Source organism: Chenopodium album, chromosome 21, assembly GCF_948465745.1.
Source record: "Chenopodium album chromosome 21, dcCheAlbu1.1, whole genome shotgun sequence".
Taxonomy (NCBI): domain Eukaryota; kingdom Viridiplantae; phylum Streptophyta; class Magnoliopsida; order Caryophyllales; family Amaranthaceae; genus Chenopodium; species Chenopodium album.
In genome coordinates this window covers 41,553,723-41,624,365 of record NC_137854.1, presented here as the reverse complement: position 1 = coordinate 41,624,365, position 70,643 = coordinate 41,553,723, and the positions used below count along the sequence as shown (strand labels likewise).

Genomic DNA, 70,643 nt, shown 5'->3' with positions numbered 1-70,643 from the left:
GTTTTTACTGGGGATATTTTTGGCGACTATGCGGTGTCGTGTGCTGGTATTGTGGGTATTAAACATCGGCATAATGTTGTTCGAGATACCCTTGTTGATATTTGCTACAGATATGGGATTTCAGCAAGAAAGGAGATTGACATAAGATTGTCCGGAGGGAATGATGGGGCCCTTAGATCTGCCGATATGTTACTTTATTCATGGGGTCGTGGTTGTGATGTATATGTCGACTTCACAGGATCTTCTCCTTTGACATAGACAGGGTTAGCTGATTTTGTTCCTGGACAGGTTGTGGCTGATGTGGCTCATCGAAAGCGGGTTAAGTATGAAGTTCGTTGTTGGGCGCATGGATATGGATTCATTTCCTTCTCCTTTTCTTCACTTGGGGAATTAGAGAAGGAGGTTGTAGCGTTGCTGAAACGGGTTCAGAGGTTCTCGACGACGCAAGACATTGGGGCTCGTGTGACAGCTCATATTTTCACTAGGGTAGACTTTGCTATAGCTAGAGGAGTGGGGGTCTAGATTGTATCTCGGCTTCCAACTAATTCATTGTAGGTTGTATGACTAATAATAATAACAATAATAATAATAATAATAATAATAATAATAAGTAAAGGCTAACATATGAATAGTGAAACTTGTGACTTAAATAAGGTAGTATAATATTACAAGTATACAACAACATTAAATTATTTAGGAAGTTTATTTTTGGATTTTTTTTTTACTTTTACTACCAAAATAAAAAAATCAAAAAAATTGTTTTTTACTACCAAAACTTTTAAAAGTTTTATTTTACCACCAAAAAAGTTTTAAAAATTGTCTTGTACCATCTCCTGTCAAGAAAACCCCTAAAGACCATGTGTTTGGCAACGAAAATCGAAAAACTTAAAAAAATCTGTTAGGTTTTTTACGATAGGTGGTAAAAAACAGTTTTACATTTTTTTTTTTAACTTATTACAAAAAATTTACTTTTATTAGCTTTCACTCTTACTAGTAATTAATACTTGTAATAAGGAATTAAAAATGGCTGTTTGGTCATATATGATACATCTAAGAGATACCTATGTATTTCTTATGTTATTTTTAACTGTCAAATTAGATGCTTGTATTTTGTGAAGAGAATCTTGCTCACCGACAATGGTCTTAATAGATCATCCATGAAAATTAGTTAACATTAAAGTATGCTAAAAAGAAAGTGTACTTTAATATGCATTCAAGTCAGTAACTCAAACACCAACTACTAAAGTATGGTATATAAGTAGAAAGTAAAAGTCGGAAATAGTAAGAAAATAAGATAAATTGAACCAACACATATAAATTAGAACTTGAGGAAACCAGCTGGATCACAAAAAAAAAAGAAGAAATAAGCATTGCACATTTGACTAAATCAAATAATTAAGGTTTCGATTATGAAATCTCATTATGACTTAAGTCACCAATTTTTTCATAGATTTTTGTTCTTTTACACCAACTTAATATATGGTAGATTGCCGGTGCAACAAGTCTACCCTCACTATACTAGTCGCACCGGCTTGGTTCGAGGAAATAGGAAAAGTTTTCTTTTTTTCTTTTTTTTTTTTTTGAGAATAGGAAAAGTTTTCACTTGGGCCATGGTCCAATACGGAAAAAGCATGACATAGTAATTGTGTGATACTCCCTCCGTGTTTTTTTTAAGTGATACATATTGACCGACACATAGTTTTAGGCAATTTAATTGACTTAAATAAAATAAGAGGTAAGTGGGGTAGTGAATTATTAAAAAATTGTTAAAGAAAGATAGTGGGTAATAGTTTATTGAAAAGTAATGAATGTGAGAGAAAAAATATAATAAAAAAGTAGTAGTGGGTTTGGGTGGAGACCATGAGAGGAGAGAGATATAATATTTTAAGGTATTGTTTTGCTAAAAAAGAAAATGTATCAGTTAAAAAAAGACGGCCGGAAATGGAAAATGTATGACTTAAAACAACACGGAGGGAGTACTACTTCCTTTTTTTTTTTTTTACAAAGTGATACTACTTCCTCCGTTAACTATTATTTGCAATATATATTATAAATGGATGCTAATTATTATGTGCAACAAATGTTTTCTTTCCTTTTTTAGGTTATCATTTCTTTCTATCTTTCTCCTCATCACATGCACCCAATTTTTTCTCTCTCCATTTTACACACACACAAATTTTGCCTAGGAGTCCGCAAACAATCCCTTTGTTGCAAATAATAGTTAACGGAGGAAGTATATTACTATGGGTATCCAGATCACAATATTAAGGTAGGCACGGCGCATCATGACAAAATGAACTCTAAAGTTAGGGTCAGTTCTCTTCATATTATTTTCAATTTAGTTCTTAATTTTCTTAATTTATAAAATATTCAATTCAGTTCAGTTCAGTTAATCAAAACAGACCCTTAACTTTGATTAGGCATGCATAGCACTGGCAGCAGCACTGTGGCATAGGAATGTTTGTTTATAAGCACTGTTGCATTCATGAATAAGCTTGGTCAAAGCCTGTTTGTTAAGAAATAAATGAGCTCAAACAATCTTGTTTGGCAAGCGAGCTTAGCTCGAAGAACTATGTGTTCAACTCATTTGGGCTCGTTAATATCTTGTTCATATACTCATTTGTATTAGTTTAAAGGAAAAATTGACAAGAATAATCCCAACTTTGCCTCATTCGCCTAAAATAATCCCAACTTTCGATTATTATTATTATTATTATTGTTATTGTTATTGTTATTGTTATTATTGTTGTCATTGTTATTGTTCTTGTTGTTATTGTTTTTGTTATTATTGTTATTCTTGTTCTTGTTGTTCTTCTTCTTCTTGTTGTTGTTGTTATTGTTGTTATTGTTGTTGTTATTGGTATTGTTATTATTGTTATTGTTGTCACTGTTATTATTGTTATTATTATTATTATTATTATTATTATTATTGTTTTGGGTGTTTTTGTCCCTTGGGAGAGTTACAACTCGAAGACTGGTCCTGCTGACTCTGTACCTGCAAAAACAACGGAGACACCGGTTGGATGGTGCTCCGCCTCCAATGCTCAAGTTAGTAACTTGAAGGAGAATAAAAAGTGCGGAAATTTAGGTGGGGATCTGCTTGGATTCCAAGCTCAGGTGTTCTCTGATGAGAGAGAAAGTAAGATATAATAAATGATAGTAAATTTCTGAATGTCCCCCATTTTGGGGGAATATCTCCCTATTTATAGGGTCCTTGGGAAAAGTGCCCCTTCCTAGGTTATTTTAACCTAGGACTGATGGGCTGCGCCGCCTAATAGCGGATTTTTGGGGAATTGGGCCCTTGAAGGCCGCAATTCTAAGGGAGTATCTGGAGAGGCCACGTGTGAGCTGGGGATTGGTCAAGGGTGACCTGCCAGCCTCTGACACGTGGCACCTCCTCATTGGTCCACTTGTCATGGGTGAAAATACCCCAAACATTTGCCCCTCACAGGTGCCACGTGGCAGGCCACGTGGTGCCTGTGACACGTGTCAACCCACGAAGGGTTAACAATGAAAACGGCTATTTTTGACAGTGATGACGGGGATTCGTGCCGTTTCACCCCCTATAAATAGGGATTTACCCCCCCTCTCTCCTCTTCACTTTTACAAATCTTGACTTTTCTAGAGAGAGAAAGAGAGTTTTTGAGAGAGAGGTGCTCTGATCCCGGTTGCGTTTAAGCCAACTCAAGATTTCCGTGTGCTCTTTCGAAGTCACCCGGTCACCGGTTGCTTTTGCTGTTTTCAGATTTTCAGAACCCAAAGCAAGGTAACTATTTGTTTCCTTCTTTAAGCTTCCTTCTTTTTTTTTCTTTTTCTTGAGCCTGTATACATCGAATTCCGGCTGTATACATTAATTTTTCAAAAATAAAATGAACTCTCCATTTGCACACACGGCACTGCCTAGGACGCTCAGCCGGTCACCAGGGACGGCTGAGTCTAGAACCGGGGGTGCCTTGTCTGGAGTTTCTGGAGTGCTTTGCTCATCTCCGGCTTCTTCCCTCTCTGTGTCTGTGCAGGACACAATGGCTAGAACTAAGCAAACGGCTACCAAGCCCAGCAGGCGGCGCACTAGGGAAGTGCCCGCAAGTGAAGTTGTGAGGGAGGAAGACTACGAGGCGGCTGAGCAAAGTAACTCAGCTGAGGACACCCCGTCTACCTCCAGCAACAGCGACTCAAGGGGAGACGGTGAGGAGACCGCCTCCTCCCCAGACCAAAATAACTCAGCTGAACAAGCGGCTGAGGAGCAGGAAGGATCCGGGGCTGAGGGAGATAACCTTGCTGAGGCTTATCGCCAAACAGCAAAGAAAGAAGCAAACCCGGATCCTGCTAAGACCCGGATGAAGCCTGGAGACAGGGCCCTTCTTGAAAGCGGCTTTGAGGCTTTCAAACAACAACACCCCTTTGGGGAAGACTGGGACATCATTGTCCCTCCGGCTAATGCTGTTCTAGCCTGGGGGGATGACATTGACAATGCAGACAATTACTTTGTCTGCTATGAGGCGGTAATAGAAGAGGCATCCGGAAGATCCTGAAGGGATATGACTTGGGAGTATGGCAACTAAAGCCTAACTCTTGGGTCAACATCTTGAGCTATATCGCCGCCTGCGAGCTCCAGGACATTGAGCCCAGCTTCACCGCCTTCGCCCACATGCACTATCTCAAAAGTGCCCCAGGCGGATATGGAGCGTGGTACACTATTTCCACGCTCCCGGAGTACTTGATGACTTTGGACAAGGTGTCCAAGTGGGGAGGCTGGAAAGACAAGTGGTACTTGGTTTCCTCCCCACAAGTAAGAATAAACAGAATCCTCCGGCGCTACAACAGGGAGCCGGCTTTGGTGGGTCAAAAGTGCGTATGCCCAGCCCTTACTGTCAAAGCTCGGGAGCAAATAATAGAGCCGGAGTTTTTCAAGACAACAACTGAGCCCTTGGGGGATGGGACTCATATAGTTGTTCCAAGAAACTGGATCCCCCACCCGGATTTCTTTGCGGATGAGAGATTCTTGTCCGTCTGTGGGTTGAGCCCTATGTTTCCAAAGGGTAGATACACTCCCCCACCCGGCGGTCTTTCGTCTGCAATTTAAATTTTATTGCTTTGAACTTGTTCTTGTTTTAACACTTTCATGTTTTTCTGCAGAGGAAGCAAGGAAAATGGTCGATCCGGCTAAGACCCCTCAAAAATCTGCGGCTCAGCTCCGCAAGGAAACCATCTTGGCCAAGAAGGCCAACATTGAGGCCAAGGAGGCCAAAAAAGGAGGGGTAAGATAACTCCAACTTTCCTTGAAATTTTCCAAGTTCTTCTGATTCCGGATGACTTATGTTTTCCTTGTGTTTTTGCAGGCTTCAACTGGCATTCTTCCCCGTTCTATGACAAAGGTCTTGAAAAGACCTGGGGATGAGAACCTTCAAAAACCGGTTGCTAAAACCGGGAGGAAGGCCACCTCAACGTCCTCTGGCGTTAACGCCAAAGGTTTTCCTACAACCGGGGGAAAGGGCCCCGAAGCCATGGCAACTCTGAGTGAAAACTCAGAGAAGTCAAGGAAAAAGCCGGATGCTCATGAAGCATCGAAGGATGGCGAGCCATCCAAGGCTGCAGGTGGTGCTGCAGCCGCAGGAGAGGAGCCGGCAAGGGTCGACTCCAAAGGTAAGATTGAAATTCCTTGGCCGCTTGACTTTATGCGCGTCAAGACTATGACTGACCCTTCCGGGGGTTATGTGAGTAGCCGGCAAAGAATGAATGCCAAATATGCTGCTAGTCTCTCACCAAGTCCTTCTTATGCTGCAGATGCTACTTCTGCCCCGGACCTGGCGGGGTTTGGCAAACGGATGGTGAGAACTCTCACCCAGTCGGAGAAGAACTCCATACCCAACCGCCACGAGGTCGACTTCGACCAGATTCTGGGGCAGCTGGCGGAGGTAAGTGAAACTTGCCCCTTATCTTTTTCATTTCTTTTCATTTCATTTTGTCATTCAATTTTTCTAAGTGTTAAGTTTCCCGGATGACCTTGCTCAGGTTATGGTCCGGATGGATGGGCTCCGGTTGCCTTTCCGGAAAAAGCAGGAAGAGGTAACTGATGCCAAGAGAAGGGCTCAAGCCAATCTCAACTCTGCTGAATATGCCTATATAAATTTTGATGTTGAGATTAAAGCCCTCGAGTTGAAACAGGAGGAGCTGGTCAGGACTTTGACGGCTGCTAATGATGAAGCCACCAACAAGATCAGCGACTTGGAGCTTCAGCTGAAAACTGCCGGCTCCAACCTCAAGGCCTTGGAGGGGGCTGATCAAGAGAACACTGCCCTAAGGGCAGACAAGTCCCGGCTGACTGCTGAGCTTGCCACTCTGAAGGGCAAGCATGCTGAGGAGCTCAAAGCTGAGCAGGCCCGGCTCATCAAAGAGAATGATCGGGACAATGAGATCCACCTCCGATACGCTTGGGGGCTTCTCTATCCTGAAGTAGACTTTAAAGTCTGCAAGCTGAGGTACAACTACGCCACTGAGGTGTACGATGCCAAGGTTCTCCAGGATCCTGCTCCGGCTCGCTTCAAGGAATGGGCCCTGGAAAACGGTGCTGAGGTTTCGGACACAGAGGAGCCGGAACTGGACGAGATTATAAAGGAAGTGAACAAGGACAGCCAGCCTAAAGAGGTTGTGGTTCCGGATGATGTTCCTTCAACGACTCCAGCCCAGCCGGAACAGCCAGCAGCGTAGCTCCCCTCCTTCTCTGCGGCAGTATGCCAACCACCCTTCTTCTTTCAGCGGCTGTATGCCAACCTTTTGCTTTTCCAGCCTGTGCGCCGAGCAATTATGTAACTTTATTTTTTCTTTGTCTCTGTATTCCGGATATGGATCCGGTTAACAATTATTCCTGGCCTTGAGCCAGTTTATTTAATGAAGTACACCGACCCAGTCGGTTTTCTTATACTTGCATAATTTTTCAATTTTTCATTTTTTTCATTTTTGCATATATACTCAATATATATACTTGTGGATTTGCCTATCTTATGAAAAGCATGCGGCAGATTCGAATCCGACTGTCCTTGCCCCTGGGCGGCTGTGTGGTTGGTTTAATCTAAGAAAGGATTGATTGCCTTGGAAACTTCTCATATTGTTAAAGAGTATGGGATGTTTGTAAGGCAATCAATCACAATAGTGATTGCCCCAAACCAAGTACACAACCGGACAAATGACAGACATACAACCTCTGCCCCAGTCGGTATCAAACCGCCTGGGTATTCTTTATAGCCATTACGCAAAAAAGGGTTTGCCTTAAAAGTGCGCAACTTGAAGAAAATTTTTACTAAGTAAAAAACTTATGATGGTACTCCGGCTGATACTTGTAGGCAGCCGGAGAATTCACCACTAAAAATTACTTAGGGGAAATAAAATGGTCAGACAACTATGAGTTGACTGTTTTAGCCACTCAATCTTTGCCGCCCGCATGGGCTTATAGAACAAGCAAGGTGGCTGTTCTCTGCGACGATTGCACCCGGAGGGGTGTCGCCGGACGCCTATAGCCATATTGGAATAGACGAATTTGTGAAAATGGACAACCATTTGGCCCTTGGCCTCAGGTCTAGTTGTAGACCGGCTGATAGCCACTAAACGGTTTTGTGCTTAGCTTAAGAATCCGGCTGTTAGCCTCTTATCACTATGGACTTTTGATTTCATATACAAAGTATCAAACTTAGTTTTTATCTGGCCATTGGCCTCAAGTTATTCATATATTAAATTTGCTACTGAACTTTTCAACATTAGTATGGGTAAACCCAGACGGAAATAAAAAGACAATAAATGAAACAAAAGCATTTCTCATTAATACTTCTTGTTACAAAAAACTTTACAATACTCAGAAGTAGTACTTTTTTAAGTTGTCTACATTCCAAGTTCTAGGCAAGCGTCTACCGTCTGGGGTTTCCAGGCGGTATGTGCCATCCCTAATTTCTTCATAGATCCGATAGGGGCCCTCCCAATTAGGAGTTAGCTTTCCAAGCTCATTGGCCCTACCGGTTGCCTCCATTTTCCGTAACACAAAATCGTCTACTTTCAAAGGATGTTTGTGCACTCTTTTGTTGTAGGTTCGCGTCATTCTCAGACGGTATATCTCATGTCGCAGGGCAGCATTGCCCCTGCGTTCCGGGAGAGAGTCCAATGCCAGCCGTATGGCCTCCCAATTTGCCTCTTTATCATAGAGCATCACTCTAAGCGTAGGCTCATAGTGTTCAATGGGTAAAACGGCTTCAGCCCCGTATACCATGAGAAACGGGGTTTCTCCGGTTGACCCCTTGGCAGTTGTCCGGATGGCCCAAAGGACATGAATTAACTCTTTAGCCCATAGACCACCGGCTCTTTCAATTTTCTTCTTAATGCCGTCTGAGATGAGTTTGTTGAATGCCTCAACCTGACCATTTGCTTGAGGACGGCCGACTGAGGCAAAGTAACTTGAGATACCCTGATCTCCTAACCAAGTCTTGAGCTGGGGCGTCTCAAACTGAGGGTCGTTGTCAAATACCATAGACATAGGTACCCCAAACCGGGTGATAATATTCTTCCATATGAAAGAGATGACATCCTTTGTCTTGATATTCTTAACTGCCTCTGCCTCCACCCATTTGGTGAAGTAATCCACAGCCACCAAAATATAGCGCTTTCCGCCTGGAGCAGGCGTATAAGGACCCAATATGTCCATGCCCCACTTAGCAAACGGGACTGGGCTGTGGATTGCCGTCAGATCAGTAGCCGGGCGATGTATTAGCTTGCCAAACCTCTGGCATTTATCACATTTCTTCACAAATTCCTTGGCGTCTGCCTCAAGGGTAGGCCAAAAATAATGCCGCCTGGCTCTGACGGCTAGGGACTTGCCGCCTATGTGGGAGGCGCAAAATCCCGCATGCAGCTCTTCGAGTACCTCTTTCCCCTTTTCTGGGGTAACACATTTCAACAAGGGCTTGAGAAAACCAGCCTTGAAGAGTTCTCCGTTCCTCAACTCGAAGTTTGCTGCTCTTTTTTTCATGACGGCTGCTTCCTGAGGTGAATCAGGGAGCGTGCCGTCTGCAAGATACGCCCGGATGCCATCCATTCAAGTAGAACTTCGATCCAGAATTCCAATGGGCTCTTCATAAATACTTCTTTTTTCAAGAACTTCCCAAAAGACTGACCGAGGCGTATCATGGCAGGCGGATGATGCCAATTTTGATAGTGCATCCGCCGGGTGGTTATCTGACCGGGGCACTTGATTCAATCTGAATTCCTCAAGTTTCCCAGCCTCATCTTTGACAGCCTGAAGATATTTGATCATTGCCGGATGGGTCGCTTCATAAGTGCCCTCATACTGGCTAACAACCAACTGAGAATCAGAATGGGCGTCAATCTTTGTTGCCCCTGCTGCCTTACATATGCGGATTCCGGCTAGCAGGGCTTCATACTCCGCCTCGTTATTTGAGGCCTGAAACTTGAACCGCAGTGCATACTGTAGGGAATATTTCAAGCATTATGATAACCCCAAACTTGAACCCCACTGTGATCATACACTAAAGTACGGTAGCGTTCCAAAGGGAAAGACAAAGAGCAAAAAGAGTCGCCAACAAGTTTTAGGAACTTGTAAACCCAAAAGACAATCCAAAAGGACCATCAACTACTCCATAAGGTCTTGAACCAAACAGGGTCCGGGGATGAGGGTACGAATCCAATCTACAAAAGAAAGGACCTACCCTATAAAATAGGCCTCTACTTTGTTCTGCTCGTATTCATGCGCGCTTTTCGAATAACATACAAACATTATATTACACCTACCCTGTTTATCTATGTTGGTTGAAATTAATGCACAAATAATACTATTATTGGCGATCACTTGAACTAAAATCACATTAGCCTAAACCAAATTAATAATTATCTTATTAAGCGTGATTTCAAGTACAAATTCCCTTTAAACCTGCATAAAAGGCGTGATCAAGCAATAACAATAAAATAACCAAGCAACATAAATAATAAAGAATAATAAATAATCATAATATTCATAATAATAATAATAATAACGATAATAATAGTCAAAATCATGTTAAGGCATAATAAAGCTTAAATATAATAGCAAGATCCTAGGCATGATACTAACAAGATTAATAACAACTCTTAGCATGTCACTAAACAATAAAGATCAAAGCTTTAACCTAACATGGTACTAACATGCTATTAGAAAGAGTAAGCTTTAAACTTATTAGAAAGCATAAAATAACATCCTAACATGATACTAGGAATTAAATACATCCTACCATGATACTAGGAATATTAAACAATGATAAACATGCAATCTACATTGTTAATAAAATAGGGAGTAAGCTAATCTACTTACTTTGAAGCCTCGTACCTCTTTCTAATAACAAAATACACAAGTTAGTAAACTTCAATGAAAATAAAGAATAATTAAAGAATCAAATTGAAATCAAATTAAACAAAGTTTTGACTAGTTTTGGACCAAACCCTCAGAAAATATCAAACCTTGCACGTCTAGGGCGAAGGCAACTTCGAACTTGGCTAAGAGATTCTAAATCTTGTGAATGCGGAATTGTGTATTTTATAAAAAGATTGGTTTAGAAAGAGAGGGAGAAAGAATAAGATTTATTGCTCAAGAGAGAAAAGAGAGAATTAAGGAAGAGTTAATGAGAATTGATGGTTGATGATGAGAGTTGATGAATAAAAACGGAGGTTCGGACCCTATTTATAAGAAAACAGTCCGGAAAATCATAGAATTTGATAAGGAATAAAACTCCACTCTGTCGCTAATGAAACCGACCTTGTCGCCAAAGATTTATCTTGTCGCCAGGCGACAAACCTGTCGTTTGGCGACAGAAACAGTTTTTGCGGATTTTGTTTTTATCATATCTTTTGATCTAGAAGTCCAAATAAGTCATATAATATGTCGTTGGAAATCTATTGAAGTCTACTTTCTAATGCAATTGGAATCAGATTAAAATCTTTTGTAGATAAAAAGATATGACCGAAATAGTAGGACGGTGTCAGTTTTGGATAGAGTTTCGTATATCTTTAATATCTTTTTCGTTATAGCTCGGATTTAATATTATAATATATCATTGGAAAGATAATTTCAAGATCTATCCAACAATATAAAATTTGGATAAAAAATATGAGGCACGAAAATAATATCTGACTATCTTTGAACATGTTTAAATCCGAATAGAATTAGGAAAGTTTTAAAAAAGGAAAGTTTATATTCAAATCAAATTCTATGATCTTATCTTTTTCAAAAAAGGATAATTAAGATATTTTAGAAACTTATAGAAGATTCTAATCAATCCTAATTAGTTTAGGAATAGGATTAAACCTTTGGACCCTCCTCATGATCATTGGGTCGTAGGTAAAATCCGGTTTGGGCCCAGTTTAGTATTTTGGCCATAACTTCCTCATTATTCATCGGAATTGGGCTTATAATATATCGTTGGAAAGGTCTTTTAAATCCCCATCCAAATACACCATTATTGGACCCTTATCATGGACCAAAATAAACTGAATTGGACGTTTTCATAAAATAGAAATGGTTTTCGAAAACAGAAAGAAGGATTTTAATAAAAACTAACCGCAACACTTGACTTTTCACACTTTCACCTCATTCGATTATGGTTCGACGTGACAGGTATTCATCACTGGGTTTGGTTTTGGGGAGACACAAATGGATGTCTACACATACTCATATCTATCTCCTTCTGGAGATTCGCAAACAATGCCTGCACCACAGCCGTTCTTTGTAGAGCTCCCATCTACATACACCTTCCAAACCTGATCAACATTATCCGAGAGAACCGGACGGGTCATTTCAATAATGAAGTCGGCAAACGCCTGACCTTTCACTGCTTTCCTTGGTTCGTAGGAGATTTCAAGACTTTGCATTTCAATAGCCCATTTCAACATTCTGCCGGATGACTCCAGAGTGGACATTGGCCGCTTGAGGGGCTGGTCGGTGTAGATTACCACCGGATGTGCCAGAAAGTATGGCTTCAACTTTTTGAAGGCCATATATAGAGCGAGACCAAATTTTTCCACCATGGGGTACCGAAGTTCACATTTTTTAACACATGGCTAATGAAATATACCGGGAGCTGCGCACCGTCTCGTTCAGCAAGGAGAACGGCACTAAGAGCATGGTCTGAGACGGCTAGGTACATGTACAACTTCTCTCTTGGCAAAGGGCTAACAAGCCTTGGCAAAGAGTGCAAGTGTTCTTTCAATTTTTGGAATGCCGCCTCAGCATCATCCCCCCATTCAAATCTAGTCTTCTTCCTGATTGCTTGGAAGAAGTAAAGGCATTTGTCACCTGACCGGCTGAGGAACCTCCCCAAGGCGGCCAGGCAACCGGTGAGTGTCTGAACTTCCTTGACAGTGCGGGGTGACTTCATGTCAATTACCGCCTGTATCTTCTCAGGGTTAGCCTTTATCCCCCTTTGATTAATCAGGAATCCGAGAAACTTCCCAGACTCAACACCAAAGACGCATTTCTTAGGATTTAACATAACCTTATGCCGCCTGAGTGTGGTGAAGGTTTCTCGGAGATCAGCAAGGTGATCCGCCTGCTGCTTGGATTTGACTATCATGTCATCAATGTACACCTCTACATTCCTCCCAATTTGATTAATGAAGACTGTATTAATCATCCGTTGGAACGTAGCCGGCGCATTCTTCAAGCCAAACGGCATCACAGTATAACAGAATAACCCCTGATCAGTGACGAAGGCCGTCTTTTCTTGATCCTTTTTCCACAGAGTTATCTGATGGAAGCCGGAATAGGCATCCATAAAACTCATCAAGGCATGACCGGCTGTTGAATCGACCAAGCTGTCAATTTTAGGAAGTGGATAACTATCCTTTGGGCATGCCTTTTTGAGATCTGTGTAATCTACACACATCCGCCAGGTACCATTCGGCTTCTTTACAAGCACAACGTTTGCCACCCAGTCGGGGAAATTACAAGGCCGAATGAACCTGGCATCCAACAGCTTTTTTACTTCGGCAGCTGCCGCCTGACTTCTTTCCTCACCGTGGTTTCTCTTCTTTTGCCGGATGGGCTTCATTTTTGGATCCACGGCAAGTTTGTGGACAGCGAGATCCGGGCTGATGCCTGGCATCTCTTCCACTTCAAAGGCAAACACATCTTTGAATTCTTTCAGCAGAAGGTGCAAGTCTGCACCCAGAACAACATTAGCAACCGTCCCAATCTTAACAGTTCGCTCTGGACGGCTGTCGTCCAGAACAAGATCAATACTTTCACCAGCCGGTTGGGGACGGAGCTCTTCTGACCGTTCACCGGTCAGTGATTGCTATTTCTTTTCTTTCTTCACCACCACCAGCTCTGCAGCTTTTCTCTTTTTTCCGGCTGCTGGTGGAGGTGAAGGAGCATCCTTGACATTGTCAAGGTCTATTGGTTCCTTCCCTTGGCCGTCTGCGGCCACAGTATCCTTGACGGCTAAGAGGTAACACTCCTTGGCCGTCTTCTGGCCCTTTTCGCCCAGCCGGATGGGTAAATCAATTCTTCCAGCTAGATAGACCATCCCACCCCCAAAACCAACCAAGAGGTGGGTGACCGGATGCATGCTGCTGGAGTTGTATTTCAGCTTCTGCAAGCACCGGAGGCTGATGATGTCTGACGAGCTGCCGGTGTCGATAAGGATGCGCCCAAGTAACTGGTTGGCGACCTTGCATTCAATAACAACCGGGTCGTCATGCGGGCGGCGGACGCTGCCCCTGTCCTTCTCAGTAATGAGGACATCCGGAAAAGTGGAGCTGGCAGACGCCTACTCCTCATCATCCTTATCCATCTTTTGAAGATGGCTTTTGGTGCCCCGGATGGTAGGGCCACCACAAGAAAATCCGCCTGCCATGGTGAAGACCGGATCCCTGTCGGTTTCCGAACTACTAGCAGGCTGGGGGGTAGCCTTAGAGGACTGACCCTTGTTCTTCTTCTTTGCCCCGGCTGAGACTTAGAAATATAGGACTTCAGATGCCCTTTGTCAGCCAGACGGTCCAACGTCCGCTGTAAACTGAAGCAGTCGTTGGTGTCATGGCCAACCTCCTCATGGAATTGGCAATATTTATTTTTGTTCCGAGACTGGACGGAACTCTTCATTGGATTCGGCTTCTGAATGGACAGCCGGTCCTTCACCTCCATGAGGATGGAGTTACAATCTTTTTTAAACTCGTACCGGGGAACGTACGGTTTAAACTCTTTCTTCTTCTTCTGGGACGGCTGCTCAGAATCACTGACCGCCCAGACTTCTTTTCTTTTCTTGCTCTCTTCTTTTTTCTTTGCCGGTTGAGCAGACCGGCTCTCTTTTTGCTTGTCAGACTTCTTGGAGTCTGACTGGCTACCAGGCGTACAGAGGTCGGTTGCTTGTATATAGCTTTCCGCCTCCCTCAGGGCCGTCTGTAGCGTAAATGCCCCTTTTCTGACAAGGCCGAACTTAAAATTCGACCCGTCTCTCAGACCCTTGAAGAAGTCTGTAAATGCTACCTCATCAGACAGCCCCTGGATCTGAATTCTGACCAGGTTAAACCGTCTGACATATGAGCGTAGCCCTTCTCTCTCTCCCTGCTTAATGGTGCTCAAGTCTAAACTTGTCTTTTTAGCAGGGATGTTCATTGAGAAGTTGGTGGCAAACAAGAAGGCTAGCTTCTTGAAGCAGTCAACAGATCCGACTGGCAAGTTGCCAAACCATTGCTGGGCAATGCCCTTCAATGTAGCCGGAAAGCAGCGGCACCAGGTGGCATCATCCCAACCTTGTAAACACATCAGGTTGGTGTATGCCATTAGGTGGTCTTCTAGGTTGGTGGTGCCATCATAAGCACCAACCAAAATGTTCTTAACCTTGGCCGGCTGAGCCGCCTCGGTTATATTGGCTGCAAAGGCAGACGGCTGTTCGCCTAGCCTCATCAGCAAGAGCTGCCAGTCCAGTGGCTAGACATTAGTATATGCCGCCTAACCTTCGAATGGAGGTGGCTGCATGAATTGGAGGCCATATTGCCCATACTGCGCCTGGGTGCGTATGGCATAATCAGCTGAGGTTCGGTGTTGACGGATTTACCGCCTGTCCGACTCTCATGCAAGGACATAGAGTTCCTTGCAGAAGCTTCCTTGAAGCTGTCTGGAAAGCTTGAGGTAGAAGCTGACTCAGACTGCTGCTGCCTCCTTCGATTAATGACTTCTCTAGCATCGAAGGTAGACGTCTTTTTAGCCTCCGGCTGGGGTCGCCGGGGCATCAGAATCTTAGACCAGTCAAGTTTTGCGGCTGCCTTCTCCTTTGGATGAGGAGTTGGCTGCCTGTCCTTGACTGGTTTCTTCTTCTTCTCATCATTGGGAGTCTATATAGCCGGCTGACTCTTGGAAGAGCCTGCCTTGTTGTTGATCATCTCCTTAATTTCACCCTTGAAAGAGTTCATGAATTTCATAAGCTCATTCCGAGTGATTGGAGCTTCTCCTCTGGTCTTCCGGGTTTCCCCGTCTGACCTCCCAGTGGGCCAGCTGCTTGGGCCCGCCTGATCCAGATTTCGTTCCAGCCGATCTTTGGAACGAATGGATTTAGAGATGAGAGAACCATCTTTGGTTATGTAGGTCTCCACATCATTGTCTTCTTCTTCATCCTCCTCCTCAGTGAATACCTCTGGCTGAGGCTGAGGTGAAGGCTGAGGGATTTCAAACCCTTCCGGCTGAATAACCGGTTGCAAGTCCTCCGAGTTACCCGTCTGAGTACCCGGACGCAGAGAGGTAGAATTGAGAATTGGTACAGAATTTTGAACCATCTTGAGGTACTCTCCCCACAGACGGCGCCAAATGTTTTGGGTGTTTTTGTCCCTTGGGAGAGTTACAACTCGAAGACTGGTCCTGCTGACTCTGTACCTGCAAAAACAACGGAGACACCGGTTGGATGGTGCTCCGCCTCCAACGCTCAAGTTAGTAACTTGAAGGAGAATAAAAAGTGCGGAAATTTAGGTGGGGATCTGCTTGGATTCCAAGCTCAGGTGTTCTCTGATGAGAGAGAAAGTAGGATGTAATAAATGATAGTAAATTTCTGAATGTCCCCCATTTTGGGGGAATATCTCCCTATTTATAGGGTCCTTGGGAAAAGTGCCCCTTCCTAGGTTATTTTAACCTAGGACTGATGGGCTGCGCCGCCTAATAGCGGATTTTTGGGGAATTGGGCCCTTGAAGGCCGCAATTCTAAGGGAGTATCTGGAGAGGCCACGTGTCAGCTGGGGATTGGTCAAGGGTGACCTGCCAGCCTCTGACACGTGGCACCTCCTCATTGGTCCACTTGTCATGGGTGAAAATACCCCAAACAATTATCATTATTTATTATTATTATTATTATTATTATTATTATTATTATTATTATTATATTATTATTATTATTATTATTATTATTATTATTATATTATTATTATTATGATTTATTATTATTATTTATTATTATTATGATTTATTATTATTATTATATTATTATAATTATTATTATTATTATATAAAAAAACAAAACCTACAGAGTCAATCAATTTACAATAAATTGGTAGGGAGCCGAGATACAATCTGGGCCCCCACCCCTCTAGCTATAGCGAACCCGATCCTATTGAAGATGTGAGCAGCTGCACGAGCACCAATATCCTGATTCTTAGCGAACGCCTGAACCCGCTTCAGCAACGCAATAACATCCTTGTCTAATTCCCCTAATGAAGAAAAGGAGAAAGAAAGAAAACCATAGATTGTCAAAATCCACTTACAAATTATTCCTAAAAAAATCTTTAAAAATCCAAAAAAAGTACATAATACCTTAGAACTTATTACATCAAAGATTGGTTTTTAAAAACAAAAAAAAAAAAAAAATTATTCGATCAACAATTGCCTTAATAAAAAACTTCATTTAGCTTTAATTAGGCTTGCAATCCATTGATCATAGTCGTTTGGGAAGAACCACTCATATGGCCCTCCTAATACTTACGGTGATATAAAACTCTAGATTTTCAGTCCTCACCAATCGAACAAATAGCGAAATAAACCATAAAAGAGAAAACACCGTTTCTAGGCTGAGATTTATTAATTAAAAACAGTTTTTTTTTTTTTTGGGCTTCCTACCGATTCACAACTGAGACCATGAAATAAAGAGATGAAAGAGAAAAAGAGAAAGGAGGAAAAAGTGAAGAAAAACCTTACATTTTTGTAAAAAAAAAATGCCTAACTATGAAGGCTAGGAAACCGAGAGAAACCTAAAGAGAAATGAGAAACCCTCCCAAAGGAAACACAAGAAAATGGTTTATGCATTTGTCCGAGAATTTCGGAAATTAATTTGATGATAATGAAAGTAGAGAATTTTGGGGAGAAGGAGATAGAGAATTCAATTTTGGTTACCTAAGAAGTAGTTGTCTATCTAGACGTATAGCGCCTATATTCTTTCTTTGCTAATAGGAGGGTAAATTTTCATTTGACATCCATAATGATATTTTTTTAATATCTCACAATAGTATAATATTTGATGTACAATTAGAAAATATTTATACTAGTACAACATTTAATGGTTTTATTTACTTATTTGATGGTACTTTATACTCATGTTAATATTTAAATTTAGTCATCCTATTTGTTTCAAAACAAAAAGGTGTTATGCGGCTATGAGCCAAGAGTTATTCGTTAGGACTTGAGCTCATGCATTAAACTCCAACTCCTTAACCATTATTCCAGTCATTATTTTATTTTATTTTATTTTTTATTTTTGGTGGAAATGCGATCTTGTTTACTTTTAACTTAGTGAAGCTTATGACCTATATCCAAAGTTTGGGCCCCTGAAGATATTTGATCGTTATCTAGCTCTAGAAAAGTTCAACTAGTTTGTGGTTCGGGCGATGCCTCAAATTTAATTTGAGATGTAGTAATATGTATTTTACAATTAAGTAGGAAATTGCATATACTGTTTAAAACTTTAAGAATCCTTAGTGAAAAGTTTTTTTTTTTTGGAACAATCCTTAGTGAAAAGTTATAACTAGAGCTGTCAATTCGGGTATTCAAGTCGGGTTTGGGTCGGGTCAAATTAGCTCTCGGGTTAAATCAGGATCAGCTTATGTCGGGTGAATCTAGCTTCAGATCAGCTTCAGTTTCAGCTTCAGGTTGGTCGATTTCAGTTCAAGTTATAACGGGTCGTTCACCTTTTCGGATATAGGTCGCGTTCAATTCAAGTTAAAATCAGATCGGGTTCGGTTCGGGTTGTGTTGAGTCGGGTTTGGATGGGTTAACAAGATGGTATTATACATTCGGGTTCAGGTTAGTGATGAGTCGGGTTCTAGTTGAAGTTCAATTCTAATAATATCGATGTGGCCAAGTTGAACTATATAATTACGCCTTCCATACTTTGATCAAGCATCATCAAGATTTTATTAAGCCTATATATACATACGAGTAATAGAGAACAAAAGTTATATAAGTTGAACAAAAGATTTTATTAAATCGGATTGAGGGTTTATAGAATTATACCATTATATAAGTTGAATAAAAGGTATATAAAATTTTATTAAACCTTCCATGACTCAGGTTCATGCTTTAATTGAGTCGTGTACTAGTTCAGGTTCATATTGTTTTTCGTTCGGATTAAATCGGATAACGGTTAATATCAGGTCGAGAGCAGGTTCGGTTCATGTCATAAAGTATTGGATCAAATGGGTTTTCTGCTAAGATAAGGTCATGTTCAAGTCAAGGGTTCGTTCTTTCATAAATTGATGTGGGGGTTTTGAATACCCATTGATTTTGATTATTAACCAAGTATACAGATATGATTTTTATTAGTTTTTAAGGAGTTTACAAAAGTATTATTACTGGAATTTTGTGTAAAGTAGTAGTATTGTAATTTTGATAAAAGGGTTTAATTACCCATTATAATAGAGACTAATTAAGGGTTTTTAAAATAATTTTCAGATTATTATAAGTTGTTTAAAGTGAGTTTAAGTTGCTGGATATTGTGTATACTAGGGTTATTAATATAGGGTTATTTTTCCTTTATGTAGGAGACTTATTGGTTCGAGAAGTGTTTTAGTGTAATTGGCTACTTTAAGGACTTAATTGAGTACGTTCGTGTATTTAGCATATTTTTGATGATGTAGTAACATGCTAGGCTTGATAAATTAATCCCAAGTACTATCATGCTAAGATTATGTTTGGAAATTATGGATTTATTGATGTTGGTGATTGAATTATGAAGCATGATTTATTTGTGATGGATTATGGATTGGAAATTATTGTTTGGCGTGTTATATATGAACCACACTTTTATTTATGGCATGTTAGAATTTATGTTGAATTGAACTACATGTTTAATTAAGTTTGAAATATTGAAAAGGAATTTATTTACGGTTCATATATATAATCTTTATTAATGCTTTAAGCATGAGGAAAGAGCTATTTAAGTACACGAGGAATAAATTGTATTTATGGTGCCTTAGTGCACTTAAGGTGTTTTTAACACCGAGGGATAGGATTTGTGGCGCGTTATGCGTTTAAGGTGTCTTTGACACTGAGGTAGATTTAAAAAGGGTTCAACATTAAATATTATGTGGTCATTAATTAATCAAGAATTAAATTGGTATATTTGATTGTTTGAGTAATTATTCTTGAATGAATTATTATGGTTTGAGAGTCATCACCAAATCTTATAATATGTAAACAATGTAAAGTAAAAGAGATTACGCAACAAAACTTTTGAAACGTATATACCTTGAGTTTAAACATATGGGGGGAGTTATGGGGTTTTATATTTAACCATAACTTCTACTGGAGTACTGGACACTGTACATTCCTTTTATTATTATGCGCAGGACTTCCGCCACTTACGAGTGGTAATTTATACTGGCACGGTTAGCTCCCGTGTTAGTACCCCTTTATTGGGGCAGGTTAGGGTGAAACCAGTTCAATGCGTAATCAAGCTAAATAAATTAGTTATCACTACTACAAAAAGTGTGTTTTTTGGACGCTTTTTAGGCCTTTTTTCGACGCTAAAAAGCGTCGCAAAAATATTTCTCGATGCTGCTAAAAAGCGTCGAGAATACGTGAGTCGAGAATATTGAGGGACGCAAAAAAACGTCGAGAATATCGACGCTTTTATGTGTCCTAACTAATATACGAAGTGTCGGAAAATACTTCCGCGCATTATCCCAAATTTGTGTAGTTCTTTAGCGACGCTTTTACATGTCCACATACTCAAATTTAGCTACGCCTTTTGTTGTCTCGCGTCTATTCCTGTCAGCCTATGGTATGGCGGGAAACTCTTGAAATATTAAAATGTGCAAAATATGTAGACATTAAAAAGCATCTAGAATTTTTTTTTTAAGCTTTTTTTTTCCCTTTTATTAAATTATTACCATCATACATACATTACAGTTGTTTAATTTATCATAATAAATAAAATTAAAATAAACAAATAGTCTATATAACTAAATAAATAAAAAAAACAATAATTAATCAACAATAATAAGAGTACATATTCAATTCAGGTTTGCAAAAGCATCATAAAGTAATTAAAACTTGTTCAAACTCGTTAAAAATTACATAGTTGAACAATAATGAGATTTGAAAAAATTTCAATCTAAACAAAATACCTAACTTATTGGTAAAAGCTTGCCTAACATTATATCCCATAATACTGGCACTCCAAGACAAGGCCCACATTGAAATTGCATCGTACAACTCAAACAAACTATTCTACAATTCAGCTCAGAGTAGAATTTAATCAAAGTTCATCTGTTGCTAACTCGTAATTTCAGAGTATACTTTTTATAATCTAATAATTTCTCTCTAATTCATAAAATATTGAATCATGGACCTAACCACGTACAAAACATGAATAGGAAGACATCAACCTTGAACCCAATTTTAATAAAAGAAAACACATGAAATTATATCAATGTGACAATGTAAAAATGAACAAAGATTGATGTAAAAATATAACCTGTGAGGAGAGCAAGAAAAATGGTTGCTGCAAATCAACTTTCTGCAAACCCTAAAATTTGATACAAAGACAATAATTTTGGCATAATATATAAATTATTGTGATAGAATTATGAAACGAAAGAAGAAAGAATGAGATCTGAATTCAAATTCTAGGCCAAGACTCCATGAATCTCTGTGAAGATTTCAGATCAAATGAAGGAAAATAGAATGGAGTAGTTTCCGTGATGTTCGAAAATGAGGAGTAAGGGGGTTTCGTGATGTTGGGTGGTTTCTGTGAATGCAGTACAGCTAATTAAATTCACGTGAGGGCCACATGTTAGTGCTCTCGACGTTTTTTATAGTCTAAATTTCTTGTGATTGTAAAAAGCGTCGAGAAAACACGGATATCACAATTACCTGTTGACGCTCTTGCTCTGGCGTCGAGGCTATAGTGTCGAAAAAACACTCCTTTTGTAGTAGTGTATGTATTTGTTGGTCATTGCGTATGTTGTATGCTTGTCAACAAGTGCAACAAGTTAAATTGTGTGATGATAGGGTGAAAACATGTTAGTGTGTTTTATTTACGCTTATGTACTCAACATTGTTGATTGTGTGTTTATATGTTTGTTTGGCCTTGTCTTTTATCTTGGCCCTACAACGACCCATTTCTAATGGCGAGTACGTAATGGGGACAAGTAGAGAGGAGCTTTTCAGGTGATGAAGCATATTCATGATGAGCATGAGTAAAGAGCGAATCATGCGTAATTTTCACAAGAATATGATGTGGTTTATTACTTTAATTATTATATTATATTGTGCTTGTAAGACTAACGCAAAGAATTTTTAAGTATTTGTTCGGTTTTAATAAAAGCCTACAATGGTTCCAAATTGTAGTTGACTTCGTTTGATTTTGGTTTGACTTTACTTTCGTTTGGTTTGACTTTTAAAGTTGACTTGTTTGAATGGTTTTAAAGAGAGTCTTCCGCTGTGTGTCTTTGACAAATGCCTTAGCCATTATAACGATGGTGGTAATGCCTTAGAATTTCCTATCTCGTGTTTAAAAAGGAAAAACAAGTATTTTGAAGGAAAAAATTTATAGGGTGTTACATCTAAGGGATACATCTCGGGGTCATATAATGCCGTTTGAAACTATATATGATCATTATATGTTGTCATAAACGTCCGTGGTTGGCCTGAGTTTACAAAATCAATGCAAGTTGCGAACGCGTAAAATGACCAATTAAGGGCATATTGGTTGGTTCCACCGATCTAATTGGACTCTTGGAGGGTATTAGCGACCATAGTAAACATCTCAGCAATTTTTATTTCTGGGGGAAAAAAAGGTCAAAAAATTACAATATTGAATGCTATAATCCACACTTTTTTAGGACTATTTGAGGTTCGGTGGCAAAAAGTGTTAAGACCCTAAGGAATATATCTCGGTGTCATATAATGTCATTTGAAACCATATATGATCATTATATGTTGTCATAAACGTACGTGATACACTTGAGTTTACGAAATCACTTCAAGTTGTGAACGGGTAAAGTGACCATTTAAGGGCATATTGGACGGTTCCAATGGTTCCACCGACCCAATTCGACTTCCGGAGGATATTAGGGACCATGGTAAACATCTCAACAATTTTTATTTCCGAGCGAAAAAAGGTCAAAAAATTACAAAATTAAAGGCTATAATCCACTTTTTTTAGGAAATTTTTAGGTTTCGGGGCCCATTGGCGAAAAGCCTTGATATAATCCCCCATTTTTTAGATTCATTATAATATATTTCTTTATAAATAATATTTTATTTCGATTTCTTGGTATAAATTATTTTTATGAAAAATTTAATCGAATTTCATTAAAACTAATAAGTTTTTGTTTAATTCAAAATCCTCTTTTAAGCTTAGTAGTCCAATGTCTAAACTTTTATTCAATCCCAAATCCCACTTCTACTTAAATTATAAAAAAAACTAAGCCCATATTAAAAACCCCAAAAACCCTCAAATTCCTCCCCCTTATTCATGTAATTCCACTTCCTCTTCACTTCCTTTCTCCTCTTTCATGGTTTCACATTCACAAAAAAAAAAAAGAAGTTAATGTTGCCGTACACACCACCAAAGACCACCGCCGCGCCGCCCCTGCTGCACCTAGGGTGGCAATGGATCGGATTTGGATCAGGTGGAGCTTCACCCGCATCCATCCATTACTCTAATCGCTCCATCCACATCCATCCGTCATCCGCTTCACCCATCATCCATATCCGTCCGTCCATCATCCGCAGATGAAACGGGTGGAGCGGATGACTATGGATGAGTATTAAAGTGGAAAAAAACTCACATAAACTCTAATTTTCGGTTATTTGTACAAGAATTTTTTTATTTTATTAATACAAAATGAAACAATAACAATATATTGTTTGAAAAATTAATTTGCAACAAAAAAATAAGTAATTTTCTTGCACATTTCATATTTTATTATTAAAATTCTTAAATTAAAAAATATAATATATGTTAAACGGGTGGGTGGATGGTTAGCGGGTGAAAAAAGTATCATCCACATCCGATCCGATCCATCACCCGCTTCATTCGTCATCCACTTCTCATCCATTTAATTCGGGTTTTCGTCCATTTATTTGTAGCGGGTGGAGCGGGTTCGTGGATATCCACTTAATATTGCCATCCCTAGCTGCACCGGCGTTCTTCGGCCACCACGCCGCCAACACCAATGACAAGTTCACTTTTTTTTTTCTTTCCTCCTTTGTTCTTTCTTTTCTTAAACTATTTCAAGTTTTAATCTTTATTGATTCTTGGTTTTTTTATTATTATTATTATGAGCTATTAAGGTTTATTTGATACTAAAGATTGCAAATTCATGAATTGTACTATGTTTAATTTATTGAATAAAATTTCAGATTTGGTTTAATTAAGAAATAAGGGTTTAAACCTTGATTTTTCATGATTTTAGGGCTTAAAACATGTTAGTCAAGTTACTTAAAATATAGTGATTATATTATGTTAAAATTATATTTTTGATGACTAAAACTAATTTTTAGATTTTAGGTTATTGTTTTTGAAGCTTCTAAATGCTTTGAATTGATGAATTTTTGGGTTTAAAGCCTACTAACTTAACATATAATGTAAGTAGTTTCAAAGATTACTATAATTTTGAGGTTTCATGTATAAAATTAATTTTCAGATTTTTATTAAGCTTTGAACTTGCTGTAATTTCATGTATAAGAGTGTATTTTAAGGTTTTTATGAAGAAAACTTAAAGAACTATATATATAAGATTTTGATTTTAATTAAAGGGTAGGTTTTAAAGTGTTGTTTAATTGGATTTTGAAGCTTTTAAAGTAAGTTAGTATGGCTGTAAATTTAATCGCTTGGATATTAATTGAATTATTGTTGTTTGGTTTAGGAGAGGACTTTATAGAAGGTGATTTGATGTACACGTTTTATACCATATTTTACCATCATTTTATAGCTATTTTCGTATGGTTTTTGAGCTCTACGGAGCTACTTCTCGCTAATATCCTCTTCTCTAGTGTGGTTTGGTCTATTTAGTTGATTTTGTAGGTATATGAAGATTTCCGGATGATTTGGACTTGTTTTGGATAGCCATGAGAACTTATGAAGATGTTAGAGAATTTTCTCCGTCCGCCCTAGAGGGCAACATTGCCCTGGCAGCCAGGGCGAAGAAGGAAAGAAGAGAAGTCACAAAAGAGGAAGTATGAAGAGTGTAGCTTTTGTCTGCCCGGACCGGGCAACATTGCCCTGGCTGCCCGGGCAAAGCTTCTCGAGACGCGTTTTCATCATTTTTCGGGATTTCTTAATTAAGGGATATAAATACCCTTTGTAAACCCCGACTAAACATACTTAGTTATTATCTTAGCAGCTCTTAAACACTTTTAGAACCCTAATATTCTCTCTAGTTCTAGATTACATTCGATTTTCAAGTTTTAATCTTTATTCATCAACGATTGGTACTTTTCTTCATTCAAGCAATTGGTATTCATCTTTATTTCTTCTTTTACTTTTCATTGCTTATTAATCATGTTTTCTTCAATTAATATTGATTTTGCTTTCGTTAATATGTGTGAGTAGTTTCTTTATTCCAAGATCTAGCGGAACCCGAATATGATTGATGCATGATTTAATTCTTTAAATTCTCTAATGATAATTGCAATTGATTGTGCTTATGCCAATGCTAGATTAGGGATAATTAGTATTGTTATTAATCCATTGTTTTAATCACAACGGGAGTTGGGTTTTGACGGATTTGAATAAATCAATTAAGGGTTTGAAGTTCATCACGGGAGTAGTTGAATGGATGATTAGGAAGTTAGAGTAATGTGCTCAAGGTCTTTAATTTACATGATTCCACGGAAGTAGGCTTGATTGTGATTAGAGAAGCCATTGATAACTCGGGAGAGACCATTGGTATTATTCATGGATTACTTTTCCTCATTAATCAATTGAATTATATGTTAGGGGTAGAACGACTATTTCATTAATTGTATTCGTGGTGATGCTTGATCTTGGATGTTTTTAGCATTGATTTATCATATTATTTAGTTTAATCGCTTTAATTAGTTCTTTAGTTATTGATTCTCATTCTTTTGATTTGGTTACTTGCCTAGTAATTGCTTGAGTCTATTTAATTAGTTGAACCATAGTCTCTTGGGATCCGACCCTTGCTTGCCCGTCTACATAGTAATGGTCTAGTTAGGTTTATTTTTGTTAGGTACGCGACACGCCTATCATGATTTCTAGTTGGTAAAGTGGCCAAACAATTCGTTTACTTAAGGTACGTACGAGTTACGAAACCTTGCCTTCAGAAGTATGTTTAGGAATGAAACGAGAACTTAGTAGCATGTATAGAGAAGACTGGGAATAATTGTTTGGTTATACATTGTGAATTCCGAATGATGTGCACTATTTTACTTGGCAAATATTATTTATGTATTAACTTTTCAAGGTGCAATTAGAGGCAAAGGTATGTAAGTATGTGGAATGATTTATTTATTACTCATTCATGATTATTGAAATAGGATGAGTAAAGGAAGAATTCAAGTCTTATAAGACGAGGTTAGGGTTTAGGGGTGACCTATGCACTCAAGGTGTTTATACACCGAGGTAGTTAAAGGAATGAATAATAAATGTTGTTTGTCACTAATAAATCAAGAAATGAAATTGGAAACTTGTTTTACTTGATTGAATTGATATTGGATTGATTGTATTGTTTGCATATGAGTCATCACCAAGTCTAAATCTATAAATCACGTAAAGTGCAAGATGGATGAACAATAAAACTCTAGATTGGTGCACTTCTGGAGTAATGACAATCAGGGGTTGGGGTACATGGGGTATTAGTCGTGTACTTTTCTCGAGGCCGTCTGATCTACGAGTCTCTTATTTCAAATATTTTTCAAAACTAGGAGTTAGGTGAGATCTCATACTAACTACGGTCACGGAGTAAAGCCCGTGGTCGTTGGATGTTTATTGATGTTTCCGAAAGGAGGCATGGGGTTTTATTTATTGATGTTCCAAATGGAGCATGGGTTGGACAACCTTGTTTATTGCTTAATCCAATGAATAATATGAAACGAGTTAAATACTATTAATTAGTGAAATCCTAGTACATTGATAGTTGAGTCGTGTGTTGAGTCTATAATTTAATGATGCATGATGTCTGATTATAATTAGTAGCATGTTAGGGATTTCTAATTTTATTTCGCAGCTTGTATGTACTCAGCTTTGCTGATTGCGTGCTTTTGTGTGTGTCTTTCTTTGGTCATGGCCTTCGCCTTTCAATGACCTTGTGACGATCCAATTTTTACTCTTGTAATTTTGGGGAGCAGATTAACCACATATTCTTACACATGCAGCATTCGCATCAAGGTTGTGGGGTTTTGAGTGGAGTGTTGGTTATTTTGCACAATTTATTTTGCTACTACCTTTGAATTTATTTTTAAACTCGGTTTTAATTTTGTTCTACTTCTTTTAGTTTGAATTTATTTAAACTCTAGTTTTATTTACTTACTATTTTAATGGGTTTTGAATAAGGGCCATAATGGTTCCAACTTGTAATACTTAATATAGTTTTATCCGTTGGTTTTGAAACTTATTTATATAACTGATTTAGTTTCCGCTGCTAATTTCTGATATAGCCTTAACGTTTGAACACGTGGCGGTAGCACGCCAGTAATTCTCTTGGATTTTGTTCAGGTTATTCACAAGTTTAAATAGAGAATTATTGGGGTGTTACACTTAAAACCCTAAGGGATACATCTCGGGGTCATATAATTCCGTTTGAAACCATATTTGATCATTATATGTTGTCATAAACATCCGTGGTAGGCTTGAATTTAAGAAATCACTACATGAACGGGTAAAATGCCCGTTTAAGGACATATTGGATGGTTCCACCGACCCAATTTTACCCCCGAAGGATATTAGGGTCCACGGTAAACATCTCGGCAATTTTTATTTCTTGGCGAAAAAAGGTCAAAAAATTACAAAATTGAAGGCTATAATCCACGCTTTTTAAGGAAAATTTAAGGTTTCGAGGCCCGTTGGCGAAAAACCTTAAAACCCTAAGGGATACATCTCGGGGTCATATAAATCCGTTTGAAACCATATATGATCATTATATGTTGTCATAAACGTCCGTGGTAGGCTTGAGTTTACGAAATCACTACGAGTTTTTAACGGGTAAATTGCCCGTTTAAGGCGAACATATTAGACGGTTCCACCGACCCAATTTGACTCCCGAATGATATTAAGGACCATGGTAAACATATCGACAATTTTTATTTTCGGGCGAAAAAAGGTCAAAAAATTACAAACTAGACGGCTTTTTAAGGAAAATTTGTGGTTTCGGGGCCCGGTGGCGAAAAACCTTGAAACCCTAAGGGATACATCTTGGGGTTATATAATGTCTTTTGAAACCATATATAATCATTATATATTGTCATAAACGTTTGAGATAGGCTTGAGTTTATGAAATCCCTACAAGTTGTGAACGGGTAAAATGCTCGTTTAAGGGCATATTGGACGGTTCCACCGACCTAATTTGACTCCCGAAGGATATTAGGGTCCACAGTAAACATCTCGGCAGTTTTTATTTCTTGGCGAAAATAGGTCAAAAAATTACAAAATTGAAGGCTAAAATCCACGCTTTTTAAGGAAAATTTGAGGTTTCTGGGCCCGTTGGCGAAAAACTTTGAAACCTTAAGGGATACATCTCGGGGTTATATAATGCCATTTGAAACCATATATGATCATTATATGTTGTCATAAGAGTCCGAGGTAGGCTTGAATTTACGAAATCACTACAAGTTATGAACGGGCAAAATGACCGTTAAAGGGCATATTGGATGGTTACACCGACCCAATTTAACTCCCGAAGGATATTAGGGACCATGGTAAACATCTCGGCAATTTTTATTTTCGGGCGAAAAGAGGTCAAAAAATTACTAAATTGATGACTATAATCCACGCTTTTTGAGGAAATTTTGAGGTTGCGGGGCCCGGTGGCGAAAAGCCTTGAGACCCTAAGGGATGCATCTCGGGGTCATATAATTCCATTTGAAATAACATATGATCATTATATTTTGTCATAAACGTCCCGAGATGTTTACCATGGTTTCTAACACCCTCCGAGAGTTTAATTGCGTGGGTGAAACCATCTGATATGCCTTTAAATGGTCATTTTATCCGTTTTCGTACATGTCTCTTGTATTGGCTATAAGCTCTCACGGGGCCTTTAAGTTGCCGGATAATGGTCATATATATATGGGTCCACACAATATTATATGATCCCGGGATTCATCTCATAGTGTTCCGTGAAATTCCAACACCAGCTCCCGACACCTCCTAAATTGCTCCGATTTCGTGTATTATAGTAGAGTTGTCGATTCGGGTATTCAAGTCGGATTTGGGTTGGGTCAAATCATGTCTCGGGTTAAATTAGGATCTGGTTATGTCAGGTCAATCTAGCCTCATATCAGTTCAAGTTCAGGTCGGGTCAATTTCAGTTGAGTTTATTCTGGGTCGTTCACCTTTTCGGATATACGTCGGGTTCAATTTGAGCCAAATTCAGATCGAATTCAATTTCAGGTTCGGGTTGTGTGTGAATCAGGTTTGAGTAGGTTAATAGATGGTACATTCGGGTTCGAGTTAGTGTTAGTTGGGTTTTGGTTCAAGTTCAATTCTAATAAATATCGATGTGCTCAAGTTGAACCTATATAATTACGCCTTCCATAATTTGATCAGCTTTATTAAGATTTATTAAACCTAGACATGAGTAATAGAGAACAAAAGGTATACAAGCTGAATCGGATTGTGGGTTTACAGATTTGTACCGGTACAAAAGTTGAACAAAAGGCATATTAATTTTATTAAACCTTCCAGGACTCAGGTACAGGTTCTAATTGGGTCGAGTACTAGTTCAAGATCAGATTGTTGTTGGGTCGGATTAAATCGGTTGACGGTTACTCTCCAGTCGGGAGCAAGTTCGGGTCAAACAGTATTGGATCAAATCAGTTGTCGGTTAACATATGGTCAAGTTTAGGTTGGGTTACAGGTCACTAGTTTCACCCCATTGTCCACGTACAGGTTAGGTTCAGATCGTTGTCAGTTCAGGTCAAGTTCTCGGGTCGGAGCAGTTTTTGACAGCTCTAGTTATAACTCACAAATGTTAATTAAATAATAAAGTGACAAATTAAGACAACAAATACTTCATGGTAAATCAATGTGGAATAATTGTCTACTTGATAGCATAGTAATAATGAAAAGTCACAAATTCCAAGTGATGTAATGGTCCAAATTTTTATATGCAGTGTCATGTCATCATCCATGAGGTGCCATGTCATAATTTCAAAATGACATAAGAATGGCACATGTCTTTAACATATTGTCCCTTTCAATTTTAATGACATTAATCATATTATAGATAGATATATAGATATCTCCTTTTTCTTCGAATATTGTAGTTCCAGACCATGTCAGAGCTTAATGAAGTTTTCACCCTTAAACGAGTGATAGTATAAATGCTAAAATTAAGTCCTAATAAGATGGAATGGGGAAGCACTCTATGGAAGATGATTCTAATCACCAATTTTCTAAATTAAATCAATGTATACACAAGGACAATGTTGCTGATGCCTTGTTGCCTTAGCAAAAAGCAGGCATTGTAGATCAAGATATAAAGATAGTGCAACAAAGGAGATGAAAGTGGAGTAAGCAGGCAGCATTTTTCCACTTTCAATGCTGGATGTAGTCAATGATTACTGATGAGAGAATAAATGATTCACAGAAGAAATCGAGCACTATGTAATCTATCACAGTAACCACACACCTAATGAGAATTTATGGCAGGGAAGATACAAGGATATATTGTTTTCCATCTATATAGCAATCGTAGCAGCTAAGTAGGCATTTTAAGATGAACTCTTTCCTAGATTAATACACTATATACATCACTTGAAAACAGAAGGGTTGGCTGATGCAGTACTCACTTGGACTTCAAGTAGTTCAAGACGTCGCTCTAGTGTGTCAAGCTTCTCATTCAGTGCTGATAGTTTACCCTTTGTTGTAGCCTCTGAAAAAATAAATCATGTGAAAACTAGTCAAACCAGTTCAATTGAACTCATCAGGCCATAATCAGGTATACTATACACCAGAAAAAATAATCTCAACTAAGGTTCCTCTTCTAGGCTTTAGAAGCATGAGGAATTGAACTTCATGCAGAGGAAACTGCCAGAACTAGTAGAAAATAGAAAAAGGTTTATGAGGCCTGAATCATCAAGATTAGATCAAGTACTTCGTATATGCATCTCTTGTCATAAAATATTACTTGTAACTATCAGAACAACAAGAACTTTCTTTAGCCAATATATTACCTCATGTAAAGCTATATAATAGAAGTTGCCAAGACAAAGGGCAAAGGATGTTTTGTGAAGAGAACAAAGGCATGTATTAAACTCATATAGCAAAACCACCAAGTATTCACCATTCATGGACATGAATCCAGATCTATGCATACACAACTAATTTACAGTTTTGAAACTCATTCCATTTAGCCACGAAGATATGTAAATACCACCCAGACTGTTATCATCACTAATTTCCTCATTGCGGATAGGAATTGCTTAGTTTAAAATGTCTTCATAAAAACCACTCGTGAAATGAATATTGACATGCACATAGCGCGTAAGGTTCTTAGAATCTAAAAAAACTACCTCTGCAATCACGAAGACTCAAATATAATTAGCCTTGGAACATGGATGAACAAATTTCCATAAGATCCTATATAAGGAATCTCAACTCATATATTCTCTCCCTCACATTTCCAACTACTATCCCCCCACCCCTCTATATATTGGTTTCTATCAATAGAATCAAAACTCTTCCTTTGTTACATATTAGCACCTTTACTCTTCTTGCTCAGCATTATCACCTTGCTTTGAAACTTCGGGATAGTATTCCTATGGACTATGGTGTGATCAATCGCTGGGAGCTAAGGCAAACAAACCTCGAAACAAGAACAACATCGATCCAAACAACCTAAGATAACGAGATTGTTCATACTAAAACTAATAAAATCAAGGAGTTTTATTCATCACAACAAAGTCCTACCTCCTCAAATAATGCATAGAAAGAAAATTCCAACACAATAGCATACGAAACGACAAACTACTCGTACAAATCCAGTTTCAGACATCAGTTAGGAGAAATAGCTAATTAGGCAACAGAATAGTATTCAGACATTTTTCCAAATACAAATTCTTCAATTTAAAATACCCAACATTAATTACAAAATTAATTAAAAAAAATTATATATATTAAAAAAATAACAAGATCAATCAATGGGAAAACAAAGAAATTATATATTAGAAAAATAACAAGATCAAATCAATGGGAAAACAAAGAAATTACCAAATTGGACAAGAAAATCGAAAAGACGGTGAATGTTTAGGGAAATATGAGAAATGAATTCTCGATTTTCCCAATCAGCTTGCACTGCAATTCCTACATTCACTGCGTTTGTGATTCCTCCAGCCTTCGCCATATTTTTCCCCAATTAAAAGCTCAATTTGAAATTAAACTGCTTGAAATCATCAATGGGAAACCCTAATTTTCTCAGTGATCTATGACTGTAAACAATTACTGAAGGTTATCAAAATGAAGCGCAGATAATGAAGAATCAAAGGAGAAGATGGTACCTTTTGAATTGATTGATGAATTGCGGAGTGGAGACGAGCTAACATAGAGAAAGTTGGTTGCTTCCAAAAGTTGACTGGTTTTCTTTGCATTTCTTTGAAGGGAAGGTTTTTTACTTTTATTTCTCATCTCCAATCAGTTCATTTCAGTTCAGCTCTAATTTCTTTCTCTCATAGAATATTCATTTAAGTTCAGCTGTATCCAGTTCAGTTGTTAGCCGCTTTTTTGTTAAGAATTGATTGCACGATTTTTCAGAAACTTTTGGAGAATCCCGTTATTTTTGTCAGCTTCCGTTATTTTGATAAGCTGACGTCAGGCCGTACAATGCGGTTGGGGACACCAAAAACGCGCTGATATTTATATAAGTTATTATTTGTTATGTAAAATAAAATGAATAAAAACTATCCCCATTAATTTTAAATTTATTATTATATTTTTATTAATTAAAAAAAAAATTGAACACCAAATTTCTATATTTAATTCTTCTCAATCTTACAATTTATAGTAATTCAGGGCATCGTCCGGGCCAATAATTAGCTTTCAATTATAACCCCTACTCTTTTAAAGGATTTTTCTCTTCAACTTATTTGAAATCCTTTTAAAATACTACCTCCATTCCATTATTTCATGCCTATTATAAAAAAAAACACAGTAATTAAGGAAAATGGTGGAGGTTGGAAAATATTCTATTAGAAAAATAAAAAGTAGAGAATATTTTATGAGAATAATAAAAGTAGATAATATTGGATAAAAAAGATAAAGAGTAAGTAATGATTTTTTTGGAGTGAAGTATAAGAGTGGGTACTAAACTTTGATAAAAGTTGCAAATAAGGTACTCAACTTTCAGAAGTGGCAAATTGAGTACTAAACTTTGGGAGAGTACCAATCGGAGGGAATACTCCGGCGAGCTACCTGTTGTATCCGGTTTCAACCGGTTTTGCTATTTTTTTTTTAAATTTCGAAAAACAAAGCAATGATCACAGTCATTGGTAAATGTGCGAAGATGCTTTCTCTTGTATAAGGCTGAGCAACTTGTGGCGGGAAACTTTTGTTCATGAAGCTTCTTTGGCAAGCTTCCCAAGATTACCCCTAACTCCTTATTTCAGACAACCTTTTGTCTCCCTTTTCCCTATAAAAGCAAGTAGAAAGGAGGGGGGACCTTCAGCATTTACACCATTAAAAAAACTCCAAAAGAAGAAAGTTGCAGCTGTTAGGATCGAATGTCGTCTTGGCTAGCCGTTGATCTCGCTGAACAACAAGACGGGAAAATTGCAAAAAGGAACTCAGGAGAAGGTATATTCTCATTCTTTGTCTTTTTGTTCTTGAATTTGGTACTTCTTGGTTGTGTTGTTGCTCCTAGAAGTGGATGTTTGTCTTTTTCGTATGAATAACATATGTTTTTTGTTGCTTATTTTGTTGTAAAGTGTTTGACTTAGCTTAAACAAAGATTTGAATACTGATTATAGTGTTGAATTTGTTATTAAAAAATGGAGAAAGTAAGGTTCGTGGGTTGTATGTTGAAGAGAGGCTTAGTTTAAGTACACCTCACTAACTTTTGGTAAAAAAAGTGTTGCACTTTAGGTATGGACGCCCTCGCTGATGCCCACCCTCTCTTCAGCCAGCAGGATCTGTTGGTGACTCACATCTTCAGCCGCCTGCTGTGGGAGGACCAGGACAGTGTAGAGAAGACCTGCAAGAAGTGGCGGGTCTGGTGGTGCCTTCGTCACATGGCTTTCAGCTACCCCTTCCATGGCCCTAGGGCTTCTATTCAGGAGTGGATCCTCCACGACGTCCTGTTCAATGATGGGCGCGACCTCCATGCGTGGGTTAACAAGGACATGACCGTCTACTTTGACGGGTTCCCACTCTTGTTCAAGGAGGAGTAGTTGCAAGAGGGCGGGGGTGTCTTAGGTGCAGCATGTTAAGGCTTTTTTTTGGGGATGCTGCTAGTTTAAGCTTAAGTTGATGTCTTTTTTTTTTTTTAATCTGATGTAAGAAAAATTAACTCTGTTCTGATGTAGTTGTTTTAGGTGTTTCTGTCATGGCATATGTGTAGGTTTTTGTGGATGATGTAGGTTTTTATGACAAGTTAGAAGTTGTTGCTTGTCACTATGCCATGACAGAGTAGTAGTGCTAATAGTAGGCTGTAGTTGAGCCTACCTTTTGTATGGATGCAATGGACATATTTTATGAAATGAATGAATTTAGTAAATATCTATGAACTTGTGTCAATATTTGCAGCCTTACTTTGTTAATTTATGATATAGCCACATATATATATGGACATGGATACATATACTCTACTGACATATGAACACAATGAACTGATGAACAATATGTCCATGTTTGTATAACAGAACAAATGCATTTGAAACCTTGCATAATAGTTCATCATGGTGGGGAATGGGTTCAAGATGAGGGTCAACTTATATACAATGGGGGAAGAGTCAACACCTTTGATGACATACCAGAAGATGTTGACTCTGTGTATGTGAAACAAGTTATTGACAGTCTAGGGTATAAAGATATAGTTAAGCTGCATTTCTTGGATCCCAAAAAGGATTTTCAATCTGGTATAAGGTTTCTGGGGTTTGATAATAGGTGTTGTGACCCCTTTCTTTCACTATTGTTGGAGTTTAGGGTAATTGAAGTATATACAGAATATGAAGATGCACATGTACCTCCACACATAGGTTTTGGAGTAGGTGGACATAGCTCCTTTGTTGAACTTCTTAATAGTGGTGTGCCTAGGAGTACTGATCCATTCATAGACTATGATACTGAGGGGTCAGATGAGGATGATGCAGAGATTGTGATTGCTAGAACAAAATTGAATGAAGAGAAACAGAAAGAGAAATCATATGAGGATGAATTAGTGATGCTGAGAAAGCTAGCAGATTTAAAGGGAGCAGATCCTTCAAGATATGCATCTGATTCTGAGAGAGATAGTGGGACTGAAAGCCCTTATGAGTCATCTAATGAGGATGACTGTGGGTACTTGGTTCAACCTGAGGGTAACAGACACAACACTGTAAAAGGAGGGTCTGAAGGGAGTTCTAGCAAGTTTTTTGTTGGTCAGTCATTTGAGAATTCAGTTACATTCAAGAAAGCTATTACTGACTACTGTATTCAGATTGGGAGAGACATCCATTTCAGCAGGAATGACAAAAATAGGGTTTGTGGACATTGCAAGAGCAAGGACAAAGGTTGTCCTTGGAGGATATGGGCATCTTGGGAGAAAGGGAAAAGAAATTTCATGGTTAAGACACATGTTGGTGACCATACTTGTGGTAGGGCACCAACAAGCAAGAGAGTCACAGCTGAGTGGGTAGCTAGGTTTTTTTAAACCAAATTCAAAGTTAACCCATACATGAAGGTGCATGATATCATAGAGATTGTTTGGCTTGAAAAGGGGTTGAAAGTTAGTAGGTACTTAGCTTTTAGAGCTAGAAAATTGGGACAGAAACTCATTGTTGTTGAGTATGAGGACCAATTTGGTTTGCTTCCTAGATATGCAGCTGAAATTTTGAGAAGTAACAGGGCAAATACAGTAAAACTGAAATTGAATGCCAATGTGTTTGAAAGAATGTACCTGTGTTTTGAAGCTCTTAAAAAGGGATTCCTTGATGGGTGTAGGAGGATCATTTCCTTGGATGGATGCTTTTTGAAGGGTCCTTTTGGTGGTCAGCTATTAGTTGATGTAGGGAGGGATGGGAACAACCAAATGTTCCCAATAGCATGGGCAGTGGTGGAGGTTGAGAGTACAGATTCTTAGACTTGGTTTTTAGAGCTTTTAGGATCTGATTTAGTTACTCATGGTGGGGCAGGGTACACATTTATGTCAGACCAACAGAAGGGTCTGCTTGCTGCTGTTGCAAACACATTCCCTGAAGCTGAAACTAGGGTGTGTGCAAGACATGTATACTGTAATTTCAGATCAGTCTTTGGTGGGGGGTTGGAATTCAGAAAGCAGTTTTGGAAGATAGAAAAAAGTACAACTGAGAATGAATTCAATGCAAACATCGAGTTAATGAGAGCTATTTTAGAAGATGCTGCTGATGATCTCATGAACAGAAACTACAAAAAATGGTGCAGGGCATTTTACACCCCACTCTCATGTTGTAACAGTGTTGATAACAACATGAGTGAGGTGTTTAATGCTTACATTCTCAACTCAAGGCATAAACCAATAATCACCATGCTGGAAGACATAAGAGAAGGTGTAATGGAGAGGCTTCATAAAAAAAAGGGATCAGATTGCCAACAAGGAAATGGTTTTATGCCCTAGGATCCAACAAAAGTTGGAAAGATGCAAGGTATGGGCAAGGGGTTGGAATGCATACTAGGATGGTGGGTTTTGTTATGGGGTCAGAGAAGGAGCTACTCAAGACAAATTTATTGTGAACCTTGCTCAAGGAACTTGCAGTTACAGAGCTTGGCAAATTAGTGGAATCCCCTGCAAACATGTTGTAGTAGCAGTTTGGAACAAGGCAGACCATCCTGAGCCATATGTGAATGAATATTTCACAAAATCTACTTACCTAAAGGCATATCAGCACTTGTTAGAGCCTTTAAATGGACCTCAGGAATGGCCATTATCTAATGACCTTGTTCTGCCACCTAAGCTGAAGAAAATTAATCACAGGACAAAAATGCAGGCAGTAGAAGTAACTGCAGCAAGGAAGCTCAAGAGGAAGGGAAGTGTAATCACTTGCAGACTTTGTGGTGTCTAAGGCCATAATGCAAGGGCCTGCAAAAATGTTGCTACAGAGCACAGAAGCAACAGCAACACCAGAAACACTAACAACTCAACTACTGCAACAACAGCAGCTCATGAAAATCAACTACCCATGCATATGAGAGGAGTGGGGGTCTACACTTACCCAAATGGGTTTTAGAGAGTTGCAATAATAAGAAATTAGCAATTTTGAGTTTTATTGTCATTAATATTGCAGAAAAATGTTAACCTTTGTTTTTTTTACTTAGATGCAAGGTATTTTAAACCAGCAAAATCTTGTTCCTACACCAACAACACAACATGTTCAAAGGGCATTTTACTCTGACTATGATGGGGAGCAGACTGTGTATTCTTGCAGTCAAGAATACCCCCCTTCATCACAACAAAGCTAGCATGATCCAACAACTATAACATCACAAGCACTGCAGGTGGGTTAATAGAACAAGTTTTATTCATTTCCTTTGCCAAATAGCATCAGCTGAGTACATTTAGAACTTTTACAGGACCTAGCAAAGAAGAGAAGAACAAGCAAGAACAACTAAGGTAACATACTACCTAGAAGTGCTTACATTTTAATTTTTTATTTGCCTTACATAAAAGTAAATCCCCAATGCTACAGCAACTGCAAATACCCATATTTGCCAACTCAAATTCAATCTAACACCCCTTTTGAATTTCATCAAGGTGTTTTTTGCCTTCAACTTCCTTGCATATTGATTAGCTTCACAAAGCTACTTCCTCATGTCCACCATCTTATGTTTCAATCTTTCCTTCTCCTCCATCAACCCCAATATAACTTCAGGCTGCCAATCAGTTGGTGCTTCAACATCTGTCCACTTGAAGAACTTACACCCTCTTCTTTCAGTGTCTGCATCATAATCTGGACATGCAAGAAATCTTCTTCCAGGGTTGTCCTTTGTCCAAGCCCTTGTCCTAGACACAAGCAAACCACAGTGACACCTCCTTGAGCTTGAGCTTAAACCTGAACTTAATCTTGACATGGTGACTGATTTCCCTTGTTCCTAATATTTGCAAATTCACCCAGCAACAACTATATTTTTTGGTTTAGAAGCTGTGAACAAACTAATGCTCAGAAGCACTCTTAAATACTATTAGGCCTTTGCTCTTTCATTTGTAACGACTACATTTTTTGAAAGACGGTTACATATCTCATTTTGTTGGTTTGAATATGTACTCTGACAATTATTCAACTTCACAGGCTTCAAGGGAATGGGAAAAAAAATTTATTTGCATTAATTAGCTGTTCATTACCGGCTATAACAAGTTACTTAGGTTGAGTACAAAGTTTAGTACTCTATCTGCAACAAATGAAAGTTGAGTACCCAATCTGCAACTTTTGCCAAAGTTGAGTACCCACTCTTATACTTCACTCGATTTTTTTGATATATGTATTTTGTATGAGAAAGCTAAAAAGTAAGTAATAATTATGTGCTGTTTTTAGAAATAGGCACAACATTTTCGGACACCCAAAGAGTAATACAGACACGAAATAATGGGAGTATGGGACAGATAGATTATAAAGGTAGTGGGGTTGGTAAAAAGTAATAAAAGGAAAGATAAATCTAAAGGTAATAAAAAATAATATTTATTAATTTCCATTCGGGGACAGAAATGAATTAAATACTACTCCCTCCGTTTTTAAATATTTCCTTTTTTTGCTTTTAAAATATTTAATTCATTTCTCACACATAGTGGACCCAACATAATGCGCTCTCTCTCCTCCTATTCTTCCACTACTTTTGCTTTTTACAATTTTTTATTTTCTCAACTACCCCACTACTTCCATATTTTATTACTTTCTCCAATTTTTCCTAAAACTCCGCGCATGGAGAAGTGGAAAAATATTAAAAAACGGAGGGAGTACTATAACTTTAAATGACTACAATTTACAAATTTTCGTTAAGATAATAGGCTGATTTTTTTAACCTTGGCGAAGAGAGGAGTATCTAAATCTGTAAAACCCCCCAAAAAATACCCCTTGAGAGGAGCTCGAAAGAATGGGTTGCACCATACTCAGATTACAACTTCCAATTTACAGCATAATTCTTCCTTTTTCATCTGCCAAACTTCATTCTTTCTCTTCAATTTCAAACTTCCACACTCTAAAACCCTCAAAAACCGCTCAAAATCTCACCTTCAAATCTACCCTCTCCGATTCCAAGACTAGTAAGCAAAATTCATCACTTGGGTACTTTTTAAACTTAATTAATTTTTAAAGGGCGATTTTATTTTAATGTTTTTGTTGCTGAATTAGGTGGTGCGCAAGTGGTGGAAGATGAAGCAGATGTTGATGTTGTTGAGGGTTTAACAATGACCCAATTTTGTGATAAAATGATTGATTTGTTCATAAATGAGAAACCTAGGTCTAAAGATTGGAAGAAGTACTTGTCTTTTAGGGAAGAATGGAAGAAATACAGGGATAGATTCTACAGCCAATGTCGAACCCGAGCTGATATGGAGACTGATCCTGTTTTGAAGAGGAGACTCAGCTCTTTGGGTAGGAAAGTTAAGAAGGTAACCACTTTTTATTTCTTTCTCGGTTGATTCGGATTGTTATTCTATCTAATCTCGTATATATAAGTGTCTTTTAAGGTTATGCTCGAGTTATTGGTTATTGTATTGGTACTGAAAACAAATTAATGGTACTACATTGGTATTTTGAACTGATAAGTGATGCAGAGTAGCTTATTGATTTTATAAGTGACTGATAGTATGGAATTAAATTGTTAATTAAGTGGGTTAAAGTAGTAATTTCTAGAGGTTGAACGTTTGAACCCGTGGCCTAAACTCAATTATGGAAAAGAGTGGAAAGAAAATGAAGTTCTTGTAACTTGTAATTGATAAAAATTATCAGTAATCATGGATTTTATAGATGCAAAAGTTGTTTAGCCTCTTTAGATGTATAAAATCCCATTACATGTAAACCAAATGAGTAGGACACATGAATGACTTGATGTTGATATTAGCTAAATTTTATCTCTTTACTTTATATTATATATAGGTTTTAATCTTATCGAGAATGAGCATTGCAGATTGATGATGAAATCGAAAGATATACTGATCTTTTGAAGGAGATAGAAGATAATCCTACGGATGTTAATGCAATTGTTGCTAAGCGGCGTAGAGACTTCAACGGGGAGTTCTTTCGCCACCTCACATTTCTTCAACAGACTTATGACAGTTTGGAGGACCGTGATGGTAATGAAACGATAATTCATTTTTTATAGCAGACAATATGTACTTGGGAGTGAAATGTGTTTGTTTCATACTTTTAATAGCATTGTGGATGCTTGGTTCCAGGTTTCAAGATTGGTTTTTCGACCTGGCTAATAGAAGAAATGAAATGCTTATGACCCCAATTACTTGATATATTAATTTTATGATTTAAATTCTTAAACATGATATTTCCTTCTTTGAAACTTTTCTTTTGGACCTTGGATATAATCATATATGTCATAGATGTGGCATTGATGGAGCTAAGTCGTTTTAGCAGAGACTAGAGAGTATGTCAATTATGTGACTTGCGGTAATCTGGTTATACTGTATCATTGTATAGAAATCTTTTACTAATGTTACTATTGATTCTCACTATATTGAAATGAGACCGCCTGTATGTAGATTGCCTCAATCAATACCTAGTTCTTCAGGGTATTCTGTATACCTAGGCCCCGTTTGGTAGGGTGTAAAACGTTTTTAGATGAAAATAATTTTTCATGGAAAACCTTTTACATTGGAAAATTCATTTTTATGAAGGTTTTTCATTGTTTGGTTGCATGTAAAATGATTTTCCATTTTAAGCATTTTTCATTGTTTAGTTGAACTGAAAATGAATTACTTCACTTGCGAGGGAAAATGTTTTCCCTCCACTTGTGATGGAAAATGTTGTCCTTCTAAATTGGGGGGAAAATGTTTTCAATAAGGTGGAAAATGATTTTCCACCCCAAATTTTACATTTTAATGTTTTACACCAAACCAAACAATGTAAAATGGGAAAGCACTTTTAAGTGAAAATGTTTTACACCCTACCAAACGGAGCCCTAGTGTCCGCGTCATTTGTTATGGCTCTGTGCTCTTGGTCAAGTATGCTGTACAGCTAACCGGAATCTGTAACTGAGTTCTTCAGGGTTTCTATCAATACATTGATCAGAATATTTGTTAAAGATAGACAAGCTGACAGTATGACTAGTATAATTTATTTGTAACAGGTACAAGAGTTTGCTGTCTGACACTTGTTTTTCATACTTGTTGAGCAGCTGTTGCTAGGCTTGCTGCCAGGTGTTTGACTGCAGTTTCTGCTTATGATAACACATTAGAAATTGTGGATACATTTGATACTGCTCAAGCTAAATTTGATGACATCCTGAATTCCCCATCAATTGATATTGCCTGTGAGAAGATAAAAAGTTTTGCCAAGGGAAAGCAACTCGACTCTTCATTGATATTATTGATAAACAGTGCATGGGCTAAAGCAAAAGAGTCCACAACCATGAAGAATGAGGTATTTTCCTTCTTTCCCTTGCACCAATGAGTGATATGGTAATTCGAAGAATGAAGTAGTTGATTTGTGCAACAATTTTAGTTTTGAAATTTGATTATCTACAGGTCAAAGAGATTATGTATCGCATTTACAAAACAACAAAAAGCAGTATGAGAAGCATAACACCAAAAGAAATAACACTACTCAAACACTTGCTTAACATAACAGACCCTGAAGAGAGATTTTCAGCTTTGGCCACGTCTTTCTCCCCTGGAAGTGAACATGAAGCCAAGGATCCTAATGGTCTTTACACGTAAGTCCGATATATGTAGTAGTATTTGGACTTGAGACTGAAATTATTGTTATGTGGAGTACTGTTATTGTTGGATTTAATATATACTTCCTCCGTTTTCTTTTACTTGCAACACAGCCTTGTGGCACGTGTTTTGAGGTCAGATTTATGTAATGTAAACGAACATATTTTTCACTATAATTTTTACAAATGATACTTAACCCTATTCTAATTTTCGTGTAAAAATTATATTGATAAAATCGCTTGTTTACCCTCACTTATCATCTCCTAAAACTGCGTGCTTAAAAGGTGTGTTGCAAGTAAAAGAAAACGGAGGAAGTAATACTTACTATTTGTTTTTCTGCTGTGCTGAATGGAGCAGGACACCAAAAGAACTCCATAAGTGGATAAAGATCATGCTTGATGCATACCATCTAAGTCAAGAAGAGACCGAAATTAGGGAAGCTAAACAAATTAATGAACCAGTGGTTATCCAAAGGCTTTTCATTCTCAAGGAGACAATAGAGGAAGAGTACTTGGAGCGCCAAGTTAATACAGGTGCAGAAGCTAACAAGTCAGAGGAGGAATTCTGAAAATTTTGACATATTATCATTATTCATTGCAAGCATTGCATTGTACATAACATCACAGATAGTATGAACTTATAAAGTGTATCATGCTACATGTATTTGTTGTTGTTGTTTTACAAATTATGATTATTGATTGTATATTGTTGTACATCTCAATGATATCTCAACAAAGAACATATAGAAGAGAGAGAAGAAATGTAACCATTTGGAAGATATGTAGACTTCAAAGGCTGTCATAAAATTCGATTTGCATGCTCATCCTGTCATGCGACATCAAATGTAATTGTTAGAAAGAATGAAGAGAAGGTTTTTAAGCCAAGAACACTCACAAATTTGGCTCAATGTTGCGCACCTAATCGGGCATGCTTGCTCGGTCCTTTAAAATGAGCTGCATTTTGATTCTTTTACAAACTTAACTCGTGAAGATGAGCATTAAAAAACAGGAGTACCAAATTAACTCGTGAGGGATTCTGATTCGACAGTTTATTCTCTTTACTTCAAAAAAATCGAGGCATTTGGTATCTTGACACTTGGAAACCAAATCACATTCCCGCTAAATTAGTCAATAAAGAACCTTAATGAAGTACTTCGTACAACTATTGAGTCATATTACATAATTACCCTCAACACAAACATCCCAACACTTATCAAGGCAAGGGTATTACAGTAAAATGGCAGCACACAAAATAGAAGGAACTGGGTTGATGTGGCCTTCTCTGGAAAAACAACACAAATACAGTCTCTAGAACATCCTACTACTCTGTATCATAAAACTTTCTGGAATCATCATAATTCCATAAACCCTTCTTCTTCTTCTTCTTTCTCTCCCCTCTCACTCAATCAATCTAAAACCCTCATTTCCCCTGAATTCAGAATTTCAACTTCAGTCAATCAAAGCTCAAAAAGTCGCTAAAATGGCAGCTTCTGTGCTTCTACGATCAGCTCTTCGCCGCCGTGATTCTCTCTCCTCTATTGCTGCTCATCGTTCGGTACATTTCGTCATCTTTTCTTGCTTTTTATTTTCATTTTAAGCGTTTTTAGTAATCATTGTTGGGTGATTTGGTGTTGGTAGGATGATCATGCAAATGGGTGTACATTTTTTTTTTCTTCAAATTTCCCATATAATTTTATTTGAAAAAATAATAGAGAATTTTGGGTTAAATAATTGCCGTTCTCTGTATTTTTGCTTAGTGTTTTTGTTGTGACTTGTGAGTATACTTGAAAAAGACTCCTTTTGTGGTTTTTAATTGAGGTGATGGTTAAGGAATGCCCGGTTCATAAGGGTACGTTCATAATTGGGACATCTTTGGAGATGTTTTAGAAGTTTGATAGACATTGTCACATGGTATTAGGGGGCGTTTGGTTTGGGGGCGTTTGGTTTGCAGAGTGGTATAGTTTTGGAATCAGGAATAGTATTAAGGTAATTTCGGGTTGGAAATTATACTTAATACCATGTGTTTGGTTTAATTTTGAAATGGAATATCATCCCCTTAATTTCATGTATTTGATACCTAAAGGAATGGAATGAGCCAAATCCACCTCTCCCCAAGGTTTCTAAAACCCATACCTCATGGGTTTGAGGTACGGGTTTAAAAATCATATTTTCGACAACCAAACATATGGTATGGGTTTTGGTCATTCTAAACTCATACCTTATGCCTATAATCTACGAACCAAACCCCTCCTTAGAGGGGTAAGAGGGTGCAGAAAACAAAGTGATGAGCATAATGCTGGACAAAACAAGCTTGGTGATTTATATTCATGTCTGTAATACTATACCCTTGTGGGTTATTAGTGCATTGCCTGTACTTTAGATTGGGCAAGAGTGGAAGACACCCTTGAAACAAAATTTATTGGAAATGGGAATGGACTTTCATTTGTGCCATTCTGTAATTCATTAAATCGTGGACGGAATCAGGGTTTTATACATTGATAGAGTTGACTTGTCAATAATTGACCCAATCTGGAACTAATAGGTTTTGAACAAGCTTTTGTGGCAGGAAACCTGATTTTATCCGAACCCGTACAACATGGAAAAATGGATGATCAATTGATCATATTAGTTTACTGGCCAGACCTATAAGTTTTCTACGTAGTATGATATATTCTCTTGTCATTTTAATTAATTGTTGTTTTTTGACTGAACTTTTATTGTTTGAAGGTATTCTTTATCTTGGATTCTAGGAATGTAGTGTTTAGATCATATGTTGGTTTGGGGTCTGAAGGACTCTGAATCTGTGAAAGTGTAGGGTGCATGAAATTTATGACAATGCAAATCTTACTATTTTAATAATGAGCAAATGACTATTGAAGATGACTCATTTCTTGGAACTTCTTATCTATATTTAATGTTTTGAGTCTTTTGACTACATGAAAAATTGTTTGTGGTGTGCTTAGTGTTACATCATTTGCTGTCTCCTGTCAACTGCAATGAGAAAGGTAAATTAATTCATGAAAGTAGTACACATTGACCTAATTTACAAAAAAAAGTTTGTTAATTGCATTAGCGTATCCAATTGTGTTCTGTACTCGTGAATTAACAGTGGGCTTGATGTCATAGGTTGTTAAATGTGATTCTGATCTTGCTATGTTTATGATGCTTCCTAAGGATAAATACTTGTTTTTTATGCTATATGACTAGGATGGATTTCAATGGTTGCAACTTACTGTTATCCCTATTAATCTTTGCAGTTCACTAGCAATTTGAGTCCATCATGGTTTTCCCCATCTTTGATCAGTAGGTGTACGAGTTTGACTAGGCCATTCAGGTATGTACTCGTTCTTCCCTAAAAAATAGCTAAAAACTTTGAGCTTTTCCGTTAGTGCATGTTTGTGACATTAATATGTTATTGTGCAGCTCAAAACCTGCTAGTGATGAAATTATTGGCATTGATTTGGGTACCACTAATTCATGTGTAGCAGTCATGGAGGGAAAGGTTGGTCTTCTGTTTCCCCTTCTTGCTTATTGGTTCAGCTTTTGTTCAGTTAGGCTTGCTATCTGCTTATAACTTGCTAATATCGAACTTCTTATGCAGAATGCTAAGGTGATAGAGAATTCTGAAGGAGGTCGAACAACACCATCAGTCGTTGCCTTCAGTCCTAAGGGGGATTTACTGGTGGGAACCCCTGCAAAAAGACAAGCTGTGACAAATCCACAAAATACCTTTTTTGGAATTAAGCGTATGATTGGAAGGCGTTTTGATGATCCTCAAACACAGAAAGAGAGCAAGATGGTTCCTTTTAAAATAGTTAAAGCCCCAAATGGAGATGCATGGGTTGAAACCACTACTGGACAACAGTATTCACCTAGCCAGATTGGAGCATTTGTCTTGACTAAGATGAAGGAAACCGCAGAGTCTTATCTGGGGAAGAACATCTCTAAAGCTGTAATAACAGTTCCTGCCTACTTTAATGATGCTCAGAGGCAAGCAACAAAAGATGCTGGAAGGATTGCAGGTCTTGATGTCCAACGAATTATTAATGAACCCACTGCTGCTGCACTTGCGTATGGTTTGAATAACAAGGAAGGTCTCATTGCAGTTTTTGACCTTGGTGGTGGAACTTTTGATATTTCTATTTTAGAGATATCTAATGGCGTTTTTGAGGTATAATGTTCATTTGCATCTGGCTTTGTTGCTTGTTTTCCCTCTAGACTAGTTGGCTCTATGTGTTTTATTTTTCTCTCATCAGGTAAAAGCAACCAATGGCGATACCTTCTTGGGAGGAGAAGATTTTGACAATGCCTTGGTGGAATATCTGGTGAGTGAGTTCAAAAAATCTGATGGCATTGATCTCTCACAAGACCGATTAGCTTTACAAAGGCTTCGGGAAGCTGCTGAAAAGGCGAAGATAGAATTATCATCTACCACTCAAACAGACATAAGCTTGCCCTTCATTAGTGCTGATGTATCTGGTGCAAAACATTTTAACATGACATTAACGAGGTCAAGGTTTGAAAGTCTAGTGGAAAATTTGATTATTAGGACTAGAGACCCATGCAAGAGTTGTTTAAAGGATGCTGGAATATCAGCTAAAGATCTGGATGAAGTCCTTTTGGTGGGAGGAATGACTCGTGTTCCGAAAGTACAAGGACTTGTTAGTGAAATTTTTGGAAAGAGCCCTAGTAAGGGTGTCAATCCCGACGAAGCAGTTGCAGTTGGTGCAGCAATTCAAGGCGGTATTCTTCGAGGAGATGTCAAAGAGTTACTTCTATTGGATGTAACTCCACTTTCTCTTGGTATTGAAACCCTGGGTGGTGTTTTTACAAGACTCATCAATAGAAACACTACCGTTCCTACAAAGAAGTCTCAGGTAAGTTCAGCGTTTCCTCAATTTTCCGTTAAGCTTTGCTTAAATAAGCTGGAAGGAAAACACATGATCTTTTGGGGCCCATGTGCTGATGAATACATGTTTAATTTTTTGTTTCTCTTTGTTGTGTTGCTTTTTTTTTTTACCAAAACATGATAGATAGGATTTTTTCCCCCTTCTAAATTGATCATGTTTATTAAAGCAAATTCATATTCTGTACATTGTAATAAAAAGAGTGTTAAATAATTTGCGGCTTTGGGCCCTTGTTGAAGGTATGCGTTCATCACCAAGATGCTGTCTTTTTTAATGACAGTCATGTAGTACAAAATAAGACTGTAAAAACCATGGAAATATTGATTAGGGTTTATTCTGTTCACCTTATTTTCACTTATTTCAGGTCTAATAAGTTCAGTTAAATTCAAGTTACCCAAGTTTAAATTACAACTAAAATAAGTTTTAATAAGGTCTAATAAGTTCAATATGTGTTTAACTAAGTTCAGTTAAATTCAAGTTACCCAAGTTCAAATTACAACTAAAATAAGTTTTAGTAAGGTGATTTGAAGTCTCTTAAAGAGTCAGAGGCACACCTCGGCTTTTTTTTCCGAGGTGATCACTCGTTTGCACTTGGTACCTCAGGTTTGCTTTTGTGTTATCCTCTGAGTTCTATAGAAGTGTAAAAGTAAGGAATTTGGGAATGCAAATAATCTTTCATCATTCTTGCTTGTCTTTGGGAAATGTTTTTCCATAATCCTATCAATTAAGGATCGTTCCTCCTTTAGTTCGGAAACATGTCTGTTTTAGTGTGAGCAGACTTCTGGAATGATTACCAACCTTGTGAAATGTGTGTCATGCTGGCAGGTGTTCTCAACAGCAGCAGATAATCAAACACAGGTAGGAGTCAAAGTCTATCAGGGTGAGCGTGAAATGGCGTCAGACAACAAGCTCTTGGGCGAGTTTGAACTACAGGGAATCCCACCGGCACCAAGGGGTGTTCCACAAATCGAAGTGACATTTGACATTGATGCTAATGGCATAGTCACAGTCTCTGCTAAAGACAAGTCAACTGGCAAAGAACAGCAAATCACCATCAGGTCATCCGGGGGATTGTCAGAGGCTGAGATTCAGAAAATGGTTCAGGAAGCAGAGTTGCATGCTCAGAAGGATCAGCAAAGAAAGACTCTCATTGAGGTCAGGAACAACGCAGATTCCACAATTTATAGTATTGAGAAGAGTGTGTCAGAGTACAAGGATAAGGTCCCCTCGGATGTTGTTAAGGAGATAGAATCTGCTGTGGCGGATCTTAGGGAAGCTGTGCAAAAAGATGATGCTGATTTGATCAAGTCCAAGATTGATGCAGCTAATGCAGTAGTTTCTAAGATCGGACAACATATGTCTGGTGGTGGTGGTGCTGATGGGGGTTCTTCTGGCGGAGGGGATCAGACTCCTGAAGCAGAATACGAGGAGGTAAAGAAGTGAGCCTTTTAGTGTGCTGGTGGTAGAAACCTTTTGTAGTTCATCGTTCAGCGATTGAGTGATGTATGTCCCTCTGTCAGTCTGTCCCTGGCAGGTTTTTGTAATTATTTTACGGAGTTTTTAGTTAGAAACTCTTGAATAGAGATTGCGGATGCAATCTTTCACTGCTGTTAACCCATCAATGAGGAGCAAAAAATAACAGTAGAGATTTGAAATCTGTAATCTGCATTTCTTTTGTTGCAATTCTTTCATGTTGTAGGGTTATAGTGATCACCTCATCAGGGATTCAGGGTGAGAGTAATGGTATCAATGTATCATCATAGGCAAAATCAGTACTACTTTCTATTTTGCAATTCCTAGCTTCGCTCGTGCACATTTTTTTCAATTGCAACTCAAAGTTGAGTATTTAAATTTAGTAACTTTCTTTTGGGGAATCTAAGTTTAGACGTCAAGTTTTTGGTATTCTTTACAAAAAAAATACTCTCTCCTAAGAAAACTTCAATGAGTGTCACTATTGAATAAATAATCTAAGTGTATTAGTATTATCAGATAATAAAAATTCAGATCAGACCTTATTAAAATCAGACCAAATCTCCTTGTTTCAGGTGAAGAGAACAAGTCCTAAGTCTATTAGTATTATCTCTTTAAGCATGTATTTTTTTAAAAAAAAAATATTAGGTGATGTCTTTGTAGTCATGTAAAATGAGTCATTTCAAAGTATGGTAATACAACTCATACAGTCGTACTACTTTCCTTTGATGACGAGTACAATAAACCGTTGAACTTAATTTTGGAGCATGATAACAAATGCCTTCGCAAGCTAATTGCCTTCGCAAGCTAATTACAACATATACGCTCATATAACATAACTTTTTTTTTTTTATGATCCACTCGGTCTCTTTGTCATATGCATGTGCAATTGTGCATGCTGATGTATATTCTTGGAAATCTTATATCTCATATTTATAGGTTAGACACTTTGAGAGGGGGTGAGGGGGGAGGGTAAGGAATTCCCACCCTCAAAGTGCCTCTAATGGGGATTGAACCCCCAACTTCAAGGTTGAAAAGTACAATTTTTTTCACTAGATCAAGCTAATCTTTTCCACTAGACCAAGCTTAGCTTGGTGTGATCTTAAGACATGAACAGAGTACAAAGTTATATTGTGAACTTCATAAGTTCATGTATTTTGACACCAATATATTACTCGCTCCATTGTTATTAATAATATATTATTTTTTTCTTCTTGTATGTAGTCTAAAGGTATGTTCTATTCAGCTCCAATCAACTCCGTTCAGTTCAGTTTTTAATTTCTTTATCTCATAAACAATTCATTTCAGCTCTATTCAGTTCAACCCCAATCAGTTCAGTTGTTTTCAGATAAATCGGAATAGGCTCTAAGTATAATTTTTTTTCGTCTTAATGACTATAGTCACATAACTCACGTTACTTGCACATGATAATAAGATAGCTGAAATAAGATATAGTTCATGATTAGGCCTTATATTATGAAGTAGCAATTCCAATCCTAAATGTAAGTAGAGATACTGTAAAATTTGAAAAAATATAGATTGAAATGTGGGCCGAATTTATTTAATGTAGGTGAAAAGCTGTGACGTGTTTAGAACACTGTCTTAGAAGCAAAATTCGCCCCGACTATGGTGCAATCGGAGATGGCGTTGCCCCCCAAGATTTAACACAGCGATCCCTCTTAATGTGCACTCAAAAAGAGAGATTAGGAACTCACAATATGCTCAGAACGATTTTAGAGGAAAACTGGAAAAGCAGAGAGAAAGGAGAAAGTATTTTTTCTGTGTGTTTTCAAAAGCCACGAAAATCAGTTTTTATAGAGGAAGAAGATCGTAACTGATGGAGAAAATCAAGCCACAAAATAAATCGTGAGAGTAAAATCAGGGACAGTTACAAACGTTCAAAAAACTGAGTCAAAAGTCGTTGCGGGCTTCGTAACTGAACAATCTCATAAAACTGGAACGTCAGTTACGACTCGGCCCAAAAAGGTAGCCCCACCGCGCAAGTGCCACGAACCGAACCGGCCGGACGGCGGCGGCGCGCGTGTGGATGCCCCTTTCTAGCCCACAACAATAGGGAAAGCACTTCAAACATCAAAACACAAACACACATATTTAAACCAAGTATACCTTCCTTATCCCACCAATGTGGGACAAAGAGTTTTCCTCCAAAAATAAGAAACCTTCCTTTGCATTATTTCCAACACTAAAAGTACATTGTTCGGAACTAAATGAGCGATAGAGAGGGTAGATAAAATAATAGAGTACTTCATACGAAGCATAAGATTAAAGAACATACAAATTAAAGGCAAATATCAAACAAGATTAATTATTAAGGAATAATACTTTGTACTATTGTAGAACTATAGGATACTTTGTATCAAAATATAAAATAAAATTAAACCATACGAGCATTGTAAGGTATAATTTCCTTTTCTATTGCTGAATAATGAACTAAGATTCCACTGCATGAATCGTGCCGCATTGGGAAAGAGATGTTTGTCCTATCCTATTTTAGTTTTGTTTAATTAAGGATGTTTATCTTATTCTAATTTTGGTTTAACAGTTTCCCTCAAAGGAAAAAAAAAAAATTTGCTTAAGACGCAAATATCACGTATAGTAGTATTAGTATACATTGTGAATCCATTATCGGCATAATTTACTTAAAGAAGAAACATGAAATGTATAGGTTGCTTCTTCAAAAAAAAAAAAAAAAAAAAATGTATAGGTTGCAATTACACCATGGCCACGATAAATGTTGCTAGTGACTCATTCGGACTACAAGTGTCAAAACCACATTCGATCCAACCCAATTTGAAACCGACCAAAAAAATATCCGATTTAGATTTCAACTAACTCGCGTGAATATAATAATTTAGTATGACTCAACTTTAAAAATTAACCCGACCTGATCCGAACATCTTAATTGACACCTCTACTTCGGATTAACACATATTTTTCAATAATAAAACAAGAATATAAAGAGAATGGATCTACTCAAAACTGCATAATCGTTAAACTTTAAGAAACACTTGTTCCTCGGTTGTTACACTTTCACTTTCATGATAATAGAAAAAGCTATTTCATCTATATATTTTTAAACTTCTTTACAAAAAAATCATTTTAAAAACGATAGTAATACTTAGGGGCCGTTTGGTTGGGGTAATAATCAAAAGGAAAGGGAATGAACAATTCCCTTTGTTGATGTTTATTTGTCATTTTTTTTCATTCCCTTTACCCATTTTTAATTTTGAGTTTACCCAAAATCATTCTACATTGATTCCCCACCCCCAAGACTTTTGCATTCCCTTTCCCCAGCCACCACTACACCACGAGCTGCTACATTACCCAGTCACCCCCACAACCCAGGCAACTCGCCGGAACTCGTTGCACCTTCCCCTCTCCTCGCCGGAACGCATCACACCTCCCCTCCCCTCGCCGGATCGTGTTGCGCCTCCCCCTCCCCTCTCCGAGACCCTAGAATATCATCCTCCTACCCAAGCCACGACACAAGCCAGCCACGCAAACCCAGCCTATCTATCGCCCAAGATTCTGACGACACAAGCCATAATGAGTAGCAAGTTCACGATTTCTAAATTCGCGATTTTCAGTGACGTGGCGAATACGAGCGATTTTCAAATTCGCGATTTTCAGTGCGAATACGGGCGACGAGGGTGGGGGACCTTTAATATGTTGGTTTGGTTCTTTTAATCGACGATACCTCCCTTTTCCTTGCTCGAATCTTTGGTCAATTTAGATTCGTCAAAGATTCGTTGCAGTCAGCAGAAGATCCGTCACTTTCCAAATTTTTCTATTATTGGAGTTTAATTTGAAGGTCAAAGTTAAGAAGTGCCAGTTGTGGGTTGGGTTAGCTGCGGTAACCATGGATTAGGGGGATTTTTTTTTTTTTTTTTTTTTTTTTTTTTTTTATGTCTTGGATGATTTCCCAAAATAATGTAATAATATAAACTAATTCCTTATATACATCGGTTTAAAAACTATTTCCCACAATACCGTCCACCTAAGCTCGGTTTTAAGGTTCGGTATTTGCAAGCATAAAACCGCTAACATTATTGGCGGTTTTAACTATTATAGAACCTCTATTGTTGGCGGTATTAGAGGTTCTATGCATATAACCTCTATTGGTATTAGCGGTTCTATGCATAGAACCTCTATTGGTATTAGCGGTTCTTTATGTAAAACCTCTAATACCATTAGCGGTTCTATACAAAGAGTTGCTAGTGAGTTAAAGTAAAGGTTCTATGCATAGAACTTCTAATGGTATTAGCGGTTCTATGATAGAATCTCTAATGGTATTAGTGGTTCTATGATAGAACCTCTATTGGTATTAGCGGTTTTATACTGTTAAATTTCAAACCTAGTAACCGATCCTATGTAGAAAATAGTTTTAAAACCAACTTATTTAGGGAATTAATTTGTATTTTAGCATTATTTAGGGAAATCACTCCTTTTAAATGGTTAATCAAGGGTTAAACGTTAGATGATTGGAAAATGTCATGTCATAAATGATAAAAAATGGAGTTTGATAGTAAAATCAAAATTTTTAAAATTTTACATTAGTGAATTACAAGGTTTTTTTTTTTTTTTTTTTTTTTTTTTTTTTAAATTCGCGATAGTAATTTTCAAAATGATGTAAGTACACAATTGTAATTCACAAATTTTCTTAAAATTAATGTGTCATTTATTTTGTAAAACGGAGAGAGTAGTTCTTAAGCCGGATTATGGGTCATAAAACACCCAAATGCACTCAAAAGACAGTATTGGGACTTTGGGAGTACGATCAAATCGCATTGTACAGTACATTTGTACTCCTACTACTTCTGTACGTTTCTCAGTGTACCCCTGCTATAAAATTCAACTTCGTTCACCTCAGAGAAAAATCAACTTTCAGACATTAACAAAAAAATAATTGCTTGTATAAAAAAAATCTGAAAATTCAGCAAAGTTTAGATAGAGAATCGTCCGCATCTTTGAAGAGAGAATCTTTATCTAATTGTAAGCTTCCTTTATTACATTGAAATATATATTTGACTTTATTTGGATATATTTTGATGATCTTATTTTCATGATTTCTGGTATTGAGTTCAGGTTGTATCGAATTTGATCTTTATTATTAGGATAATTCAGTTCATTTATTCTTTTTTTTGTTTTCTTTCCTAATCAAAATTACATAAATAAATATAGTGATTCGAGTTTTTATAATGTTATATTATATGATCATAATTGGATTAGATAATATAGTATCGAATAGTGATTGCGACTTTTTATCTTTCTTGCTTTGATTCCGAATGAATAATTGTATTGAATAATCAAGAATTTAGTCATTAGGAATAAAAATTAATTATACTGAAATGTTGATGCGTTGACCGGTTAAAAATTTGGTCAATAATCAAAGGGTTTCTTTGATTTTCATCGATTAGTGTCAGATAATTGTTGTAGTTAAAAGAAATTAATTCAGGAAGAGGATCGATAAATTTTTGTTTCATGTAGCCGACCCCATTCTTTTGCGAATTAGACTCAGGTGTTACTGTGAATGTTGGATTAATTTCTGCATTTTTCTGTGTACAATCCTTAAGTTTATATCAGTTCTTTGAATGAATTGTGAATATTTTGACAGGTCCAAAATATGGAGAAAGAGCAAGAGATAGAGTGGGCTAAAGCACAAAATATTGCTGTGAGTGTTGATCTTCTTGAAGCTGCTAGAAAGCAGCTGGAATTTCTTGCTGTTGTTGATCGGAATCGATATTTGTATGAAAGTCCTGCTTTGGAATGGGCTATATACAGGTATAATTTTGGTCATTTTTCAATTCAATTCGATTCGATTCTGGTGCTTTTTTCTTTCAAGCAGTTGGGTTTGGTTGCCGTGATTTGAATTGTATCATGAACTTAACGATTAAATCTGGACGGAAGGAGTGGTATATATGTTGCTTACTGTCAGGATCTAAGTCAAATTTACAAAACTGAGAACTTGTGCTCCTATGCTAGAATGCCCATTTTTATTGTTTTTGTGATGTGTCTTTTTAGTTCTTGATATCTTACTTAAGAAGCATGAGGACACAATGATGGTTATTCCTTGTTCATCATTAGTTCATCCTTCAAATAGAACAACTTGATGATTTCTCAGTAATCTATGATGTGAAACTGGCTATTCTAGTACATTGGTACTTGTTTGGTTTTAAGGAAAGTGAGATCATGTTGATTACTTCTGCATTTCACCCCCATTTTATTGTCTTTTAATCTGAATGGTAGGTGGAGTGGGGGGTGGGAGAGATTGCACCTTATGGAAATAAGTGAAAAAATTCTTTTAAATAGTTGTGTAATTGCAATTTTTCGGATTTGACTTTGATATCTCAAGTGTATTTTAAGTGAAGGGTGAGTGCAGATAGGTTATAGGTTATCATAGACAGTGATGTGAATGTTCTGTGAGCTTTATCTTGGATTTGTGTTGATGGTTCTCTGTGGCTTTTTTCTATTTGACTTATGCATAGGCTGTACTCAGTTAATCATTGCGATATGCCTCTCTCAGGTACAATGCCTTTTGGCTTCCCTTGCTGGCCAAACATTCAGAGAATGCCGTATCAGAAGACCCGTTAGTTGTTCCTCTTGACTGTGAATGGATATGGCATTGCCATAGGCTCAATCCAGTAGGGTTCTGGACCTTAATAATCTCTTAATCCCTTGTCTTGTTTTTAAAGTATGTTGAATTTTGTATTGTACTTCTGTGAAACAGGTAAGATATAAGTCAGATTGTGAGGAGCGGTTTGGAAGAAACCTTGGCAACCATAACACCATCTCATCTGTTCAAGGAATATCAAAAGGCATAACTGAGGAGTTATGGAACAAAATGTATCCTGAAGAGTCATATGAGCTTGACTGTAACAGATCTTTTCCAGGAGATAGCTTGCAAAAGAGTGTTCAGAATGAAAAATTTACTAGTTATGACCTGGTTTCTGCTGTTAAAAGACAGGTCCCTTTCTCTTTTCAGGTAATGGAAGCTCCTAGTATATGACAGTTAATAATGCTACAGTGATGTTAATGAGGATAAACATGACATGAGGTCCAACTATGGTTCAGTTCTGTTTATTACGTGTTTTTTTGTTTTAGAAAGATCTCATTTGTAATGATGAAAAAATTGAAGCTTTCATTAATCAATCTGAATGATATTTGAGGCCTTACTTCACACTCATGCGGTGAGAGTAATGCTGAACCAACCTGTCTCCCTCTAATTCCTTCCTCCACTTTCCTGTTTATGATTTAAAGTTAAGGGTTTCCCTTAATACCAGTCCCATGAAACGCAATGTTTTAATTACTAGTCCAGTTTTTGTATGTTATTTCTTTTCCTGAGGCTCAAAATGCTACGGATGTTTATAAATCGCTGTTAACTTGCTTCTGAAATTGTACTCATTTGTTATGAGTGTTATTACTAATGTTACCTGTATGCTCCCTTGTTGGCAGGTTGCGAGGCCACATATGTCTGATGATCTCTTTCTTCAGGAAGCAGTGGCCAGATATAAAGGGTTTTTGCATCTTATCAGGACTAACAGAAAGAACAACATAAAACGTTTTTGTGTTCCTACTTATGATGTTGATCTGATCTGGCACTCACACCAATTATATCCCGTTTCTTATTGTAATGACCTTCTTAAGTTAATGGGCAAGGTGTTAGAGCATGATGACACTGACTCTGACAGAACAAAAGGGAAGAAACTAGACACTGGATTTTCTGATACTACCAAGCAGTGGGAGGACACGTTTGGCTTAAGGTATTGGAAAGCGGGGGCAATGTATAGAGGAGCTACTCCAACTCCCGTTACACAACTTCCTATCCCGTTCACTAATGAGGCCAAGAAGCTACATGCACCCAACATATGCGATAATTTCATTCAATTTCCCGAATTGAACGCTATAGAGGTATTTCTGGGACTGTGCCTTGATGATATTTCTATGTAGCTGTCTCCTCCCCTTTCTCTGTTTTCTTTAATCTTTACACATCTGTAACATTCTGAAATTGGTTGAGCACACGAGGTTTCATTATAATGAGCAAGCTTATCTGCTGTGGAACTATACCCCTTTTGGTATTTGACAATCATATGCTGCAGTGTGCTTTACAACTTCAATGGGAATGAGCATGTGCTGTACCATAGAAAGCTGTTTCATAATGAGGCGGATTTATATTGTTTTATTGCTAAATATATTCAGATGGTAATAGTTGCTAATGAAACTTTTGTTTAATGCTTGGCTTGACATTCAATGCGCACTGTCTGCTGCGCTCCTTACGTTATTTGAAGCGTTTTTAAATGCAATTGAACGCAAGTCAAAAAATTTCATGATTGTGTTGATGATCATATAGTGTAGTGTTATAGACCTTATAGTCGATTCTGTAGTGAAGCTTAGAAAAGCTTGTAAACTTCTTGCATTGGGATTTGAAATTTTAATATATTTGCTGTTATATACCCCAGTAAGCCATGATTTCTTCTACTTTTATTTTTCAGGTTCTTTTGGAATTTATAGAAATAAAGAATTTGCCTGAGGCTCACAAAGGAAACATCCATGTCTCCTTCAGTAAGAAACAACCTGATAAGCTTTTTAGCGCCAAGAGAACTTTGAGCATTTTATCCGAGTCTGGAGAAAAACAGGTTGCTTATTTCCAGTGTGAGCCTATTGGAGAGTTTCTCTTTGAGCTTAATTGTCAATTGCCTTCAAACATACCATTATCTAAATCATTCAAACCATTTGGTTCTTGCTCCCTCTCATTGCAAGAATGTGTGGCTTCTGGATCGCAACTTACTGTAAATAAATGGCTCCCTGCGGTTCCCCTACCTGGTATCTTAGCTTCTAAGCCTATCCTTCTGCATGTTTCTCTTTCATTTACTCTTCCGACATCAGCAGTACAAGTTTTTCATCTGTTGCGGTCTCAACCTTTCTACAAAAGTTCTTGTTATTTCCCACTTCCCAAGATAGGGAAGACTAAACATGCTAAAAGCCGTACCTGTATTACTGATGATGATGGAAATGATGTTCTTAATCTTCAAATGAGGTATGGATATAATTTGTCACATTTTTAAGATCAACTTTGGAGCTTTTGTGTTTAGTTTCCTACTTGCCTGTGAAAGTCGTAGGTTAAAATAAATAATTAAACCAAACTTGACTGTGTTTAATGGTTGGCTTCTCATGGTGACCATCAGACCCCATATTCAAGCCCTCTACTTAAGCATCTGCAGAGGTTTTCCGTGCTACCTTTCTATTGTCTCCTTTTATACCGGAGCACAACTTCAACGGTAGCCCTTTGTAGTGTCTCAAAAGTGGATTGCTTCTTGTGGATATTAGGTTAAGTCCCGTGCCATGCACGGTAATAATTAAACTTTACAATAAAAATTGTAAATTGAATAGTGTTAATTCAACAATAATTTAACCAAAAACAATATTTGTAATAAAATAATAGTCTCTAATTAAAGATATTGATGATCAAAGTTGTGTCTCGACAACTGTACAAATCCAACTATAACTTATAAAAAAAAAACGGAGGAGTATAATGTACTAAAATGATTTTGTTCAGTTGTTCATATAAACGTTATGTATAATTTTCAAAGTAGGCTATCAAAACAATTTTTTCTACTTTTAATTAAAATAAATTTTAAGTTGGAGGAAAAAAAATTGATAGTATTATAATAATCTTGGATATTGATATATTTCAATACTTAGGGCCTTTTCACATTTACTTAATTTCTTTTCATTTCAGTTAAGTTCAGTTTAGTCAGCTCTTAATTTCTCTCTCACATAAAATATTCAGTTCAGCTCCAATCAGTTCAGTTCAGCTCAGCTCAGTTTAATAAATGTGAACAGGCCCTTAATTTTAATTTATGTTAGTATATTTGTAACTAAAAGATTCTTATTATATAAAATATATGTTAAAAAAATAATAATAAAAAAATTAATTGAGTATGATTGGATTAATGTGTTGTCAAAACGGAAATAAGTATTATGAGTAGATTACAAAATGGAAGTCATTCAAATTTGGCAAAAAAAAAAAAAAAAAAAAAGGCGGGAAAATTTTTAATGACATTGTGACAAGTGTCACTTTAAGTTCGCTTTTAGTATAGGTTAATTGATTGATTGATATTTTTTATTAGGATATAAACCTAAAACCTTTAGTTTGTTTATTTATCAATTTATTTATGGTCATTCTAATTCTACACCAGCTGTTTCTCTTGGTTTAGCATCTACCAGACTACCACTTAAGAATTAGTGATGGATACCTGCAATATCTTACTCTTTCACCATTTATGGCGTTATCGTTTCTCAGGGAATTGAGCAAGGACATGACAAGAAGTACCTCTGAGTTGCTAAAAGAGGTACACTACATCACAGACTCTGGTAAAACACATATTTTGGCAGAGTTTCAGGGAAATGAGTGGTTAATTAAGGGGACCCATGGCTCCTTTAAGCTTCACAATGCTTCTGGAAATGATAGTCATCTCTTTGAGCTTGTCGGTCATAAGATGGTAATACTTCTGCTATCTTGCTTGAATTTGTTGTCTAAGTAATTAGGACTAAACTTTTATCAGCTTTCCTAGCTCCTTCTACAAATCCCGTGATAGAAATTCCTTTCATTGTTTAAACTTTGCTTGGATCCGTATTCAGTAAATAGTAAATAATATCCTGTGAATTGAACTTTTGCAAAGGTGAAACTTTTTGCTGGAAGGAGGCTGGACTTTGAGCCCAAACACTGCAAAAAACAGAACAGTGAATATGATTTTATGACTGCAGTTGAATTCTCCGCAAAGTATCCTTATGGAAGGGCGACAGCACTGATTGATTTTAAAAATGGAATCTTCAAGGTATCCTATATATGATCGAGGACTTTATCCTGTATTCATATTCCCCTTCCTTGTCTCATATTGCTTATTTCCCTTCTTGTCGTAAACAGGTCAAGGATGAATGGATGATACTAACTGGCATCACTTTAACTTTCATTTTATCTGATATACTCAAAAGAAAGGGTGGTTTCACTGCCAAAGTAGGTTCTAAGGAAAACATATTAAACCAAGTGATCCAAGTAACCACTTCTCCTGATAATTCTGAAAATGTAATAGAGGCGAAAGTGGAGGCGGCTAGTGGTGACATAGGGATACAAGGAAATTCTCAAAGTGGTGGTTGTGGGAGTGGCTGTGGCAGTGGTTGTGGAAACATGGTCCAGAGTGCTGGGTGTGGCAGTGGATGTGGTAGTGGTTGCGGAAATATGGTCCAGAGTGGTGGATGTGGCAGCGGATGTGGCAGTGGTTGTGGCAGTGGTTGTGGAAACATGATCAAGAGTAGTGGATGTGGAAGTGGTTGTGGAAGCGAATGTGGCAGTTATTGTAGTGACCTGGTCCAGAGTGGTGGATGTGGCAGTAAATGTGGCATTGAATGCGGAAACATGGTTCAGAGTGGTGGTGGATGTGGAAGCGGTTGTGGTGGTGGTTGTAAAGGTTTTGGTGGATATGGTGGTGGTTTTGGACACATGGTCAAGAGTGGTGGCTGTGATGGCAGTGGCGGTTGCGGCAGTGGTTGTGGTGGCAATAATTTATCGCATAATGATAATGTTGGTGCCTGTGACTTGCCAAAGGTGGAGGCTTCCATAGTGAATGAGCCTGTAGCAGCCTAATTAGTACAATCTCCACAAATGTGTTGTTGCTTGTAAGCCTAATTAGTTGTTTTATTGTTGTTTGTCCAAAGCTGTGTATAAATAAGTTTGTTTATGGGGATATAAAGGGTTTCGTAAATAAACCGTCATTCTCCTTGTATATCACGATGAAGTCTTTGCTTTGTGTTTAAGATGTCCAATGTACCTTTACATGTTAAATAAAATGTTTTAAGAACAATTACAATTATAGTTTGTGGATTTCTTGGTTAAAGCCTAGTACCCATTTTGAGATTAAATTCCGTCTATATTAAATTCTTTTCGCTTTCTTTATACCAAAATCAAACTTTACAAGTTTCCACTAATTATTTCAAAATTTATTCAATGAAATAATATTATACTCCCTCCGTCCCAAAAAGAACGCCCATTTGGCCAAAATTTTGTCCCAAAAAGAATGACCCATTTGCATTAAAACACCCACCAATTTGCTACAATATTTGTGCAATATTAGCTTCCCCATATAAAAATTTGATTTTCCATGTTATTTTATTACTTTTTCTCTCTATTTTTTTACAAATCCCATGTAAATTTATCTTTCCAATATAAATTTACTTCTTTTTACTTGATTTCCTTAATACCCGCGTAATCATATTAATTTCCTTAATACCTGCGTAATCAACCCAAATGGGTCGTTCTTTTTGGAACGGAGAGAGTATTAAATACGGAAGTATCAAATAGAGTAGAAAAACTGGAAAAGTATCAATTAATATAATTCTGGTAGGGAATTGGACCCTCCAATATATTAAGAAGCTTTTAGTGAAAGTTTGAAATTTGCAACTTCTCTAAATTCTTTTCAGTTGCCAATTCTTTTCAATCACTTTCATGACTTATAAAAAGTATGAAATATACTATCAATATTGCTGAATATTCAATAAATTAATTATCAAAATAGCGACTGAAATCAGATTTCGCTGACAATTTGTAGTCCTATAAACTGCAAAGTAAGGAATAATGAATTAATGATGCTTAAGGAAATTATAAATTTTTACTGTAATAAGTTAAGAAGACAAACTGAAATCGGATTTCGCTGACAAATTTTTAATTGAAGTATGACGTGATTGAAATAAGTTAAGAAGACAAATATAATTGAAATATAAATTTTAACTATTTCAGAAATTCATGTACAAGTAATAATAAATATTATGGTATCTTGAATCTTATTTCATCTCTTTCTAGTGTAAAAACAGTAAAACTATGAGTTAATAAGGGCACAAATGAAACTTTCATAAACCATAACGAATACTCCGTACCACTTAAAAAAAGGTGTCAACGATATCTAAACAGTTTAACATAGTACCGCTAACATAAGTAAAATGCTAATTCTGAATTTAAAGCACACCATTATAATCCGATGAAAGACAATGCATAGTTTGATTACTCCAAGTTCACTGTAATAAATAGAAGCGTACAAAGTTTAGAAATTCAATATTACAAGTACATTTCACCAAAGCCAAGGATCTAACCTTCAAATTCTACACATTAACTACTAATTATAGACAATGAAAACATTTAAACCTTTGCTACCAAGTAGTAGCAAATTCCCTTTAGATACAAGAGAAAAGAAAGAGCACATTAATCCAATATCAACAAATAAAAAGGATAGATGGGTCGCAACAACCATCAATTAAGCAGCAACAACACAGAGCAGACAAACTGCAACATCACTTAAAATTATTAGCATTCATCAACCACCAAACCCAATTCAATTGCAAGTATGTATTTTTGATAGAGTATATAAATTGATTCTGTTTCAACTATGGTATTAAGAGCTAGCGTGACACAAAATTCACGAGTTCAAACCTCATTCACCCCCAAACTTTCAAGTGCAATATTTCGAGCCAGGAAACACTCTACTTGTAAATTCAATCTATGTACTCCTGTGTCTCATGATTGCAAATTTATTTTTCAAAACGGCTATCAATACACAATATTGACTGCAATTACTGACAAATACTCTTATTAAAAAGTTGCATAAACTTGGTTTAAGAAGAGGGATTCACACTTGATAACTTTTCGGAATGGAGCAAATGCAACTCAAATAGACTTCCTGCTCACAAGGAGCATAGATAGACAAAGTTGCATAAACTGTAAGGTTATCCCAGGGGAGAGTGTGGTCACCCAACACCGGCTATTGGTAATGACTATTCGTCTGAAAGAGAAGGCGAAGAAAAAAGTTAGACAAGAAGAACCAAGGATAAGATGGTGGACCCTAAGGGATGCAAAAGCTAAGGTTTTTACAGAAAAGGTAATTGAAGAAGCGGATTGGGATGGAGAGGTGGATCCGGACAAGACTTGGTTACGAATGAAGAACTGTTTCCTAAGAGTGGCCAAAGAGGTCTTAGGGGAAGTAAGGGGAAGAACTTCGGTACAGAGAGATACTTCGTGGTGGAATGAAGAGGTGAAAGCAGTAATTAAGCAAAAAAGGGAATGCTATCAAGCCTTAGGAAAATGTAGGAGTGATGAAACCTTTGCAGCGTATAAGGAGGCTAAGAGTAAGGCAAAGGCAGCTGTTCGCCAAGCAAAAGAAAAGGCATATCAGGAGGTTTATGAAAAGCTTGATTCCAAGGAGGGAGAAAGGATCATTTATAAGATGGCAAAGAGAAGACAAGAGGCAAGGAAGGATATTGGCATGGTGAAGTGTGTCAAAGATAAGAACCAAATGGTCCTAGTGCAAGAGGAGGGCATCAAGGACAGGTGGAAGGGGTACTTCGATGAATTATTTAATGGAAGTAATGGAGTTGTGATAGGAGATACCTCTATGAGTGATGAAGAAATCAACATGGAGTATGTGCGAAGGATTAGGAGAGTAGAGGTGGAGATTGCACTGAGGAAGATGAAACCTAAGAAGGCGGTTGGCCCTGATGGGGTACCGATAGAGGTGTGGAGGTGTTTGGGTAAGATTGGTATTGATTGGTTAACAAACCTTTTCAACAAGATATGGACGGCTACAAGGATCCCACAAGATTGGAGGAAGAGCACCTTGGTCCCGGTTTATAAAAACAAAGGAGACGCTCAAGATTGTTCTAATTATCGAGGAATTAAGCTTATGAGCCATACTATGAAGTTGTGGGAAAGGGTGATTGAACAAAGGTTGAGGGCATGCACAAGCATTTCAGATAACCAATTTGGTTTTATGCCTGGGAGATCTACTATGGAGGCAATCCATTTGATAAGACAAATGATGGAGTTTTATAGGGTAAAGAAGAAAGATCTTCATATGGTCTTTATTGATTTAGAGAAGGCATATGACAAGGTGCCAAGAGAGATACTTTGGTGGGCAATGTTGAAGAAAGGTATCCCACGAAGGTATGTAGACCTAGTTAAGGATATGTATCGGGATGTGTCAACAAATGTGAGGACATGCGGAGGGTTGACAAAAGATTTCCCTATTACAATCGGATTGCATCAAGGGTCTGCATTAAGCCCTTTTCTTTTTGCAACGGTTCTAGATGAATTAACTAGACCAATTCAAGATGAGGTTCCATGGTGTATGCTGTTCGCAGATGATATCGTTTTGGTGGATGAGACTAAGGATGGGGTTAATGTCAAGTTGGAGCAATGGAGGCAAAGGTTGGAATCTAGAGGGTTTAAGCTAAGTCGGAGTAAGACTGAATATTTGGTATGTCGTTTTGGCACTCAGAGGGGGACAAGCAATGAAGTGGTGAGTTTGGATGGAAAGGATTTGACCATGAGTGAATGTTTTAAGTACCTAGGGTCGATCATCCAGAAGAATGGTGACATTGATCAAGACGTGACCCACAGGATTAAGTCAGGGTGGCTTAAATGGAGAGCGGCCACGGGAGTGTTATGCGACCGCAGCATTCCCTTAAAGTTGAAGGGAAAATTCTACAGGACTGCCATAAGACCAGTGTTGCTATATGGTACAGAATGTTGGGCTTCTAAGAAAGAGCATATTAAAAAGATGGAGGTTACGGAAATGCGCATGTTAAGGTGGATGTGTGGAAACACTTTAAGAGATAGAATCAGAAATGAGGTTATTCGCAAGAAAGTAGGTGTGGCGGGCATTGTAGATAAATTAAGGGAAAATCGTCTGCGTTGGTTTGGACATGTAAGACGGAGACCCGAGGGTGCACCGGTGCGAAGAGTGGAAGAGTGGGACCATGGAGGGATTAAACGAGGAAGAGGGAGACCAAAGATGACTTGGTTGGAAGGAGTGAGGAAGGATATGAAGTGCATGGATTTACGTGAGGATGAAGTTTTGGATCGTAAGGGATGGAGGAGAAAGATTTATGTTGATGACTACACGGAATAATCAAATTTGGTTCATGTTAGCCGACCCCACTTTTGGGATTAAGGCTTTGATTGATTGATTGATTGATTGATTGACTCTTATTAAAAAGTTGATTTTCTAATATTACAATGGAATTCCTATTACAAATTGACAAAGTTTAAAAGACAGAAGTAGTACATCAATTTAATATATATTTTTTAATACTATTAGCAAAAATCTAGGACTAAAGTTTTAAGTTTGAATTTAAAGAAAGAAAGGAAATTATTTTAAAAATACAATAAAAATAAAATTTGAAAATAGTTTCAAAATGTGGAAAGCTAAACTTCGCCCTCGAATATCTAACTAACGCCCGCAAAATAAACTAAAATTACAAATTTACCCTCTCAATTTACCCCCCTCTTCATACTACCCACCACCACCACCACCACCTCCTCCTCCTCCTCCTCTTTTAACCAACAACTCCTTACCTCCGGTTTCACGATTTACACACCCGCGGTTATGACGATTAAGGACAAAGGGAAGTCGGTCGCCGGCGGAGAAAAATGTGTGTTTTTTTAATTTTTTGAATTCGCGGCAAACGCCTAAATTTTTCGCACATCCTAGGCTAAAACGCCTAGTTCGTGTGATCAACCGTGTGGTTGTATGAAAAATCTCGGCGTTTGAGGTGAAACGTTTAGTTTTTTAGAATACCCTAGGCTGAAACGCCTAGTTTTTTAGAATAGCCTAGGCTGAAACGCCTAGTTTTTTAGAATAGCCTAGGCTAAAACGCCTAGTTTTTTTAGAATACCCTAGGTTGAAACGAAAAAACTAGGCATTTCAGCCTAGGGTATTCTAAAAAACTAGGCGTTTCCTAGGTTTTGAATTTTTTTTAAAAAATTATCGCAACGTACTGATTTCGTACGGTTCGATGACCCTTCAGCGAGCGTCTAAGGTTGTGTTTCTTGTATTTCGTCGTTGTCCATAAGATCTAATGAATTTGATTTTGCAAAATTTAAAAAATTTCTTTAATTTTGAAACTCATGGTGGAAGGGGTGGTTGTTCGATGAGCATTGGTGGCCGTTGACCACTAGAGAGAACGGTAAATGAGATAAAAATTAATTATTTTTATAATCGTTATTATAAGGATAAATATGTAATTTAATTTTATTTTGCGGGCGTTAGTTAGATATTCGAGGGCGATATTTAACAACCCTCTTCAAAATTCATATTAAAAAAAAAGAGTATGATATCGATGGATTATACTTCGTATATCACAAGTTCACAACCAAAAATTTGAATACATCATCAATGACGAAAAATAATTAAAACAAAATAAAATTTTGGTAAGATAAGTCGAAAATAATGGAGTATCATATAATACAACTGTTGCATATAGAGAAGATACGGTAGTTACCAGCCCTCAAGGAAACCAGTTTGACTCCTACGCGGAGGCGGTGGAGCTGCATATTGATATTGATATTGTGGTGGTGCCATTACCGGAGGTCCTTGATAATACCCTGTTTTTATTCATTTCATTTTAGGGAGGTACAATTAACTATCCAAGTTTACATGTGTTATGCTGAAATTTTCACCTATGAATTCTTATATTCTACCAATAGTCAGGTTACAGGTTACAGGTCAAGCAAAGTACATGTCGAAGATAGCTACGAAGCTGATGTCCAGGAATCAAGCAAGCTAAGCATAGTCTCAGAGAAAATTCTCCGGAATCTTTGAGTCAAGCCTCTACCCGTGGAAGTAGGAACCATTTTCTACAACCTAGCCGTTGCAGAAGACCAATTCAAACTAGGAAGTCTTTGACCAGGAAATAGGGAGAAAAAGAAGGAACCACTTCAGCCCTCAATCCCGAAATCCTAGGAGCAGTATGGAAGTGCCGTTGAAGAGATCCTGGAAGGTTTTCCAAGCATATAAGAGGAGAGACGACCATAGGGAAAGGCATCACAAATATTATAGCCATAATTATTAAGTACAATCAGAGAACTATTGTTCAAATGGTTAAATTGCAACCTACATTGTAACCTGTAAAACTTGATTACTTAGTGGATTGGTGGACTCATAGCCACCTGCAGTTTTTACCCTTAGTCTTGGGGTTTTCTACGTCACCATCTCTTGTGTCTTCTCCCCCTTTTCCCCTTTTTCGTTCTCGTGGATTCCAATCATGCTAATTTCATCAATTCAATCTAGCTGTAATTATCGCAACCCAGGTCGAACCTGGTGATCAGTTTTTTTTACCAAAACAGTTTGGCGCTGTCTGTGGGGATACAGTCAGATAAATTGGTCCACCCTTCATCATGGGAGAAGATCCAGATCCAAATGCAAACGCATTAATCGAGCAACTGCACGAAGAGCAAAAAGCCTCCATCGAGCGAAGCCAGAAGCTGGAAGAAGAATCTCAAGCAACCCTGGCGAGGCTTAAAGCTGAATTTGAAGCATCCTTGGAGAAGCTATCCAAAGAGCTCGAATCTGTCAGGAGCAATAAAAAGAAGAAGGTAAAAATTGATGACATACTTCAATTCATCCTGGTATCCTCTGATGAATCTGAAGAAGAAGACGAGAGAGAAAAATCTCGCGGTAATGAGGAGCAGAGTGGTGGGGATCCTAACCCTATGGCCAGAGAAGTTGCCGTTATCAAAGCTCAAAATCGGAAGATGATGAAGCTCCTGACTCGGCTACCAGGTGCTCCCAAACCTGTAGCCTATGAATCTCGTGATGGATTCGCTGAATCCCCCTTCATGGAGGAAATAGCTAAAGTGCGCATTCCCACAAAGCTAAGCATTCCCTCCTTTCCAAAGATGTACGATGGAACCACTGACCCTCAAGATCACGTGGCCCAGTACAAGAAAAAAATGTGGCAGTTATCAATACCGTGGGAACTAATCGAACAAACCATGTGTAAGTCCTTTGGCGCTACCTTATCAGGACCTGCACTCCAATGGCTTATTAATCTGAAGTCAGGTACCATCGCCAGCTTCTCTAGCTTGGTGAACAAATTCTATCAGCAATTCGCCACCAGCCGAGAGCTAGATAAGCAAAGCAGTGACCTGTATCGGATCGTTCAGAAGCAAAACGAGACGACCTGGCAATACTGGGACAGGTTCAATCGGGAAATGGTCAGTATAAAGAATTGTGACCACTCAACTGCTATTGATGTAACACCCCGACCCCAAACAAATTAGGGAGGGGCCTATTGTCACGAAATGCGCATCGAGGGCCAACAACTGTCCCCACAGACCAACACGAGTCCTTCCGACGCATTTTGTCCTCACTCATGCGCACCCCGAGAAAACTTCCCAGGAGGTCACCCATCCCAAGACTACTCCCAGCCAAGCACGCTTAACTATGGAGTATTCTTAGCATATGAGCTCCCTAAAAGGAAGATGCATCTTGTTGATATGAGTAATTGAGTAGTATATCAAACTCCTTTAAAGCAATCATGAGGGGTATTACAATTGAAGCTTTCCGCAAGGGTCTCAATTATAGATCCAGGTTATATTATGAGCTGACAAGATATTCGTGTTCCTCATTAGAAGAAGTCAGAACCAGAGCTATGGCTGAAGTCCGTGTAGAAGAGGACGAGCATGCCAGAAATTGGGTTGAGAGGAGACCATCGGGATATTCGGGGAACCAATCTTTCAACAATCAAAACCCTGGAACCAGGCAAGGTAGCTGGCAGCCAAGGCGCGGCAATGTCAACAACATATCTGAACCAGGAGCAGGTGAAGGCTCCAGCAGGCCAGCAATAGAGTACCATCCAGATGTCAGCTCGTATGGTTTCGACACTAATATAGTAGGGATAGTAAACGCCCTCAAAGATATCGGACCACATGTTAGATGGCCCAGGAAGAGTGACAAGCCTGAGCACCAGAAAGATAAATCAAAGTGGTGTGAATACCACGGAGATCATGGGCATAGGACTGACGAATGTAACAGTCTTAAGAGAGAAGTAGCTTGGCTACTCAAGAAAGGTTATCTGAAAGATCTCCTCGAGAAAAAAGGATAGGGACCTGAAATCAAGCGAGAAGCCCCATCAGGGCCGCCAGCTTCACCAACCCCAGGTGTCGTGATTTAAGCAATATCAGGAGGATTAGCATCAGCGGTTTAACCTACTCCAGTGCGAAGTGTATCTCAAGAATTGGTACCTCAACATCCAGCATTCCCCAAACCTATCCAAGTAGTGAAGAAAAGAAGTTGGATGATATGGCAGTTGTATTCGACGAGAGCAGGTTCAATGAGCCAGAGCATCATGACTGCTTGGTGATCTCCCTCCATGTGGGTCACTGCAAAATGAAGAGAGTATTGGTAGATAATGGAAGCTCAGCCATTATAATTTTCAAGGATGCCCTAGATCAAGCCGGCTTCAAGGAATCAGATATCATCAAGAGGTCTACAGTTCTAGTTGGGTTCAATGGCGAACCTATGAATTCCCTAGGAGAAATCCAGCTTCCAACGTTGCTCAAAGGGGTTAATATGATGCACAAGTTCTACGTGATAGACTGCAAGACTGCTTACAATGTGATAGTAGGAGCCCCATGGATCCATAAAATGAAAGCCATCCCATCAACCTATCACCAGCTGCTCAAGTTCCCAAGCCCATGGGGAGTAGCAGTAGTCGAAGGAGATAAGAGGAAGGCACGAGAATGCTACCAGCTCGCCCTGAAACCCCATGGCCCTGCCATCTAGCAATTACAGCAAAATCCAGCACCCAAGCGTCCAGATGAGTTACAATTAGATGAAGTTGTGCTGGATGAATCAAAGCCAGAGCAAAAAGTCAAAATTGGAGCTGCAGTAACGACAGAACAGAAAGATGCTATCATTAAGTGCCTCAAAGAAAATTCATATTCCTTCGCATGGTCACATCAAGATATGAAAGGAATCAGGCCCGAAATCATTACGCACAAATTAAATGTGGATCCCAGTGCAAGACCAGTAAAGCAGAAGAGGAGAAAATTCGCCCCAGAACGCAACCAGATCATTAATGAAGAAGTTCAGAAGCTGCTAGATACCAGGAAGATAAGGGAGGTCAAATATCCAGATTGGCTAGCTAACGTGGTTGTTGTCAGCAAGAAGAATGGAACCTGGAGGGTCTGCATCGACTTCACATATCTAAACAAAGCATACCCCAAAGACCCGTTCCCTCTCCCTCACATAGACTCAATGGTAGATGCAACAGCTGGCCACGAGCTACTCAGCTTCATGGACGCATATTCTGGCTACAACCAGATACTGATGCACCCGGAGGACTAGGAGAAAACAGCTTTCATGACAGATAAAGGAATCTATTGCTACAAAGTGATGCCGTTCGGTCTGAAGAACGCAGGTTCAACCTATCAAAGGCTAGTTAACATAATGTTCAAAGACCAGTTGGGGGACACCATGGAAGTTTACATCGATGATATGTTAGTCAAGTCCAAGCAAGCAGCTAATCATGTGAGCCATCTAGAAGAATCTTTCGGCATCCTCCGGAAGTACAAGATGAAGCTGAACCCATCCAAATGCTCATTCGGTGTAGCTGCAGGTAAGTTTCTGGGCTACATAGTCACTCAACGAGGAATCGAAGCTAGCCCAGACCAGGTACGCGCTATAATTGATATTCAATCACCTAGAAACCTGAAAGAGGTACAAAAATTAACAGGTAGAGTAGCTGCATTAAATAGGTTTATCTCGAGATCATCAGATAAATGTCATTTGTTTTAGAAAAATTTGTTAATTACTACCTCAAAAAAGGGGTCTTTGTAAATTACTACCCACAAAAAAAGTTGTTAATTACTACCCTAAAACTGGTTAATTCTATAGATTGCTACCCTTTTTCCTAATTAGGTGATTTAATCTCTTAATGACATAATTATCCGACTAATTTCTAATTATTTGCATTTAAGGCATGATTAATTATATAAACCCTAATACCACCTATAAACCACCACTGCACCACCTCCGACAGCCCCCTTACCCCATCCCATCCATCTCCGGCATCCCCCTTATCCCATCCCCACCATCTCCGGCAGCCTACACCCGCCCCGGCATCCACCCCACCTCTAAACCACCCATTGCACCACCTCTAAACCCCCAACAATCCCTCCCACCTTCGAAATATCCCCCCTCCCCACCCGCCGGCGACCCTAACCCCGTCCCCCTTGCCAAAGAACCTTATTAGGCCCTCCCTAAGCCTCCTCCACCCTTTCCCCCCCTTAATCACCACCCTAAAGTTCCTAAATTAAAATCCTAAAGCCCTAAAATTGAAACCCTAGGATGGTGATTAGGGGAAAAAGGGATAAAGGCAGATTGGGGATGGTCGAGAAAAGTTTTCCGGTGAGGGGTAGGGGATTAGGGCTGCCACGGGTGGGGAGGGGGTTATTGTGAAAGAGAGGTGGTTTTAGGGTGGGCAGATGGTGGTTTTAGGGTGGGGACCGAGAAAGGGGTGTTGTCATGGTGGAGAGTTAGAGGAGGCAGGTTCGGTGGTGAATGGAGGGTGGCCGGAGGTGGTGCTATGGTGGTGTGGAGGTGGTTGATAAGTGTTTTATTTGTCCACTTATCATGGCATTTTTAGCACAATTTTGTTGTCATTTTTCCCTCTTTACCCCCCT

At 38.0% G+C, this 70,643-nt stretch overlaps 6 protein-coding genes across 7 annotated transcripts; 5 read left to right on the top strand and 1 right to left on the bottom strand.

Moving 5' to 3' along the window:
* Window positions 1–30,081: 30,081 nt before the first annotated feature.
* Window positions 30,082–32,300, bottom strand: LOC145602403 (protein BRICK 1-like). 2 transcript variants are annotated; one of them, XM_081658595.1, is made up of 3 exons: window positions 32,189–32,300; window positions 31,902–32,070; window positions 30,082–30,564 (listed from the first exon to the last, which is right to left on the bottom strand). In XM_081658595.1, exons 2-3 carry the CDS (start codon window positions 32,032–32,034, stop codon window positions 30,443–30,445), a joined length of 255 nt encoding a protein of 84 aa, XP_081514721.1. In that variant the 5' UTR covers window positions 32,035–32,070; window positions 32,189–32,300; the 3' UTR covers window positions 30,082–30,442. The 2 variants fall into 2 exon arrangements, with proteins under 2 accessions (XP_081514721.1, XP_081514722.1); XM_081658596.1 differs by having other exon boundaries at window positions 31,902–32,119; window positions 32,189–32,281.
* Window positions 32,301–36,024: 3,724 nt separating this feature from the next.
* LOC145600866 (uncharacterized) lies at window positions 36,025–36,919 on the top strand. Its single transcript, XM_081656721.1, has 2 exons — window positions 36,025–36,460; window positions 36,603–36,919. The coding sequence occupies exons 1-2, from the start codon at window positions 36,025–36,027 to the stop codon at window positions 36,917–36,919; spliced, it is 753 nt and encodes a 250-aa protein (XP_081512847.1).
* Window positions 36,920–38,902: 1,983 nt separating this feature from the next.
* LOC145601970 (uncharacterized protein At4g37920-like) lies at window positions 38,903–42,440 on the top strand. Its single transcript, XM_081658069.1, has 6 exons — window positions 38,903–39,111; window positions 39,200–39,459; window positions 39,978–40,143; window positions 41,199–41,443; window positions 41,548–41,735; window positions 42,097–42,440. Exons 1-6 carry the CDS (start codon window positions 38,943–38,945, stop codon window positions 42,305–42,307), a joined length of 1,239 nt encoding a protein of 412 aa, XP_081514195.1. The 5' UTR covers window positions 38,903–38,942; the 3' UTR covers window positions 42,308–42,440.
* Window positions 42,441–43,070: 630 nt separating this feature from the next.
* LOC145602220 (heat shock 70 kDa protein, mitochondrial-like) lies at window positions 43,071–48,265 on the top strand. Its single transcript, XM_081658392.1, has 6 exons — window positions 43,071–43,293; window positions 44,996–45,072; window positions 45,162–45,240; window positions 45,340–45,909; window positions 45,995–46,615; window positions 47,471–48,265. Exons 1-6 carry the CDS (start codon window positions 43,219–43,221, stop codon window positions 48,086–48,088), a joined length of 2,040 nt encoding a protein of 679 aa, XP_081514518.1. The 5' UTR covers window positions 43,071–43,218; the 3' UTR covers window positions 48,089–48,265.
* A 4,710-nt stretch (window positions 48,266–52,975) lies between these two features.
* On the top strand, window positions 52,976–60,003 carry LOC145600214 (glycine-rich domain-containing protein 1-like). Its single transcript, XM_081656118.1, has 9 exons — window positions 52,976–53,128; window positions 53,751–53,917; window positions 54,660–54,777; window positions 54,864–55,118; window positions 55,589–56,044; window positions 56,626–57,170; window positions 58,437–58,635; window positions 58,816–58,971; window positions 59,061–60,003. The coding sequence occupies exons 2-9, from the start codon at window positions 53,760–53,762 to the stop codon at window positions 59,775–59,777; spliced, it is 2,604 nt and encodes an 867-aa protein (XP_081512244.1). The 5' UTR covers window positions 52,976–53,128; window positions 53,751–53,759; the 3' UTR covers window positions 59,778–60,003.
* Window positions 60,004–68,259: 8,256 nt separating this feature from the next.
* Window positions 68,260–69,306, top strand: LOC145600865 (uncharacterized). The gene is made up of 2 exons (XM_081656720.1): window positions 68,260–68,691; window positions 68,743–69,306. The coding sequence occupies exons 1-2, from the start codon at window positions 68,260–68,262 to the stop codon at window positions 69,304–69,306; spliced, it is 996 nt and encodes a 331-aa protein (XP_081512846.1).
* The last annotated feature ends 1,337 nt before the right edge of the window (window positions 69,307–70,643 follow it).

What these genes read in the sequence shown, in the direction of transcription:
- LOC145602403 (XM_081658595.1), bottom strand. Translation starts at nt 32,034, where the DNA reads ATGGCGAAGGCTGGAGGAATCACAAACGCAGTGAATGTAGGAATTGCA. An exon ending in CGATTTTCTTGTCCAATTTG is followed by an intron (nt 30,565 to 31,901) that starts GTAATTTCTTTG and finishes TTATTTTTTCAG; the next exon opens with AGGCTACAACAAAGGGTAAA.
- LOC145600866 (XM_081656721.1), top strand. Translation starts at nt 36,025, where the DNA reads ATGTCAGACCAACAGAAGGGTCTGCTTGCTGCTGTTGCAAACACATTC. An exon ending in AGATTGCCAACAAGGAAATG is followed by an intron (nt 36,461 to 36,602) that starts GTTTTATGCCCT and finishes ACCTTGCTCAAG; the next exon opens with GAACTTGCAGTTACAGAGCT.
- LOC145601970 (XM_081658069.1), top strand. Translation starts at nt 38,943, where the DNA reads ATGGGTTGCACCATACTCAGATTACAACTTCCAATTTACAGCATAATT. An exon ending in CAGTTTGGAGGACCGTGATG is followed by an intron (nt 40,144 to 41,198) that starts GTAATGAAACGA and finishes CTTGTTGAGCAG; the next exon opens with CTGTTGCTAGGCTTGCTGCC. An exon ending in GATCCTAATGGTCTTTACAC is followed by an intron (nt 41,736 to 42,096) that starts GTAAGTCCGATA and finishes TGAATGGAGCAG; the next exon opens with GACACCAAAAGAACTCCATA.
- LOC145602220 (XM_081658392.1), top strand. Translation starts at nt 43,219, where the DNA reads ATGGCAGCTTCTGTGCTTCTACGATCAGCTCTTCGCCGCCGTGATTCT. An exon ending in TAGCAGTCATGGAGGGAAAG is followed by an intron (nt 45,241 to 45,339) that starts GTTGGTCTTCTG and finishes CTTCTTATGCAG; the next exon opens with AATGCTAAGGTGATAGAGAA. An exon ending in TTCCTACAAAGAAGTCTCAG is followed by an intron (nt 46,616 to 47,470) that starts GTAAGTTCAGCG and finishes TCATGCTGGCAG; the next exon opens with GTGTTCTCAACAGCAGCAGA.
- LOC145600214 (XM_081656118.1), top strand. Translation starts at nt 53,760, where the DNA reads ATGGAGAAAGAGCAAGAGATAGAGTGGGCTAAAGCACAAAATATTGCT. An exon ending in TTGGAATGGGCTATATACAG is followed by an intron (nt 53,918 to 54,659) that starts GTATAATTTTGG and finishes TGCCTCTCTCAG; the next exon opens with GTACAATGCCTTTTGGCTTC. An exon ending in AGCTTGTCGGTCATAAGATG is followed by an intron (nt 58,636 to 58,815) that starts GTAATACTTCTG and finishes ACTTTTGCAAAG; the next exon opens with GTGAAACTTTTTGCTGGAAG.
- LOC145600865 (XM_081656720.1), top strand. Translation starts at nt 68,260, where the DNA reads ATGGCAGTTGTATTCGACGAGAGCAGGTTCAATGAGCCAGAGCATCAT. An exon ending in TCGAAGGAGATAAGAGGAAG is followed by an intron (nt 68,692 to 68,742) that starts GCACGAGAATGC and finishes CCTGCCATCTAG; the next exon opens with CAATTACAGCAAAATCCAGC.